Source organism: Cibotium barometz, chromosome 8 (genome assembly GCF_041138505.1).
Source record: "Cibotium barometz isolate CiBa-2024 chromosome 8, ASM4113850v1, whole genome shotgun sequence".
Lineage (NCBI taxonomy): Eukaryota > Viridiplantae > Streptophyta > Polypodiopsida > Cyatheales > Cibotiaceae > Cibotium > Cibotium barometz.
The window spans coordinates 48,554,997-48,627,085 of NC_141053.1; positions in this window are offsets into that span (position 1 = coordinate 48,554,997).

A 72,089-nucleotide genomic window follows, 5' to 3' on the forward strand; every position below is an offset into this window, starting at 1 on the left:
GTGTCTCTCTCTTTCTCTCAGGATTGCTCTCTTGGTTGCATCCTCTCTTCCATCAAAGATAGCACTTTCAAGCAAGCTAAAACTAAAATATCCACAAATCTTTTTCTTAAATCTTTGATAATATATGTTGTGAATGATTTTTAAAAATTGATAGCGTGCTTAAGATCTAAACCATTAAGAAGATGTGTAATCTTCATACTTCTGAACTCCTCACCTCTAATGGAACAAGCTTGTTCAAATGCCGTTCGCCTCAAATATTGATCCACCAAATTAGTTTTGTAAGCTTTTATCTTTATCCAATTTTTTTCTACGAGAGTTATATTTTCAATGCTAATATTTTTTATGGCATACATTTTGCCAGATGGAGACACGGGATATAGGCTACCAAGGAGAGAGAATCCTATTGTTCGAAGATTGTTTTGAGGTTGTGTTCATGTGCGTTAAGATACTCATCATTTTATGCATTTGTAATGCTAGGAGCTTCTATATGGATATATATGGCAATGTTTTTATATAATAGTTTGGCAAGTTGAGGGCAATGTATACATATATCTATGAGTGTGACCAGTATATATGAATATTATGGGTGCATGCGCATACACAGATACATATCTACATGTGTGTATGTAACATGCACACATGCATTCATAGGCGCGCACACACTTACACATATCTTCCAGTTGTTGCATGTATGGTCTCAATGGATTTCACATACATGTACTCATACGTACATGTACATACATATGTACATGTACATACATATTCATGTTGTTGGGTCCTGCTGCCAATAGAGCTGGCCTTTATAATGGCCAAGAGCAGCATGGAACATTGCAAGAGTAGCTTGGACCATTGCACTCTCTCATAATAATACAAGATGTTTGCTCACGAGTCACAAGCACACCTCAACCACTTCTCTTTAGTACTATGACCACATAGATTGACTACTTCTCTTTAGTACTATGACCACACATATTGACTACTTCTCTTTAGTGCCTTACTCTTTTCTTCCAATCAACAACTCTATCAACTATGTGTGACCCTTAGGACCACACACCTCAACTAATTTTCTTTAGTGACATTCTCTTTTGAATCAACAACCCATTAGGTAAATTTGCGAATGTTAATGGAGCCCTCTAAAAAATGCCATGTTTTTTTTTGGAACCAACTACTCTAAAAGGGACCCTTTAAGAAATGTCATGTCTGTTCTTCCTAAAAAATAGACTGATAGTTTTTTTTTACAAATCAAATTAAGATTTATCAAAAATTATAGATTGAGATTCTACTCTTCATGATCTTTCGGATGATATATAGCATGATGGATAATTTTGCATATTCAAGAAGTTCCCAAATTGGTGGTTAGGTGTTATAGAATCACCAATTTGGGTCACGTAATCACTAATTTGGGAGCTTCTTGAATATTTAAAATCTTTTAAAATATCTAAAGTTACCCATCATGATGTATCATTGAAAAGGCATATAATCACCAATTTGAAAACTAAGAGACCAAAGTTTATTTTTGACATTGCTCACATGGATCCGTAAATGGTAAGGTCCATCACACACCTTAAGGACTTGTTTTTAAGAACCATATGAACTATGTACAAGGCCCATAACCACACACCTCAACCACTTCTCTTTAGTGACATTCGTTTCTTGAACGAACAACCATATCAACTATGTGTAAGGTCCATGACCACACACCTCTACTATTTCTCTTTAGTGACATATTCCCTTCGAATAAAAAATGCTATAAACTATATGTAAGGCCCATGACCACACACCTTAACTACTTCTCTTTAGTGATGTATTATTTCCTTGGAATCAACCACGCTATTAACTATGTGTAAGGCCCATGACAAAAAATGGGTTGAATACTGATTAGTGTTGTGCGAAAAAAATGAATTTTCTTTACCTTAAAAAAATTCATCCTAGAAATTCAAAAAGTTTTTTTTTTTAAGTTTTCGGCTTTAAAAAAATTAGTTTGAAGTTGTAAAGGATTTTTAAGGGCAAACATAAATTGAAGCCTTAAAAAACCTATTACAATTTTTTTAAGAAGGCTTATTTTTTAGAAGGCCCACATGTTAATTTAACGAGTGCAAGAGCCTCTAAGACTTGTGCAGAAAGGCCTAGAAGAGTTTGTAAATTACAAGAAGACAAAACACCTAAATTTGCAAGAGGTATTTTGGAGAGAGAGAGAGAGAGAGAGAGAGAGAGAGAGAGAGAGAGAGAGAGAGAGAGAGAGAGAGAGACTCTACATTATACATTAGGCCATTGGATGTAAAAGAACATTTAAAAGCCCTCAAAGTCAATGGATATCAAATAACATTATTGTTTAAATTTTTTATTGTGCTTTAGAAAAAAGACCAGAGGCAAAAAGAACAAGCATTTCTTCTTTGTTTCTTAGAGTATATCATACAACATAGTTAAGTTGCAAGTCCATAAAGAAAAACAAATTAAAAAAAAAACCAAAACAAAACAAAATGTGTACTCAAGAAAAAAATAAAGATTAAAGAAAAGAAAAAATCAAATGACAATCATGTAAATAAAAAGAGAGAACATAATTAACAACACCATAAATTAAAGATAAAATCACAAGACGAGAGCAAGAAATTGAGAATAGAAGAAAAAGAAAGAAAGTAGTAAAAGTTGACATGATTACTTAAGATATTGTTTTTTTTTAATAAAGAAAGAGAAGAGTTATTGTGTGGTGAAAAAAGAAGAGTGCAAGAAAGTGAAATAAAAAGAAAAAAGAAAAGAAGACAAGGATCGTAAGGAAAACAAGCTTGTAATTTATCATTGATGAAATGATTATCTTATTATCTCATCATGGGCCAAGAATATGGTTTTTAGCTTTTATGATTTAACAAATGCCACTCGTCTTGTGGCATGTAGTAAATGAGTGACTTTTGAAACAAAAGACTAAAAAATACTATTATATAGAAAAGTTATTTCATTGGTAAAAAGAGTTATCTTTCAACATTTGAAACAAAACACTAAGAAATACTATTATGTGAAAAAAGTACCTTTCATTGGTTAACGGCATAAATATGTCAAGTTGTTTTCACATCATCATGACTAAAGAGCAATTGCATCGGTGAAATCGAACTCATCTACTGATCTACATGAATGTAGCTAAAATCTCTGTATTTTGAATACTAAAACCACGCCCACAAATTGCTGTGCTATAATATTTTACTAGAGCCACTTGTACCAACTTGAGCAAGGACCCATACTTTTCTTGTAATGTTTGTTATTACTAATCAATGACATGTATCTCTCATTATTCCAACCTCTCCAATTAGTGACAACTTAAATTTTGAATGTTTGAAATTCACTCCTTAATATTCTTGGATCCAATAAGCTCTCATGTGAAACACATCCATATAGCATTGTCTTGCTTTGACCATAGAGACTGATATCAAAATATCTAGTTCTTCACCTCCAGAATTTTTTAATAGTTTAAGAATTGAAGGATAGCAAGAGGGAGATTGTTGGGGTAAAGACCAATGGCCTACCCAATGCACTTGTACCACCATGGTTATTCTTTATTTGTGGATACATAGAGAATAAGGGTGTGGTGACCATTGCACCAGTAGCACCCACGATATCCCGTGTCTCTCTCTTTCTCTCGCGGTCGCTCTCTTCGTTGCATCCTCGCTTCCATCATATGGTATCAGAGCATGGAATTGGGATTCAAGCAGCTGCCTTTCCAGATTTTGCTTATCGCTTACGTGCGTGGACACATTTCAGAGTACGGATCACTTTTTGAGCTTGGCATCAGGAGATTTAGCATTCTAGGAGTGTTTCCAACAGGTGTCCGGTCACTTTGCCTGAAAGTTGGGATACTTTCAAGATAGCCGTAAAGCAGTTCGGCACCTTGTAGGTGGTATGAGTTGCACGGATGTAGAGAGAAACCTGCTCACTGAGGAGGTTAATAGGAAGAATATGGCTAGCACTAAAGGCTCTAGTGCATTCACTATAAGAAACAGATCTCAGTCAAGGGGGGCATCCCGTGAGAGAGGGAAATCTAGGAGCAAGTCTCACACAAAGAAAGATGTGGAATGCTATTATTGTCAAGAAGGGTCACATCAAAAAAGATTGCTTCAAATGGAAGAAGGACAAGGGCAAAAGTAAATGCAATGACAAGAATGATAATGGCATTAAGAAAGAAAAGCCAAAGGCAAGAATAGAGGAGGTGAAAACTATCCGCAGTGATAGTGATACTGGAGATGTTCTATATGCCTCTATGTTTGATGATGCATTTCTTGTTACCACTCATGATGGTATGTCACAAGATTGGATAATTGACTTAGGTGCACACAGGGAGTGGTTTGCTTCGTATGATGCAGGTAGGAAAGGATTTTTGAGATTGGGTAATGACTATGCCTGTGACATTGTTGGAGTGGGAGATGTGCATTTATCTCTTGCAAATGGTTCTACTCTTTTGCTCAAGAATGTATGGCATGTGCCAAATCTTAAGAAAAGCTTGATCAGCACTGGAAAGCTGGATGTTTGGGTTACCATGTGTTCTTTGGTAATCATTGATGGAAGATTATCAAAGGGTCTCTTGTTGTTGCCAGAGGTTCCAAGTCTGGAACTTTGTATTCTTGGCATGTGTCTCACGTAAAAGATCATGTGATAGCCGTGAGACTGAGCAGCCATCTGTATCAGTTTGGCATCGCCGGTTGGGACACATGAGTATGACAGGAATGAAAATTCTTTCTGGTTTGCAGTATGTCCCTGTCTTCATTTTTCTAGATTTCACTATGTGTGAGCATTGCATGTATGGCAAACAAACTCAGTCTTTACATAAGAAATCATGTGCTAAGAGCAAAATTGAACCATTGAAGTTGGTTCATAGTGATGTATGTGGACCTATGCCTACAGTATCATTGGGTGATGCATCATATTTTGTTACTTTTATTGATGATGCTACACACAAAGTATGGGTTTATCCGATTCAGAAGAAGGATGATGCTTTTGATGCATTTCAGAAGTTCTTTGCATATGCTAAAAATCAGTCCGGTAAGAAGCTTAAGTGCTAGCATACTAATAATGGAGGAGAGTACACTTCTCATGCCTTTGAGAAGTTCTGTGAGATGCATGGTACCAAGAGGGAGTTGACTACTCCTGATAATCCTTTTCAGAATGGTGTTGCTGGAAGATGAATCGGACCGTATAGGAAAGAAATCATAGCATGCTTTCTAATGCAAGTCTTCCACATGGCTTTTGGGTTGAGGCTATTAAGACAGCAGTGCATCTTGTCAACAGATTGCCTAGTAAGGTGTTGGATGGGAAGGTGCCTGAAGAGGCTTGGTCAGGCAAGCCACCCTCTTATAAGCATCTACACGTGTTTGGTTGCTGTGAGGCCTATGTTCATGTACCTAAGAAAAAATGCAGCAAGCTTGATCCGAAGTGAAGGAAATGCATATTTCTTGGGTATGGTGATTCATGAGAGATGGGATACCAGTTATGGGATCCAAAGGCCAGGAAGATAGTACACAACCATGATGTTATCTTCAATGAAGACAAGATGCACAAAAAGCTAGTGAAGACCGTTGAGATACGTAGAGTGGTGTTTTAGGAGGATGGATAGCCACCATATGCTCCACATGATGCAGGCCATGTTCCACATGATGCGGGGCATGGAGAGTCCATAGATTGTGAAGTGGGAGAGGCAGAGCTAGGTGTGCAACCTCCGACTATGCAGGAAGATCAGTTTGGACATCCATGTGCTCCTGTTCATCCAGTGTTGAGACGTTCTACTAGAGTCTCTAATCCTCCACAGAGATATACTCTGTCTCTTGATTATGTCATGTTGACAGACTCTGGTGAGCCTTCATGCTATGCAGATGCTATGTCTAGGGATGACACGCATAAGTGGGAGAGTCTGTGAAGTGAGAGATGGATTCTTTGATGAAGAATGCAACTTGGGATCTGGTTTCTTTTGCCCAAAGGCAAGCATGCATTGCCATGTAAATGGGTCTGCAAGTTGAAGATATCTCCAGTAGATACATTGCCTAAGTATAAGGCAAGACTACTAGCCAAGGGCTTTTAGTAGGACAAGGGCATTGATTTTGATGAGATCTTTTCACCAGTGGTGAAAATGACTACCCTTTGTACAGTGCTTGCATTGGTTGCCAAAGAGGACATGGAGCTTGTCCAGATGGATTTTAAGACAACCTTTCTATATGGGGATCTTCATGAGGTTAGAAGAAAGAGATAGACATTAAGATAAAGCATATTGAGGTGAAGTATCACTTCATCTCGGAAGTGCTTGAAAACAAGCGTATCCAACTTGTCGAGATTCATACACATGATAACCTTGCGGATCTTCTCACAAAGAGTCTATCCTTCGAGCGGTTTGCACATTGCAAACTGTTGATGGATCGGATGATATTACGATATCCATTTTCAGCCACATGGCTGATTGTTCTCCCTTAAAGGCACATTGGTTTTTAAGTGGGAGGTTGTTGGGGTAAAGGCCAATGGCCTACCAAATGCACTTGTCCCATGGTTATTCTTTATTTGTGGATACATAGAGAATAAGGGTGTGGTGACCATTGCACCAGTAGCACCCACGATATCTTGTGTCTCTCTCTTTCTCTCTCGCGGTCACTCTCTCCGTTGCATCCTTGCTTCCATCAGAGATAGCACTTTCAAGCAAGCTAAAACTTAATTGTCCACAAATCTTTTTCTTAAATCTTTGATAATATATGTTGTGAACAATTTTTAAAAATTGATAGCATGCTTAAGATCTAAACCATTAAGAAGATGTGTAATCTTCATACTTCTAAATTCCTCACCTCTAATGGAAGATCTTAAGGCATGAAGAGAACCTTTGGGTGGCCCATAATCTAGAATAATAAGAAACCCTTTACTATCTTCCTTGCTTGCATTGATATCTATAGAAGGATCTGTGATAAATTCCATCTCCAAAGCATAAACTTCAGCATTAACCAAACTAGGAAATGAAGTAACATCCACATAATCCTTTTGAAAAACTTTACAAAGTATTGCAAGGTGTTGAAACATATCCCCAAGAAAATGAACTACATAAATAAACTCAAAGCAGCATATTCTCTCAAATATTGTTGTATTTTGAGTTTAAAAAAACTCCAGAAGGGGCTCTAGTGACTCACAAAATTTTATCTCAACACTTTATGCCTACTCAATCAAAAAATCTTTGAATCTTTTTGAGCTCTAAAATGGAGCTATTAAAATTTTCTTGCAAATGTTTCAATGTTTCCATGCATATCAGACTCTTTTTGAAGAAACTTGCAACTTCATTAAGAGTATTGTCAAATCTAGTATATTGAAGTTTATCAACTGTTTACTGTTGAGATATCGAGCTCTAGTGAGGCGGTGGACACTGATGACCCGCCTAGGGGATAGGCCCCACACTTACACCACTGGCATGGTTGGTGAGATCTTCGGTGATATGCGGCCAGTGGGATGACAGGCTGTGTGACAGCCACTCTAGAGACTGGCATAGTTATAGCGCCAGTGTAAGATTCCTCCCCCAACCCCCTTTTTGATGACTAGTATCTTCCCCTGTAATCAATCCCTCTTCAGAAATATAAAGGCCTTGTTTCTAACTGTTTTAACCTAGAGAGAGAAAATATTCTAGAGAGAGAATATTCAGATTATGAATATTTTTGGATAGAAAAATAACTCATCTTATTAAAATAAGTTCCCCTGAAACAGAAATTTAAAAAGAATTTTCCAATGTGCAATTGGAATTAATTGGAAATAGGTATAAAGAACCTTAGTCTAAGGGCCTAGATTTTCAGAAATCTTTAGACTATGGTCCAATTAAGGTTTCTATGGGCCAATAGCATCAATCCATGTGTAGGGAGGAGATAAATCCAAATTGTAAAAGAAGATACCCAAAAATGAGTAAATGCTCACATAAGATGAAGAGTTGAAAATGTACAAGGTTTATTAGTAAAAAAACTATGACACATATGTAAGGAAGAGGAGTTCTTTAAAGGAGGTGCACATTTCACATAAGATGAAGAGTTGAAAATGTACAAGGTTTATTAGTAAAAAAACTATGACACATATGTAAGGAAGAGGAGTTCTTTAAAGAAGGTGCACATTTCACATAAGATGAAGAGTTGAAAATGTACAAGGTTTATTAGTAAAAAACTATGAGCAATAAAATTTTGACACATATGTAAGGAAGGGGAATTCTTTAAAGGAGGTGCATATTTCACATGCTTGAATGAGTTTTAAACTCAAAAATAATGTGATATTTTTATCTCTCATCTCTCTTGAACCAAACCAAATCAAAATGGAACCAAACCGAATCAAAAAGTAACCAAACTAGGTCCAAATCTAGTCCAAATTCAACCAAACTGACTTGGAAAATTCTAGAATCAGTTTGTTTGGTTAGGAGCTCAAATTTTCCTATAAATAGAAGCCTCCCCTTGTTGAAAAAAATATAATGTCTTATGCATTGTTACTCTACTCCACCTAAGCCAAAATATAGTCTCTTATGCTTTGTTACTCTACTCCACCTAAGCCAAAATATAGTCTCTTATGCTTTGTTACTCTACTCCACCTAAGCCAAAATATATAGTCTCTTATGCTTGTTACTCTACTCCACCTAAGCCAAATTAGATAGAGTCTTATGCTTTGTTACTCTACTCCACCTAAGCTAAAATATATAGAGTCTTATGCCTTGTTACTCTACTCTACCTAAGCCAAGAACTGTGAATTCTTTAATAATTCACTAGTTTTTGACACTTCTCTCTTTCTTCAATCCCCATTGGTGGCTCCATCAACATACTAAACCAATTGATTGGTTGGGGGCCTCTACCGTGAATAAAGAATCAAGCAAATCATAAGGTAAGTATATTGAATTTTGATCTTTTCTATGATTTCTCAATGATTCTCTCTTCTCAACCCCTCTCAAGCTTGAGAAGTTTAATTGGTATGGTTTTTTTAAATGCTATTGAAGTAAATTGGTGAATAGTAGTGAAGAGTTACATAATTTAATAAATGCTATAGAAGTTAATTTCCACTTATATTTAAATTCTAATGGTTTTTTATAATTTCTCTCTCTCACTCAAGAAATGGTCATACTCATGACCCATTCTCAATCCAAATGAAGCTTTTCATAAAGCTTTTCCTTAATCCAAGATTAAGCTATGCTTGAGGCCAAATTAATGGCTTTTGCTATGCTTTTAGTTTATGCACATTGATGATTCAATCCATTATGGATTGATGACCCAATTAGAGACCATTCTAATTGTTTTCTTAATGACCCAATTAGAGACCATTCTAATTGTTTTCTTAATGATCCAATTAGAGACCATTATGGATTGATGATCCAATTAGAGACCATTCTAAGTATTTCTTTAATAATGAGCTTTATCCCTTAGAAAAAAAATTGAGATTTATCAGTCATAGTAGCAGAGCTATGGCAAAATTTTTATAGAAATCACGCATAAAATAAATTCATTCAAAGCATAAAAAGAGGACTTCCTACCATATCCTAGGAACTATCATCCTAGATTAATTAAAAGAATATTATTATGCATGGAGATATGGATGTTTGCATGTAGATGTAGAGGTATGGATGTGAGTGTGAATGTGGAGGTGGATGTATGCATGTAGATGTAGATGTATAGATGTAGATGTAGATGTGGAGGTGGGTGGATGCATGTAGATGTAGATGTATAGGTGTAGGTGAGAATGGAGATGTGGATGTATGCATGTAGATGTAGATGTATAGATGTAGATGTAGATGTGGAGGTGGGTGGATGCATGTAGATGTAGATGTATAGGTGTAGGTGAGAATGGAGATGTGGATGTATACATGTAGATGTAGATGTATAGATGTAGATGAGGATGTGGAGGTGGATGGATGCATGTAGATGTAGATGTATAGATGTAGATGTGAATGGAGATGTGGATGTATGCATGTAGATGTAGGTGTATAGATGTAGATGTGGATGTAGAGGTGGATGTATGCATGTAGATGTAGATGTATAGATATGGATGTGAATGTGGAGGTGGAAGTATGCATATAGATGTAGATGTATGGAGGCGAATGTGAATGTGGATGTGGGTGTATGCATAGAGATGTAGAAGTATGCATGTAGATGTGAATGTACGCATATAGATGTGGATGTATGGATGTGAATATACGATATGTGATGTGAGGGAATCTGAAGTGATGAGATGGAAATGATGTGATGGGATGAGTATACATATAAATAGAATATGGAATAAGTAATGTAGATTGATGAGGGATAATGTGGAAAAATGAAAGTTAAAATAGAAATTGTGTTGTAAACTGTTTGTAAATACTGTTTGTAAATGCTGTTTGTAAATGATTGTTTTATGTCAAGAATGCTGGGGGGAGCATTTTGACCGTCTTGTGATTAAAGTCGTGATGGTAAAGTTGCAACTGCTGACGGGGAGTCAATGAAGGACGTCTCGCGTAGCAAGGTCGGCCGAGGTCTTGACCAGCCTCGGTGCGATTAAAATGGTGAGCTTCCGGTACGGTGGATGAGGGGCCAAGGAAGCGGCCTATGCGTGAAGCGCTAGGTTACCTGCGAAGGATCCTAGAGGGTGCTGACCATACGGTGCTCGGGCTCTGGGTTGCCTAGGATACCCACGCGTGCGTCGAGGAAGATATTGGAACAGAGTTGGAGTTGTTTTCTGAAATCGAGCATGGATCTGGTTGATTGACCTTGCTGGTCTTCAATGGATGAGTCCATGGCTCCTTATATGGATCTGTTGGTTGATCTTGCTGATCTTCAACGAGAGTCCATCTTGTTAAGTGATTATATTGCCAAGTATTATGGGCTAGGAACTATCGAAACGGCTCCTGAGCGTTCTAGTTGCCAATGATGCCATAGATACTCTGATGAAGGAATGATGGGAAATTAAGAATCAATTGGATAAATTGGAAGATGGTGATCAATGATACTATGGTTTTATTAAAGGATTGTTTTAAACTGGTTGAATCTGGTTGAAAAAGGGTACTATGGTTTTATTAAAGGATTGTTTTAAACTGGTTGAATCTGGTTGAAAAAGGCAATTTCATATTGGGTGTGTGAGTGGTGTGACTAGTTTTATTTTGCATGAACATCCGGCTAGGGGGCCTTGGAACTCTTTTCCTTGGTACCCGGGACAAAACCTAACCAAATTTTTAATTGGATCCCATCACTACAGTGGTTGGGCAGTTGGCTAACCCATGGGATTGGATGGGGTTAGGCTGGACTGATGGATCCGTAAATCGAGACTCAAACTTTTGTTTTTACGATAGAAAAAAAAAATAAATAAATCCCGGACAGTAACTGTTCTATGGATAGGAATCAACGGCTGTGCCTCTCTTGAATGAGGAAAAAAGCGTTGATCCCAATGATCCAAGTGCAAGTTTCTTCCTTGAACTGACTAAGTATCTTATAGATGTAATTGGATCATCTCGATCAGAAATGATCTTGACTACGTTAGAGTAAAAAGTTATCCTGGTGGAATCGCCCGTGCTTCCGGTTAAGAAAGTTTTTCCGGGTTCGGTTTGGGAACAACCGACGGATTAGTCTCTTATCCGGATATCCGTGGGCGAGGCCCCGAGTGTGGGACCCCTGTCCCGCGCGAGAAGCGCTACTTCCGCTGCCAGTACCCCGAATCCGTTGCTCGGTGGGAACAGGGATCATACAGTTGGTATCAGAGCCTTTGGTTAATAAAGATCACCTGAGAAGACAAATAGGTCAAAAATTTATCAAGAAACACAAAAGGTTATAATTGTGTGATATAATTCATACAATTTGATATTCAAACTGAAACTCGTAATTTGGTAATTGGGTCTTCAGATGGAAGTACCGCAATTATATAGAATCCCCGACTTGCTTGAGGCCTAGACATGATAGTATTTACCTTATAATTCCAAGGGCCGTGACTACCCGTATATACCGAGAGTATACTGCAGCTCTTTACTGAAAGTATATACGAGTAAATCTAAGACTTGAAATTATAAGCGTTAATGCTATCCATATGATGATTTTGCATGTGATTGATATGATTTTTAATTCTGTTTGAGAATGGATGAATTGATTTGGATTCTGATTGAAAATGCTGATTGAAAATGCTGATTGAAAAATGTTGATTTTTAAAAAATTAGTTGAAATATAATGAAACCACAATGAGGGGGAATGGGACGAATCCCTGTAATGATATTCATAACTAGAATGATGATAATGAATTCAGCAAATCACTATGAGGTTAATGGGTGTGCTGTTAGATTGCTACTGTTAATATTTGACCGGTAGATCAAGTTAAGGGATGTTAAATTGAGAACTTGCTTGACTGAAATTTCCGTGGAGGAATGTTTCGAAGGAAACTTTTCGGTCTAATGGACCATTATCATGTTAAAGATATGAATGATATGATCTGAATGAATTGTTATTTAATAATGACTTCTATATAAGGGATATTTATCCCAGTGTTCTGTTGGGTTGACCAGAATATAAGGAACCCCAGAATAAATTGGATCTTAAGAAAAAGAGTTGTCCTCTACTTGGCGAGATGAGGACATCTCGCATTTTTTTTAAGTGGGGTAGAATGTAAGATTCCTCCCCAGCCTTCGAGGTATACAGGAGTAAGAATCTCCCTTTCTGATCTTATAATTATTCCCTCTCTAAAATAAAAGAAAGTTTCTGTTTAAAAAAAGGAAGACCCTTTCCCTAGAATACTTCTCAGGAGTCCCACCTGTTTTAAGGATTTAGAACAATGAGTTCAGAAGTGAGAATCGATGTTTTGGATACCAAGGTTTTGGTTTTCATTCGAGTACGGCCCAAAAGAAGTTCCTTATCTCTTGGGGAGTATAAGAAGTTATCCCCCAAATATTGTGACCCTTATATCTGAATTCAATGAAAATAGGTGACTTAGCCTACAAGCTTCTTTTATCTCCTCATCTCAAAATTATTAATACCTTCTATAGAAAAATGTGTCAAACACGAATCATGGAAAGACGGTAAAACTTCAGTGGCAAGTTACCGTTGGCTTCTAGGTTACGCTAGCTCCTTCCTTTATATAAGTCGTAACTTTTACTTGTCGCTCACAGTAATCTTATTCCCATCAATCTCCTTTCTTTCTTAATCTCCTTCATGGCTTGGCAACAGGAATTAGTTTTATCCCTGATGATTTCTCACCTTCAAGACGCAAGAGAGTCTGTGAAGAAAGACTTTATAGAACAGTATGAGCGCTCACTTTTTCCTCACCTAGGAACTTCTGTAGCGCAGACCAAATGGCGGACCTATCAAAACATAACTAGGGTAACACCCTGGGGTCAGCAACACTTTCGTAACAATGTCCGCTTGGCCATGGTTACTGAAGCTTTGGGTTTGGGTCCCCGATACTACTGTGTCATGAGATCAAGGCATCTTGGGTTTTCTGAGCGGGTCTTCTTACTGGCATGTTTTCTTCCTCATGAGAAGATATGCCTTTACCCCGTTTTTGGCTTGCCTCTCAGAGGTCCTTTTGTTAGATCACCTCATACCACTGAGATAGGTGCGGCAATAACCAGCAGAATCATTCCCATAGATGAGTTACCCTATACTTGTGCAGCTTGTGAGGACTGCTTTTGTGACCATATGATGGATGGGCTTATGGAAGTATAGAGAGTTCTTCTATCTTTACTGTATAAGTCCCGTGAATGAGTAAAGTTTAAATCTTGTTCTTATTTTGAATCTTGCTCTCTTTAAGACTTTTCTTGGTGGTTAATCTTGATTAAAAATTTTCTCTAAGTCTCATATTCGTGCATCTTGCGAAATTATCCCAAGTTGCGAGATGAGGACATCTCGCGTTTTTTAAGTGGGGTAGAATGTAAGATTCCTCCCCCAACCCCCTTTTTGATGACTAGTATCTTCCCCTGTAATCAATCCCTCTTCAGAAATATAAAGGCCTTGTTTCTAACTGTTTTAACCTAGAGAGAGAAAATATTCTAGAGAGAGAATATTCAGATTATGAATATTTTTGGATAGAAAAATAACTCATCTTATTAAAATAAGTTCCCCTGAAACAGAAATTTAAAAAGAATTTTCCAATGTGCAATTGGAATTAATTGGAAATAGGTATAAAGAACCTTAGTCTAAGGGCCTAGATTTTCAGAAATCTTTAGACTATGGTCCAATTAAGGTTTCTATGGGCCAATAGCATCAATCCATGTGTAGGGAGGAGATAAATCCAAATTGTAAAAGAAGATACCCAAAAATGAGTAAATGCTCACATAAGATGAAGAGTTGAAAATGTACAAGGTTTATTAGTAAAAAAACTATGACACATATGTAAGGAAGAGGAGTTCTTTAAAGGAGGTGCACATTTCACATAAGATGAAGAGTTGAAAATGTACAAGGTTTATTAGTAAAAAAACTATGACACATATGTAAGGAAGAGGAGTTCTTTAAAGAAGGTGCACATTTCACATAAGATGAAGAGTTGAAAATGTACAAGGTTTATTAGTAAAAAACTATGAGCAATAAAATTTTGACACATATGTAAGGAAGGGGAATTCTTTAAAGGAGGTGCATATTTCACATGCTTGAATGAGTTTTAAACTCAAAAATAATGTGATATTTTTATCTCTCATCTCTCTTGAACCAAACCAAATCAAAATGGAACCAAACCGAATCAAAAAGTAACCAAACTAGGTCCAAATCTAGTCCAAATTCAACCAAACTGACTTGGAAAATTCTAGAATCAGTTTGTTTGGTTAGGAGCTCAAATTTTCCTATAAATAGAAGCCTCCCCTTGTTGAAAAAAATATAATGTCTTATGCATTGTTACTCTACTCCACCTAAGCCAAAATATAGTCTCTTATGCTTTGTTACTCTACTCCACCTAAGCCAAAATATAGTCTCTTATGCTTTGTTACTCTACTCCACCTAAGCCAAAATATATAGTCTCTTATGCTTGTTACTCTACTCCACCTAAGCCAAATTAGATAGAGTCTTATGCTTTGTTACTCTACTCCACCTAAGCTAAAATATATAGAGTCTTATGCCTTGTTACTCTACTCTACCTAAGCCAAGAACTGTGAATTCTTTAATAATTCACTAGTTTTTGACACTTCTCTCTTTCTTCAATCCCCATTGGTGGCTCCATCAACATACTAAACCAATTGATTGGTTGGGGGCCTCTACCGTGAATAAAGAATCAAGCAAATCATAAGGTAAGTATATTGAATTTTGATCTTTTCTATGATTTCTCAATGATTCTCTCTTCTCAACCCCTCTCAAGCTTGAGAAGTTTAATTGGTATGGTTTTTTTAAATGCTATTGAAGTAAATTGGTGAATAGTAGTGAAGAGTTACATAATTTAATAAATGCTATAGAAGTTAATTTCCACTTATATTTAAATTCTAATGGTTTTTTATAATTTCTCTCTCTCACTCAAGAAATGGTCATACTCATGACCCATTCTCAATCCAAATGAAGCTTTTCATAAAGCTTTTCCTTAATCCAAGATTAAGCTATGCTTGAGGCCAAATTAATGGCTTTTGCTATGCTTTTAGTTTATGCACATTGATGATTCAATCCATTATGGATTGATGACCCAATTAGAGACCATTCTAATTGTTTTCTTAATGACCCAATTAGAGACCATTCTAATTGTTTTCTTAATGATCCAATTAGAGACCATTATGGATTGATGATCCAATTAGAGACCATTCTAAGTATTTCTTTAATAATGAGCTTTATCCCTTAGAAAAAAAATTGAGATTTATCAGTCATAGTAGCAGAGCTATGGCAAAATTTTTATAGAAATCACGCATAAAATAAATTCATTCAAAGCATAAAAAGAGGACTTCCTACCATATCCTAGGAACTATCATCCTAGATTAATTAAAAGAATATTATTATGCATGGAGATATGGATGTTTGCATGTAGATGTAGAGGTATGGATGTGAGTGTGAATGTGGAGGTGGATGTATGCATGTAGATGTAGATGTATAGATGTAGATGTAGATGTGGAGGTGGGTGGATGCATGTAGATGTAGATGTATAGGTGTAGGTGAGAATGGAGATGTGGATGTATGCATGTAGATGTAGATGTATAGATGTAGATGTAGATGTTGAGGTGGGTGGATGCATGTAGATGTAGATGTATAGGTGTAGGTGAGAATGGAGATGTGGATGTATACATGTAGATGTAGATGTATAGATGTAGATGAGGATGTGGAGGTGGATGGATGCATGTAGATGTAGATGTATAGATGTAGATGTGAATGGAGATGTGGATGTATGCATGTAGATGTAGGTGTATAGATGTAGATGTGGATGTAGAGGTGGATGTATGCATGTAGATGTAGATGTATAGATATGGATGTGAATGTGGAGGTGGAAGTATGCATATAGATGTAGATGTATGGAGGCGAATGTGAATGTGGATGTGGGTGTATGCATAGAGATGTAGAAGTATGCATGTAGATGTGAATGTACGCATATAGATGTGGATGTATGGATGTGAATATACGATATGTGATGTGAGGGAATCTGAAGTGATGAGATGGAAATGATGTGATGGGATGAGTATACATATAAATAGAATATGGAATAAGTAATGTAGATTGATGAGGGATAATGTGGAAAAATGAAAGTTAAAATAGAAATTGTGTTGTAAACTGTTTGTAAATACTGTTTGTAAATGCTGTTTGTAAATGATTGTTTTATGTCAAGAATGCTGGGGGGAGCATTTTGACCGTCTTGTGATTAAAGTCGTGATGGTAAAGTTGCAACTGCTGACGGGGAGTCAATGAAGGACGTCTCGCGTAGCAAGGTCGGCCGAGGTCTTGACCAGCCTCGGTGCGATTAAAATGGTGAGCTTCCGGTACGGTGGATGAGGGGCCAAGGAAGCGGCCTATGCGTGAAGCGCTAGGTTACCTGCGAAGGATCCTAGAGGGTGCTGACCATACGGTGCTCGGGCTCTGGGTTGCCTAGGATACCCACGCGTGCGTCGAGGAAGATATTGGAACAGAGTTGGAGTTGTTTTCTGAAATCGAGCATGGATCTGGTTGATTGACCTTGCTGGTCTTCAATGGATGAGTCCATGGCTCCTTATATGGATCTGTTGGTTGATCTTGCTGATCTTCAACGAGAGTCCATCTTGTTAAGTGATTATATTGCCAAGTATTATGGGCTAGGAACTATCGAAACGGCTCCTGAGCGTTCTAGTTGCCAATGATGCCATAGATACTCTGATGAAGGAATGATGGGAAATTAAGAATCAATTGGATAAATTGGAAGATGGTGATCAATGATACTATGGTTTTATTAAAGGATTGTTTTAAACTGGTTGAATCTGGTTGAAAAAGGGTACTATGGTTTTATTAAAGGATTGTTTTAAACTGGTTGAATCTGGTTGAAAAAGGCAATTTCATATTGGGTGTGTGAGTGGTGTGACTAGTTTTATTTTGCATGAACATCCGGCTAGGGGGCCTTGGAACTCTTTTCCTTGGTACCCGGGACAAAACCTAACCAAATTTTTAATTGGATCCCATCACTACAGTGGTTGGGCAGTTGGCTAACCCATGGGATTGGATGGGGTTAGGCTGGACTGATGGATCCGTAAATCGAGACTCAAACTTTTGTTTTTACGATAGAAAAAAAAAATAAATAAATCCCGGACAGTAACTGTTCTATGGATAGGAATCAACGGCTGTGCCTCTCTTGAATGAGGAAAAAAGCGTTGATCCCAATGATCCAAGTGCAAGTTTCTTCCTTGAACTGACTAAGTATCTTATAGATGTAATTGGATCATCTCGATCAGAAATGATCTTGACTACGTTAGAGTAAAAAGTTATCCTGGTGGAATCGCCCGTGCTTCCGGTTAAGAAAGTTTTTCCGGGTTCGGTTTGGGAACAACCGACGGATTAGTCTCTTATCCGGATATCCGTGGGCGAGGCCCCGAGTGTGGGACCCCTGTCCCGCGCGAGAAGCGCTACTTCCGCTGCCAGTACCCCGAATCCGTTGCTCGGTGGGAACAGGGATCATACAGCCAGCTCATTTTAGTCGGGTTCACACTATAGAGAACCCGTGTATGTATTTGGTTGAGTACCTTTCATATTGTGTGTACTCTTATTCTTGTATATGGTGTGTTGAGTGTGGAGTAGAGAAGAAGAAGATTTTCAGCCTCTCACCTTGTGTGTTCTCTATTAGGGTTTTGTGAGTGTGTGTGTGTGCTTGCAAGAGCTCAAGCTCTCTTCCCCCCTGCATCTTTTCATGGTATCAGAGCCTTGTTCGTGCTAAGGGCTGAGCTGCAAGCAAGAGAACCACAGGAAGCGGTACGAGGGTAAGAGCTTCAACTACTCTTTCCTATTGTGTTGGTGACTACACCCTTGTCGGGAGCTCTACGGGAGGCGCCGGCAAACGATCTCCAATTGAGGAGCTTTCTTCGCGGGAGTGAAGCTACAGGGCAACTATTTGAAATTTTCGGGCCGAAAACGCGTTTCGAGCGCGTCTGGACCTCCGTTTTTCAGAAAGCAGGCGATTTCGAGCACTGCGGGTAAGTCATCGATTCTCTGCAGAACTCTGTTTTAAGAACTGCAGGAAGACAGATTGACTGTGCAGACACTGTGGGTGCTGCAAGAGGTCTACAGTTGCCATTGGGTGTATGTATGCACATTGAAGTCACTGGTTGTGACATTTGAGAGTACAACAGCACCGCTGCAGAAAATACAGCATTTGTGCAGGAAAAACCAGAGTGCAGTTTCTGGTAAAATTGTGTGTTTGGCAAGATGTCTAATGATGGCATAACACAGATTGTGACTGAGAAGCTGGATAAGAATAACTTCCATGCTTGGAGGTTCAGGTTGACTAATTTCCTGATGGGAAAAGGCTATTGGGACTACATAGAAGGTGAGCATGAAGAGGCACCGGAGATACCGGATATAAATCCGACTGCTGCAGATGTGAAAGAGTTTAAAGACTGGAACCAAGGAGCCAGGAAAGTAATGTATTGGCTTTCCATTAGTATACAGGACACCATGATTGGGCACATTCAGGATGCCAAGTCCCCCAAGGAGGCGTGGGACACCTTGGTAAAGCTCTATGAAACAAATACCAAGGCACGTAAGATACAGTTGAAGAATGAACTTCATACTGTGGAGAAAAAGAGCATGTCTGTGAATGACTATGCGTTGAAGATAAAGGGTATTGTGGAATCCCTTGCATCTATTGGTGTGTCAGTAGATGATGATGACAAGGTGGAAGTCTGTCTACGTGGTCTCGGGCCACAATACAAGGCGTTCAAGACGTCTATTCAGACTCGGGAAAACATTCCCAACTTTACAAATTTGGTGTCTATGCTGATTATCGAAGAGAAGAACTTGGGTGAAGACCAACAATCCTCACAAAGTAAAAACAGTTCAGAGCAACAGGCTTTTTACACGAGTTCAGGAAGAGGACGAGGTAGAGGAGGCCGTGGACGCGGTCAAGGAGGTGGCCGAATAGGTAATCAGAATTATGGCCAGCAGCAGCAGCAGCAACAACAACAGTCCCAGAATCAACAACAACAACAACACGCAGGTGGAAGAGGAAAATTCAGAGGCAGGGGGAGTCAAAGAGGCCGTGGAAATTGGCAAAGGCAATATAATGATGCACGTGAATGCTATTATTGTGGTAAGCCTGGACATGTGCAGTCAGAATGTTATAAGAAGCAGGCTGACATGCAAAATGGGAAAGTGCAGCAAAACAACTATGCATCCTCAAGCAGAAATAATGAGGATAATGAAAGGTTGTTTGTTATGCAGCATGTTGTGAATGCCATGTCTGAAAATGTTGATGCAGCACAAAAAGATAATGTATGGTATGTGGATTCAGGCGCTTCGAACCACATGACGAGTCATGGGGAGTGGTTCAAGGAGATGAAAAACCCGGAAAGACCAGGTTTTGTGGAAACAGGGGATGACACTGCTCATCCAATTGCCCACGTTGGAGATGTGCCATTGTCTATGCAGGATGGCAAAGTGAAGTACCTTGCAGATGTACTTCATGTACCGAACATAACAAAGAATCTGGTTTCAGTTGGCCAGATGATTGAGCAGGGTTTGCAGGTTAGGTTTAACCCTGATGGGTGTTATGTCGAAGACTTTAAAGACAAGTGCAGGTTGGTTGCAAAAGGCAACAGAGTGGGCAGAATGTTTACGTTGGATGTAGACATGCCTGAAATGAGTGCTGCAATGTTTGCAAATGGTTCAGGAGTTGTTGCAGACACAAACATATGGCATAAAAGGATTGGTCATGTGAATGTGCAGAGATTGAAGTCTATGCAGACAAAAGGAATTGTGACAGGGCTGCCAAAATTTAAAGTGGAAGGTATGCAGAAAATATGTGAAGCATGTCAATTTGGGAAGCAAACAAAGCATGTGTTTCCACGCAACAGATATGTGAGCAGAAATGCACTAGATGTTGTGCATTCAGATGTATGGGGTCCTACGAAGACCATATCTATGGGAGGCTGCAGGTACTATGTCACTTTCATTGATGACCACACAAGGAAAGTGTGGGTATATTTCATGAAGGGGAAGAGTGAGGTTTTCACTCACTTTCAAAATTTCAGAGTTTTGGTTGAAAAGCAAACAGGAAAATATGTCAAGTGCCTAAGGTCAGATGGAGGGGGAGAGTACTTCTCCAATGAGTTCTCTGAATTCTTGAAGAAGAATGGTATTCGGAGACAGTTCACATGCAGATATACTCCGCAGCAAAATGGAGTTGCTGAGCGAAAAAACAGGCACATTGCTGAGATTGCGCGAGCATTGATGGAAGAGAAGAATATGCCGCATTGCTATTGGGCTGAGGCTGTCTCTACAGCAGTATATATCATGAACAGGACTCCAACTGCAGCCATACATGATGTAACTCCAGAGGAGAGGTTTAGTGGCAGAAAACCAGATTTGTCTCATCTGAAAGTTTTTGGATGCATTGCATATGTGCATGTGCCAGATGAGCTGAGAACTAAGCTGGACCCGAAAGCTGAAAAATGTGTGTTTATTGGATATTCCCTTGAGCAAAAGGGATACAGGTGTTATAACCCTACTACACGTGAGTTGAGGGTAAGCAGGGATGTTGTCTTTGATGAGATGAGCAGCTGGTATGCTGCTGAAAAAGAAGCTGTTGGGGCTGATGTGAGTGGAAGTGTGGTTGCACAGAATGCAGGTCAGCAATCACAGTCTTTGAGTGGACCAGGAGAGTCCTCATCTAGTGGGTCTGTTGATAGACCATGGAGTGGCAGGCTGCGTCATAATACCAGCCCTGCAAATGTGATTACTACATCACGTAAAGGAAAAGAGAAAATGGTTGAGCCCCTTGGTATGCCTGACATTTCTGCAGGGCATTCTCATGTTGATGGAGAGTCTAGTGGCTCAGATATGAGCCTTGATGAGGAGCTTGGGATCCCAGCTATGAGAACACCTGGTGTAAAGAAGGCTACGGAAGCCATGAATGAAAAGCTGCGAAGATCAGGGAGAGTGAAGAACCCTGTGCAGAGATTTACATATGATGGTTATGTGGCACATCACTATGCATATATGGCAAAGGTTGTGCAGGTTGTTGAGCCCACATGCATTGATGAGGCTGTTGGAAATGTGTGTTGGGAGAAAGCTATGGATGAGGAGATGGATGCACTATATGGAAATGAAACTTGGGATTTAGTGCAATTGCCTGAAGGCAAGAAAGCCATTGGATGCAAGTGGGTGTACAAAGTTAAACATAACAGTGATGGAAGCATAAACAGGTACAAGGCTAGATTGGTAGCCAAAGGATATGCGCAGACATATGGGATTGATTATGAGGAAACTTTCAGCCCAGTTGCCAAGATGGCAACGGTGAGAGTTGTGATAGCAGTGGCTGCGTCAAAAAAATGGTCTTTACATCACATGGATGTAAAGAATGCATTCTTGCATGGGGATTTGCAAGAAGAGGTGTATATGTTGCAGCCACCTGGTTATGAGGATGTGGGTCACCCCGAGCATGTTTGCAGGTTGAAGAAAGCCTTGTATGGCTTAAAGCAAGCACCAAGAGCATGGTCTGACAAGATTTCTGAATATCTTGCCACTATTGGCTTTCATGTAGCCAATGCAGATTTCTCATTGTATGTGAGACATGGTGATAAAGGAGTTGTGCTTGTTGTCATCTATGTAGATGACTTGATCATTACGGGGGACCATGATGCAGAGATCTTTGATGTAAAGATCTTGCTTAGACAGAAGTTCGAGATGAAGGATCTGGGGGAGCTCAGATATTTCTTGGGCATTGAGGTGATTAGGTCACCACATGGTATTGGATTACTGCAGAGACAGTATGGCTTGGACATGTTGTCCAAGTATGGTATGACAGGTTGTAAGCCTATTTCTGTGCCATTGGATCAGAATGGCAAGTTGAGTGCAGATTCAGGAGAGATCTTGGAGGATCCTACTATGTACAGACGCATAGTAGGAAGTTTGATCTACATGACGATCACCAGACCAGATTTGAGCTATGCTGTTGGGTTGGTGAGTCAGTTTATGCAGGTTCCACGGAAACCACATTTGGATGCTGTGAGACGCATACTGAGGTATGTGAAGTCTACTTTACATTGTGGACTATTCTATGAGACTGGGACAGAGATATGTGTACATGGGTACACAGATGCTGATTGGGCTGGTAGTGTCTCAGATAGAAGATCTACCAGTGGATTCATGTTTTCTTTGGGGAGTGCTGCTGTGACTTGGAGCAGCAAGAAGCAGCCTACGGTTGCTCTATCGAGTACAGAGGCCGAGTACAGAGGAGCTGCTATGGCAGCATGTGAGGTAGCTTGGTTGAGGAAGCTACTTGCAGATTTGGGACTATCAGTGGATAGACAGGTTGTCATTTTCTGTGACAACATTAGTAGTATACAGTTGGCCAGGAACCCAGTCTTTCATGCTCGTACGAAGCACATAGAGGTCCACTACCACTTCATCAGAGAAAAGGTCTTGGCAGGAGACCTTGACCTTGTTTATGTCGGCACAGAGGATCAGGTAGCTGACATCTTCACCAAAGCATTGGGTACAGAGAAGCTCCGCAGATTCAGGGCTTCGCTTGGTGTACATGAGATGGAGTTGAGCTCGAGGGGGAGTGTTGAGATATCGAGCTCTAGTGAGGCGGTGGACACTGATGACCCGCCTGGGGGATAGGCCCCACACTTACACCACTGGCATGGTTGGTGAGATCTTCGGTGATATGCGGCCAGTGGGATGACAGGCTGTGTGACAGCCACTCTAGAGACTGGCATAGTTATAGCGCCAGCTCATTTTAGTCGGGTTCACACTATAGAGAACCCGTGTATGTATTTGGTTGAGTACCTTTCATATTGTGTGTACTCTTATTCTTGTATATGGTGTGTTGAGTGTGGAGTAGAGAAGAAGAAGATTTTCAGCCTCTCACCTTGTGTGTTCTCTATTAGGGTTTTGTGAGTGTGTGTGTGTGCTTGCAAGAGCTCAAGCTCTCTTCCCCCCTGCATCTTTTCATTTACTTCCGTATAGATTTATGGGATGTGCTATACAATGTATTGTTGTTATGAATGGACACATTTGATTTAATCTTTTTGCCACACCTATCTTGTTACCTATTATTACCAAGGCTCCATTAGAACCAACCTGTGCTCTTTGATCAAGTTCGTTAATGATTTAAATAAGCCTTAAGAGGTACGATCCTTAACATCCAAAAGATCTTAAAGAGACACTCTATGATAGTGATTGTCCATGAATGAGAGATACACAATTAAGTTATCTTCGGTGGATATATCAGACGACTCATCAATCATGATACCATAACATGGTGACTTTTTAATTTCAACGATGCAAGAAATTGATGAAGACTTGCCTATATAGTGAATAAATTGTGCACAATTAGCTTTATCATAATTGTACATTTGTTCTCGGACGTTATCTACTTTGCAAGCTCTCAACAATTGAAGATTACAAACATACTTGTGAAAAGATTAATCATTTTTTTGCAACAAAATAAGCAACTCTAAATAAATTTATCATGCCATCTTCATTCTCATCATATGGACATTGTAATCCTTCCTCAAAGTTTTTTTTTCCCATGATGAGTTGCCCAAATCATTAATTGATGACCCTTTGATTTCGCATGTGACACAAGGGCACTATGTTGAATGTTTATCGCCCCTTGTGTTCCAAATTCGTTTTTACACTTCTTATTCTCTTTACACAAGGTACAAAGCATTTTTCCTATCTCTCTATTAAACTCTAACCAATGAAATTCAAATTTCCATTTTTCATTCAATAAAAAATTTGCTTTATTTCTACAATTGGACTCCTCAATGTCTATCTCTTTCTAACCCCATATTTGTCTAAACTTCCACCTCTTTACTTAATGTTTCTTTCCTCTCTTTTCTTTTTTCAACCACCCCTTTCTTATTGAAACGGAGAAAACCTAGCCAAGTTTGCCTAGAAGACATTAATGACCTTAGGAGTAATTATTAAGCCCACAACGCCTGAAATCATATGATAATATTTGACTTTTAGAGTTGAATTTTTTATTAACTAGTTGTTACTTATAAAGTCATAAATGTACCTTCATACCCAAGCTCAACAGTACAAAATTTACATCATTTTTCTAAATCCCAAGATAATTTTTTTCTAAAGCTCAAAATCATCAAAAATTTGAATAAGAAGCTCTATGCAATAATTTTAATAGGAAGCTCTATTCAAAGACCATATAGAAAGCTTTCAAACAGAACAATATATGGAAAAAAACGAACTAAAAAAGCTACGTATTCATGTATACCTGACAAAGATGACGCCTTGGTTGTAAGACATCGAATTCGGATGGGCCACAGAACTGGTTGAGACGAGTCCAACAGTCCAAGCCTCCATATTATTCTGCATCTCTTTTCATTTGCATGTTGGGTCTATTCCTGAGATAGATAGTAACTTAGTTGCCTACCTAGCCAAACCTTGAGAAACTCAAATGCAAACTGATGAGCTCAGGTGAAGCAACCCAGGGAGCACAGCAAAGAAGAGAAAATGTCAGCCGCCAACACAGCTCGATTAGAGGACTATTGTTGGGACTGTGTCATTGTTGCAATTACTGACGACAACGCATACTTTGATGTCTGCTGAACGGATTGGTCGGCTCAAGGCCTTGCCATCTTGATCGCCTCAGAGTCCTAAAGAGAAAGGGGTCGCTGTTTGCTAACGGTGAGGAGAGCTCAGAGCACTGAGCAGGCCACAAGGCCGTGATCTGCCATGGAGCACCTGCCGTTGGAGAGAAATAGGAGAGAGAGGAGCGAAGGTTCCAAGGCGCCTCTGTGTCGCCTGCTGTTGGGAGAGCAGGAGCGAAGGCTCGAAGGCGCCTGCTGTTGGAGAAAAACGAGAGAGAGAGGAGCGAGCGAAGGAGTGAAGGCTAGAAGGCACCTGGTATTGGAGCGAAACGGGAGAGGGTGTGAAACGGGACAGAGAGGAGCAAAGGCTTGAAGGCACCTCTGTTTAGCAAAATGGGAGAGAGTCTCAGAGAGGAGCCAAGGCCGTTGTCTTCAGTGGAGGAGCGAAGGCTCGAAGGCATCTCTATTGGAGCAAAACGGGAGAGAGACGAGCAAAGGCAGGAAATTCAATTGCCCGAAGAGTCAAAGCAGGATAGTTGAGTACAATTTTCTCCTAGATTAAAACATCATGCTCTCACAAAATCACTAAGCAACTATGCTACTTTCCAACACACTGCTCATCATAATAGCATTGAGTCAATTAACGGATATCTTTAGACTCAATACTTCCGAACCTAATGTCTCTTTTAAGGAATGTTCTTTACATTCCCTAGTACATCCACCTAGATGCTCCCCAATTTCAACATGCAAACTCTCCATAAAGGAAATCATGTCTAATTGGTTTGTCTCCATGCGAGAACTGCTATCGAGAATGCGATGAAGATGATGTGTCAACTCATCTCTCATCATATCTCCCCTTTCAGCGTCACTTCCATGGACCTCATCCCAAATGGTATCTAAGAAATTCTTGCATAAGAGAACAAGTGATTATCACTAATCCTCCCAAACCCAAACCCTAAGCACACCACACATGCTAGATTAGAGCTGGTAGCCTAATCACTCAAGCAAGAGCAAGAGAAGAAGCAAGAGGGAAGCATAAGAGAATAAGTGATTAGCACTAATCACTCCCAACTCCTAACCCTAAGCACACCACTCATGCTAGATTAGAGTTGCAAAAGAAGGGGAGTAGATGGCGAGGATCCAAAGATGGTGAGCCAAAGAAGAAGTTATGGGTTGGATGGATTAGGCATGAAGCACAATTATTGGTATGAAGTAGGGGTCATTAATGAAATTCCAAGCGATGGGTCATATCATTAACCAGCCTTGCACCCACCACGGTTCCCCCATCCAGAGATGTACCTGCCTGTGAAGCTTTGTGCAGTGTGTGCGCATAGGACAGAGCCTTGTGAGAATTACAGGTGTTGTGCATGAGCGAGGGAAAAAGGTGTGCCATGTGAGAATTACAGGTGTTGTGCATGAGCGAGGAAAAAAGGTGTGCCCGTGGTCATAATCGCCTAGATATTCCTAATCACTCTCTCTTTTTTTTGTGGATCCTCATGTGGGTGAGGACTTACATGTATCTATTGGTCAACACCGCTAAAGAGGTTTTTCTACTGAGTGGCCCATTTGGCAAGATCTACGAGCTTACTTTTGAGTGTAGCTTTGAGTAGTTGGATAAGCTCTGCCATTTGTAGCACTACCCCTTGGTTTGGTTAGAAAGTCGAGGGGCGGGGTGGAGCTTTGTGGACAAGGCTCCATGGGGGGAAAGGGCTAGGCAAATTGAGCTTTTGAGTGTCCGTGGGTTGGGTGTAGGAAAGTCCATAGGATTTAGTTGAGGAAGAGGGAAATTTCTCGCCCATAGGTCGAAAAACCATCTTTGTTGATTGGACATGTACTGGCTTGGTTGGTGTGGTTTGGGCAAACGGTTAAGGGTTATGTCATGGGAGCCAAATGACACGCCTCCAAGAATATGAGATTAGTGTGGACCATAGGGTAGATGTGGGCTTGCCACCATTGGAGACCATTCTTAGTCCGGATTCCAATTCATATTCTTGGTGGTTTTAGTTCTAGTGGAAATTCAGGGGTAGCGGAAGACTTACCAATTATTGTGGGGGGGTGTGAGAGTACCCTTTGTGGACACAATTGGTGCGGGTAGAGGATCGAAGTTAATGCACTCCCCATCTCAGAGGATCATCGTTACTTTGCCCTCAGGAATCTTGAGGGTACTGTGTTGTCAGTTTAGTTGATTGTACTTGTTGCTTTATGGACCCAACTTCCTCCAAGGATGATTACTTCATGTGTCTCACATCTGGGAACTACATAAAACTTACAAGCCAATGGGTTAGAGATAGTATGTACAGTTTGTGGAAAAGACCTAAGGCTTAGATTCATTGTGGTTTTTAATTGTGTCGAGTGCGAAGAAAAGGGATCCCTCTAAGTACCTCATAAATTTCTTTAAAGGTGGATCTTTCTACCCTTATGTTCATATTTTTACCGTTGTGCATGTGTAAGTATATCCTAGCATCTATGGCTCTTAAGATAATCTTTGTCATTGCATATGGGATTTTAATAAGGATTTCTTGCTCTATGTAGTGGCCATTGGACCCTCTTTGTACTCTACAATAATTGGATTAAGAAATTACTTGCACTTCCCAATAAATGCTCCATGACTCCTCTCCATCAAATATTATAAAGAATGCCTCTCTCATATAGTAGTTTGACTCCTCTCCATCAAAGATTATAAAGAATGCTTCTTTCATGTTCAAAGGTATTAAACTCCTCATTTTCATTAGGAGCTTTAAGGGGATTTACTTAAAAGTAACTCCCAATTTAAATGGACTACCTTGCTAAGCACACAAGTGATGTTTGCTTCAGAGAAGTGATGGTGAACCCCACCACCCAACTGGATATAATGGTGTTACACATGCCTCAACATCACAATGGGTTAGATTGTGGCTTTTACGTCATGGCTTACATGAAATACCTCATTGAGGGTGACTTTGGAAATAAAGCACCACCAAAAAACATATGGCTATGTGTCCATTCATCATCTTGTACTATCTACAAAAAGGCAGTATGTGTACTTGTGTATGTGAGTGTGTGTATGTGTGTATCTATTTGTGCTTATATGTGCGCATATGCATGTATGTGTATGTGCAAGCTTAAGTGTATGTGTGTGTGTGTAAGTGTACATATCTTTGCGTGTGTATGGTGTCAATGCATGCAAGTGTATGTGTTTGCGTAGGTGAGTGTACATGTGCATGTATGCATATACAAACGTGCAACTCGATGCATATGTTTGTGTAGGTGAGTGTATGCATATACATGTGCACATGTGAGTGAGTGTGTGTATGTCTAGGTGTGTGTGCATGTACACTCTATGAGGTGTGCATGCCATGTGTATACACATGTGTTTATATGTGCAAGTGTGTATGTGTGTATGTTCATGTGTGTGCATTTATACATGTGCATGCATGTATGTGTGCATGTGCATGTGTGTATGTGTGCACGTGTACATGCGTGTGTGTGTGTCTCTCACAAAGACACACTCAATCTCCCACGTATGCTCATACAAACATCCTCACATATATACATATACACATGCACATGCACCTGTCCTCTCTCTCTCTCTCTCTCTCTCTCTCTCTCTCACACACACACACACACACACACACAGTCACACCTCTTTCTCTCTCTCTCATGCATACACATGCACATGTACTGTCTCTTTTCACACCCCCTCACATACATAGTAACTCTCTTTCTCTCTCTCTAGATCTCTCTCTCTCTCTCTCTCTCTCTCTCTCTCTCTCTCTCTCCCACACACGCACACACACATACTTGCATGCTCATCTGTGTAACTCTGTGTGTATATACACAGGTGTATGTGATTATGTAATGTTGACTTCATGCCCGCATGCATCGTGCAAGTGTCTTGATTGTGCGCATATGCTAGTGTGTGTATGTGCATGTGTCTATGTGTGTACGGTGTGAGTGTGTGTACGTGTGTATGTTTGTGTTTGTATGTCCATGTGCGAGTGTGTGAGCATGTGAATGTGTTTGTGTGTGCATCTTTGTGTCTATGTGTGTGCATGTACATGTGTAAATGTATATGTGTGTACATCTATGTATACATGTATGTGTATGTGGGTGTGCACACGTGTACTTGTGTGTGTGAGTTTGTGTATATGTGTATATATATGTATATACTTATGTGCATGCATATGCATGTATATGTGTGTGTAAGCTTAAGTGTGTGTGTGCATGAATACATGTGTAAGCTTATATGTGTGTGTAAGCTTAAGTGTGTGTGTGTGCATGAATACATGTACGTTCATGTGTGTGCATGTATGTGTGTGTGTCTCTCTCCCTCTCACAGAGAAACAATCTCCCATGCACGAACACACAAACATCCTATCTTCTAACATGCATGCACATACATGTGCAATATACCTCTCTCTCTCTCTCTCTGTCTCTCTCTCTCTCACACACACACACCCCTCTCTTATGCATACACATGCACATGCACTCTCTCTTCACACCCCCTCACACATGCATGGAAACACACATAGACATTCTCTGTCTCTCTCTCTCTCTCTCTCTCCACACACACACACACACACTTCCACGCATATGTGTGTGATTATGTGTGCACATATATATGTGCGTGTGATTGTGTAATCTCGACTTCATGCGTCGTTCAAGTGTCTTGATTGTGTGTATGGCTAGTGTATGTGCTGTGTATGTTTATGTTTGTGTGTATCCATGTGCGAGTGTGTGCATATACGTGTGTGTGAGCATGTGAATATTTCCATATGTACATCTTTGGGTCTAAGTGTGTGCACGTGCACATGCATGTGTGTGTGTCTTAAATATTTGATAATATATGTTGTGAACAATTTTTAAAAATTGATAGCATGCTTAAGATCTAAACCAGTAAGAAGATGTGTAATCTTCATACTTCTAAACTCCTCACCTCTAATGGAAGATCTTAAGGCATGAAGAGAACCTTTGGGTGGCCCATAATCTAGAATAATAGGAAACCCTTTACTATCTTCCTTGCTTGCATTGATATCTATAGAAGGATCTGTGACAAACTCCATCTCCAAATCAAAAAACTTCAGCATTAACCAAACTAGGAAATGAAGTAACATCCACATAATCCTTTTGGAAAAATTTACAAAGTATCGCAAGGTGTTGAAACATATCCCCAAGAAAATGAATTACATAAATGAACTTAAAGCAGCATATTCTCTCAAATATTGTTGCATTTTGAGTGCAAAAAATCTCCACAAGGGGCTCTAGTGACTCACAAAATTTCATCAACACTTTATGCCTACTCAATCAATGAATCTTTGAATATTTTCGAGCTCTAAAATGGAGCTATTAAAATTTTCTTGCAAATGTTTCAATGTTTCCATGCATATCAGACTCTTTTTGAAGAAACTTGCAACTTCATCAGGAGTATTATCCACAAATCTAGTATGTTGAAATTTCTCAACTGTTTACTTCCGCATAGATTTGTGGGATGTTCTATACAATGTATTGATGTTATGAATGGACACATTTGATTTAATCTTTTTGCCACACCTATCTTGTTACCTATCATTATCAAGGCTCCATTAAAACCAACCCCGTGCTTTTTGATCAAGTTCTTTAATGAATTAAATAAGCCTTAAGAAGTACGATCCTTAACATCCAAAAGATATAAAAGAGCCACTCTACGATAGTGATTGTCCATAAATGAGATATACACAATTAAGTTCTCTTCGGTGGATATATCAGTGGACTCATCAATCATGATACCATAACATGGTGACTTTTTAATTTCAAGGATGTAAGAAATTGATAAAGACTTGCCTATATAGTGAATAAATGTTGTACAAGCTTTATCATAATTGTACATTTGTCGTGGGACGTTATCTACTTTGCAAGCTCTCAACAATTGAAGAGTAGAAACATACTTGTGATAAGATAAATCATTTTTAACCAATGAAATTCAAATTTCCATTTTTCATTCCATAAAAGTTTTGCTCTATTTTTCTACAATTGAACTCCTCAATGTCTATCTCTTTCTAACCCCATATTTGTCTCAACTTCCACCTCTTTACTTAATGTTTCTTTCCTCTCTTTTCTCTTCTCAACCACCCCTTTCTTATTGAAACTAAGAAAACCTAGCCATGTTTGTCTAGAAGACATTAATGACCTTAGGAGTAATTATTAAGCCCACAATGCCTCAAATCATATAATAATATTTGACTTTTAGTGTTGAATTTTGCATCAACTAGTTGTTACTTATAAAGTCATAAATGTACCTTCAAACCCAAGCTCAATAAATTTTTTAAGGTTCCCACACACTCTGAATCTTTTAAAATGGGGATAATTATGAAGCTATCTTAAAGGTATTGTGGTCATGCTTATGCTTCATGCTTATACATAAGCTTTATGCATAAGCATCAATATCATGCATGAATAAGTCTCATGTCTAATGCATGAGCCTCATGCATTATGCATAAGTATGTGTCAACTAGTTCATGAGTAGTAGGCATTTATCTTAGCTATTGAGAAGTGGGTACCAACTATTATGTAGCTTATGCATAAGTATGTGTCAACTACTTTCTGACTAGTAGGCATTCATCTCAGCTATTGAGAAGTAGGTACTAGTTATTATGTAGCTATTAAATATGTTAGTTAAGGAGGACTAGTAAGCATTAATCTCAGCTATTCGAAAGTAGGTACCACTTATTCACTTCTATACTTGCTATTGTCTCAACTTAGTGTTCAAGACTAATTATTAATCATGCTTAATAGTTGAGACATGTTTTAGTAGTAGCTGGAAATTAAAATTAGGGACACATAGTTGATGCATACTTAATAACTTCTTTGCACGGGGTAATAATTACCACGTACATTCTTCCCACATATTGAGAGAAATGCTTACTAGTTGTGAATGAGTTGACACATGCTTAATAGTTGGTATCACTAGCTTGTAGAAAAAAAGTTGATGACCCACATTTACTCTTATGACTGCCTTTTTTTAGCTAGGTGACTCGGACATGAAATATTTTCAAAAAATTAAGCTTTATGCATAAACATGAGATTTATCACTTATGCATAAGGCTTATGCTTACACTTATGCACAATAACAATAAGAATAAGATTTATGCGAAAGCATTAAAATCATGCATGCATAGGTCTCATGCCTAATGCATGAGGCTTGTGCATTAGCCTAAACCTCATGCATCAAGCTTATGCATATGTGTATCTAGGAAAGCTAGAATCAAGGGAGAGAGAATACTAGAGTTTGAAGAGATTCAAGAAGGAATTTATGGGAGAGAATCATGGACAGATTCGTGGAGCTACTTAGTAGCTAATCTTGATCAGCTCATTGTAGTCACTTTTTTACTCGCCTAATTAAAGATGCACACTAATGCAAGAGATACTCTCTCATTCTCCATCATTACCATGTCATTATGGTTGACCATGTCAGACATTTGAAATCAAACCAAAATTGAATATAAAGTAGCAAGCAAACCAATGAGTGACACTAGTAATGTTAAAGTCACTTTCACTAGGACAATATTTATACCAATGAAATTTCAATGCCTAGTAGCGAAATTTTCCTGCTGGCAATTTTGACATGTTACTAAGACTCTCACCTAGATCGCCATCGACGTGATTCGGTGTGAGTTCTTCCTCACCTATCTGTCTTGCTCATGGAAGTACTACACATGTATCAGCTTATCTTTTTCCCACCAAAGTCCTTCCACCTCTCTCCACCATCAAAGCTCACATAAGGTATGTACCTCTCTCCTTCCACCTCTCTCCACCATCAAAGCTCACATAAGGTATGTACCTCTCTCCCTTTCTCTTTGTTCTTCATCTCCTTTCTCCCATGCTTTCATGGAAAGATTCACTTCTCTATTTCTTTGAGGGTGAGCTTTATGCCTTGCCCTACCCATTGCCTTGTCTTCTCTTTCTCCCGTTTCACTAATCCTCTCCATAAGCTTACTATTCCTTTGTTTTACTTTGTTTATGCTTTTTCGTAGTAGGTTGTTTTTTGCAAGCTCATTAATCCTTTGTTTTATGTTGTTGTTGATTTTTTGTAGGTTTATGTAAGCTCAGTAACCCTCTCCATAAGCTTTACAAAAAAGAGGTAAGCTCTCTTTTTCTATGCAAGATTTATGCAATAAAACTACTAATCCTTTGTTTTATGTTGTTGTGTTTTATGAAAGATCACTAATCCTCTCCATACGCTCACTAATCCTCTTCATAAGCTCACAAAAAAAAGGTAAGCTTCACACTATGCATGAGGCTTCGTTTATGCATTTCTCTATGCTTTATTTATGTTGTTTTTATGTTTTCTCTAGTGTAATGCTTTTTTTCTATTTTTTGTTATTTGAGCTTAGAGCATAGAGCATATAGATATGGGGAATTATTGTAGGCCATTTAGAATGTTGATTGAGTCAACTTAGGAGTGGTTGCCTGCAAGTAGATGGCTATAGTGGAGGGCTAGCCTTTGATCTTTTCACTATCCTTCTCTTGTAAAAGAGGAGCTTCCTTTGGCTTTAATAGTGGGGAATGTGTGGAAAGTGCTCGGAAGCTACGATCCAAAAGTGGCACTGTCCACTCTGCTTTGCCTAAGCAATGTTCTAGAAGGTCTTAATAAAGTTCTGTAAGATTCCCCCCTTCCAAAATAGGGGAAACACTTAAGATAGTCCACTAAGTCTTAACTTGGAGAAAATTTTCTACTTATCAACGCCTTGACCATGCAGAGATTCAAGGATATGATTCATAGGTAAGACCTAGTCCTATCCTGCAGGGGGAGCGTGATCTTCTAAAAATCAAATCACCCATAGGGTAATTGATCATAAATTTGGGCAAGTCTAGTCTTGATTCTTGGAGACAACGCTTTTCTTCTCATCCATGCAAGGCACAACTGCTGCTGGCCTAGTCTTCTAGAATAGAATTGCTTCAGAACCTATTTATCTAGCATAGGGCTTTCACTTAATTTGTTGGAAAGCTACCCGACTAATCGGGTCCACCCGTCCGTAGGATGGTTCCGTCGGGGCATTCCATCCTCCAACTTTCCACCCTACTCACACGTAAATTTTGTTTTCTAATTAATCCTACAACATTGTTTGACATAAATAAACCTGTTCCTTAATCAAGGCCCTTTTTCACAAGGTTTGTTAAAACAACCTTTTTCTATAGTACAATAATGCCAAAGACAAGATGTATAAAAAAAAATTTTATACATGAATCAATCTCATATAAGCCAAATCGGCTCTCTTATTCTTTTCCTTTATATTGCCGATGATCTAGAATTCGGCCTTCTAGCCTCTACATCTTGGGCAAAACCATACGGGACCATACACCTCGTCGTCAGTCTGGCGAGGACTCAAGCCAACCTGTCGCCCTCTCAGGCTCTGTCGCTCGATCCTCCCGTCCCTTAGAGGGATGTCTATGCACTAGGGTGGGCTTATTTATCGCACTAGCCTTAGCCCTTAGAACTAGACAGCATCACAATCTCTTGCCTCAATCGGTGAACCTTATTCTCCCAATGGTATGAGGGATACCTTGGGCCAATCTCGAGCTTTGCTAACGATGCCACCCGGCTACACAAGCACGGAATGGAGTTAGCGTCGAAGCCAGGAAAAACTTGTACTCTTTCTCCTAAAGATAACAATTTCAATACAAATTATTGAATACAGCATCACTTCAAATCGTAGCTTTATACAATTTTTTTAAAAAGGAAAAGATACACATTTTCTTTCTTTATTTATTGAGATTAATACTAAAGAAAAACTCTTTTGTAAAAGATAACCAAGCTAACCTGGCTACCATTTCCTTGAGGAGCTTGTAACGGGAGGGTTGGAGCCATCGCATTAGGAGCATCTTCTCCAATCTCATTGTTGCATACTCCTCTCGAGGCAATATTTTGGTGTTTTTGAGATGGGGCCATTTTGGACGTCGCTTTCTAGTGCTCTCGCTGTCACAGTCCTAATGCTTCAGTCAGATCCCAATTCTGAGATCGTTTGCTCACTATATAAGTAGAAAACCACACCACATGAACACTCCCCTAAGGTAGAAAACCTCTTGCTAAAATCCACGCAAATGGGAGGGAGGAGAAGAATTGTGAGATGTCCTTAATGAGAAGGGAAAAACATTTTGCTGAGGGAAGAGGGGTGTTGCTCTAATTCTCTTCACACGGGGAGGGGGGGAGAAGAGCTAAGGAGACTCTCTTCTAACAAGGGTGGACTTGAGGAATGGCTTATCTAAAAAGTGACAGATGAGGGGGTGTTGAGGAGGGCGGCAGCAAGGGTGGCTGTACTGCAAAAAGTATAGTGTGCAGGGACACAAGGGCGATACAGACAGTGACACAGCCCTATGCAGAGTATAGGCTATGCAAGAATGTGTACTGGCCATGCAGCACTTCGAGGGTTTATATAGCTGTGGGATACGGGAGTGGGTGCTGCGCAAAGTACGGTCGAAAGGACAGCATACCGTCAACAAAGAATGTAGATCAATGGCCTGCATGGGCTTGGGGGAAAGGTATGATGACGGCGGTTAATAGAAAAAGGAGTGGTACGCATGTACCTTATTTGGTCAGAGGCAGCATGGGTGTCCACGTAGCAAAGCGTGTGGACCACACAGTGCGTGGTCGACCTTTGGTTCTTATGCGGCCATTTTACAAGCACCCTGGTTGTTGTAAGATTTCTCCCTCCAGCTTTTGAGATGTGCAAGTGTAAGAACCTCCCCTTTTGATCTTATAATTATTCCCCTCTCTGAAATAAAAGAAAGATCCTGTTTTACCCTGTTTTGGCCTAGAGAGAGAAAATGTCTAGAGGGAGGTAACTCAACATTAAGATATTTTTGGATATAAAAATCCTCCTAGTGTCTAAAATGGTTTCCCTTGAAACAGAAATTCAAAAAGAACTTTCCAATGTGCAATTGGAATTAATTAAAAATAGGTATAAAGGACCTTAGCCTAAGGGTCCAGATTTTCAGAAATTTTTGGATTATGGTCCAATTAAGGTTCCTATGGACCAATAAGATTAATCCAAATGTAGGGAGGAGAATAATTGAAGAATAAAAGAAAAACCCCCCAAAAATGAGTAAATGCTCACATAAGATGAAGAGTGGACTAAGGACCAAAGAAAAGAAATAAAAAACTGAATTTTGACACCTCAGTGAGGGGATCTCCCGTCATAAAGTAGGTGCCTTTTTCTCATCATTACCCCCAATTATTAATCAATAAAATGAGATATTTTCATCTCTCCTCTCTCCTGTTTCAAAACTAGATCCAAAAAGTAAGCTGAACTGACCCAAAAATGGTCAAAAATTGACCAAACTGATCTGAAAAATTCTAGAATCAATTTGCTTGGTTAGAGGCTCACTTTTTCCTATAAATAGAAGCCTCCCCCTTTGTAAAAGCCTAATGGTGTTTATGCATTGTTACTCTACTCCTGTGTCCTGAGCCATCTACACTGAATTTTTTAATAATTTAATTATTTTTGGCCCAATCCTCTCCAAAGTGAATTGGTGGCCACTCTTGCTTTAAACAAGAGTATAACCCTCAATCCCTCAAGCAAAAGGAGAGCTTACAAGCTCTATGTAAGCTAATTTTCTTACTTTGTTTAATGAAAAATCTATGGTTTTCTTGATTTTTATGTTTTGCAAATGTTTGAATTAAATTCAAATGCTATGCCTTTGATAAAAAGGCCACCCCCTTCTCTTCTTTACATTCCAACCTTTCTCAATCCTAGAAAGATTAACTAAGTGATTAATTAAACTCTTCTTATTGTTTACTTTAGAAAATTGTATAGATTAGAGTTCTATAATTCTAAATTGGGTTGATTAAGATAAGTGTAGAAGGAAAAAAAATGAGAAACGGTAAGCCATACAAAAAGGAGGTTTTGTGAAAAAGAAAGTTTGTTTTTATGTTATTCCAAAAGAGATTCCCACCATTTTTGCATCTAAAAGAAATATTCTAATTACTCCATATACATATTCACCTATGAATATACAAAGATATCACTGATATTAATTATTAAATTTGATTTCTATGCATAGAAAGATGCATAAAGGAAATTTTTTTTATTATAAAAGTGTTATTCTTATTAAATTTGAATTTTATGCATAGAAAGATGCATAAAGGATTTTTTTTAATTACAAAAGTGTTATTCTTATTAAATTTGATTTCTATGCATAGAAAGATGCATAAAGGAAATTTTTTTAATTACAAAAGTGTTATTCTTATTAAATTTGATTTTATGCATAGAAAGATGCATAAAAGATTTTTTTTATTATAAAAGCGTTATTCTTATAAAAATTAATTTTTATGCATAAATGGATGCATAAAGAAATTCTTTTTATTTTAAAAGTGTTATTCCTGTTAAATTTGATTTTATGCATAAATAGATGCATAAAAGGATTTTTTTTAAAATATAAAAGTGTTATTCCCATTGAAGTTGATTTTTATGCATAAATAGATGCATAAAGAATTTTTATATCAAAATTAGAATTCTCTTAAATTCTATGAGTATTTGATAAATAAATAATTAAATACTCTAAGAGAGAGATTTCTATCGTTTTATATTCGCACGAATTATAAAAAGAAAATTCAAGAAATCTATCAAGATCAAAATATTCAGATAAATGATTAATTTATTCCTCATTGGAATTTGTAACTAATTTAGAAATCAGTTAAGTGAATAGTCAAAGAAAGAAATTCAGTAAAAAAGCAACTTAATTATCAAACCTTTTCGAGAAAGATAGTTCAGGAAAAATCTTATCTAACTTGAACCTTGAATCAGACTATGACCAAGACCAAACTCTTTGATCAGTTTTGAGAAAAGAAGGAGTGACGAGTTTAGAAAAATATAGTTAAAACTGCTGCCAAATCTGAAACTAAGTTTGAGACCCTTCGAATTGAATCTATGGATCAAAGTTATAGAATTCGAGGAATTCTAGTATGAAATTTAGAATTCTGATCAAGAAGTTTTGGGGATACTGATTCAAGAAATACTCCTTGTATTTGAAAGAAAATCAAACTGAAAACTTGCATAGAAACCCTGTTTTCTAAAAGGACTGTCTTACGCCAGAATGCTGGAGGGGGCAGAGGGGTCTTCAGCTCATCTCCGAGCCACTCGACTCTCCATAAACAAGATAATGCCCTATAGAAATATCAGGCATACCAAGGGGCTCAACCACTTTCTCTCTACCTTTATGCGATGTGATGAGATATGATGTGAATCAGATAGATGTGAATGAAAGAATGGATGTGAATATGTATGTGAAGAATGGATATGGATGTGTATGTGAAGAATGGATGTGAAACGGTGTATGTAAAGAATGGATGTGAATGTGTATATGAAAATGGATGTGGATGTGTATGTGAATAATGGATGTGGATGTGTATGTGAAGAATGGATGTGGATGTATGTGAAAGAATGGATGTGGATGTGTATGTGAAAGAATGAGATGTGATGTAAAGAGATGTAATGTGACATGAATATATGTGGAAGTGAAGTGATAGATATGAATGTATGGATAGATGTGGGTAGTCGTACATGTGAATAATTGGATGGATGTGGATGAATGAGATGAGATGTGTATGAATGAGATGTGTATGAATGAGATATGATGTGGATAGAAGTGATGTGAAAGAATGTGGATAGAAGTGATGTGAATAATTGGATGGATGTGGATGAATGAGATGAGATGTGTATGAATGAGATATGATGTGGATAGAAGTGATGTGAAAGAATGTGGATAGAAGTATGTGAGGGGATGGTGATGAGAATGAATGTGATGGATATGAATGAATGAATGTGATGGACGTGAATAGATGTGATGGATATGAATGAATGAATGTGATGGACGTGAATAGATGTGATGTGATGTGAATGAATGAGATGTGATGTCATGTGAATCGGGATGTGAGTGAATGAGATGTGATGTAAACTGGGATAGATGTGAATGGATGATATGTGAGATGAATGAATATGATGTGATGAGATGTGGATATGGGTAGATACGAGTGGATGAGATCTGATGGGGATAAATGAGAAAAGTGTTAAGATTCTAGAAATGGGATTGGTCATGGTGAAGGATATAGATTAAGCATAAGATTAAGGTGGATTAAACCACACTAAAAACTCCATGAAAGAGAGGGAGATTGCACACTCAACACTATTCCCTTGTATTGCATATCACAATGAACCATACAATGATATAGGCTCTCTAGCCTTATCCCACTTTACACATCATCATCCATGTGGCAACTCCTTTTCCACTTCTTTTGGTCAACACTCACACACCATGCAATATTACATGTGGCATTCCTATCTCACCACAATATCTTGCACCTCTAGGGTGCTTTCCCACATACACACAACACACAATATCTTGCACCTCTAGGGTACTTTCCTACATACACACAACACCACGACTACATCTCTCAACACCCCCTCTTAATCGAGGTGTTCCACAACTCACCCATCACCCCCATCACCCATATCAATGTAGCATTGCACAATCAACACCATATTAGTGAATTTGGGAATTTCCCAATTTCCATTTTTGAATACCTAAAAAAGGGGACATGGATAACATGTTTGTAAGTTTCTCAAAACCCTATCATATGACCTATCGTTGGAAAGCGCTTGAAAAATGGAATCTAAAGAGCTATAAAGTGCTCATTTTGGATTAGTGGTGTTCAAGTTATGGTTGATCCAAACTTTTGACCACGTGTCCCAAACTTGTGGGAAATTCCCATATTCCCCAATATGGTGTTAATCACAATCTCTACCTCTCAACACTCCCCCTCAATGATACATTGGAGTGTCCATTAACCAAACATGTGTGCCCGTGTCTACCATCTTAGACACCTAGTCCATTTTGAGTCGACTCATCGCTCACAGCGGAACCACTGAGTCCGATTTGAACATGGAAGTTCGGGTGGGATCCAACCCATGCGCATGCACCTCACACGTGCATCGCTCTTGCACACATCACAGGACAACCATTTTGAGCTTCTCGGTGAGCTCGGGTAGGTTACCCTCATACCATGGGTGAATGATACATATCTCGTTTTGAGTTTTAAACTTGGGTACGATTACCCTCATAATCATGGGTGAAAAAAATACAATCATTTTTGGCCGAAGCCCGGGCAGAGAACCCAAGTATGTGTGTAATCAATTACCAAGCATGTGAACAAGGGCTTTATAAAAGTAGACCCTTTGAAGTTTTGAAAGGTTGTGGACTTTTAAAAAATAATAAAAAATAATTTGTTGGCGTTTTCTCTGAACCTGCACATGCTGCACGAAGTCTAAACACGTTTACGCACCAACGGCCTCAAGTTCCACCGCCTCTGCTACATCAATGTATTCGCCATAGCCGCAGTTTGAAGCTTTTAAGCTTATTTTCTTTGTGATGGTCTTGGTAGCACTTTCAGTGCGCTTGCAAGTGCGCATTCCACCCATACAACACAGAAAATGGTGACTGGTTGCACCGCTTTCTTCCCGTGGTAACTGTGACTGGCTGCACCGCTTTCTTCCCGTGGTAACTGTGATTGCTGCCCGCATTAGCTGTTACATCAACAACAGCCAACAGGCTGTTACATCACCACTGCAATGCTCTATTGCAGGTTCAATGGCGACCATCTTCAACGTTCTGCTAAAGTTTACTTTGTCTTTGCTTTCTCTGATGGCAGGCTCTTTGTCTCTGTGCTTCTTCCTCTCACTTCAGCTGCTTTTTCTCTCCGACTGGTCTCTATTCGGCGGCTATAGTTGTTCACTCACCTCACTGCGCCTGTGCTTGGCCTTTGCTGAGGCTTTCATTGTTGGAGCTTCATGTCACATTGTTTCTGTGTTAACTCTTGAGGATATGGATGTAGCAGCTCCTCTTTTATATGCTACAATAAGGTTGTTGTGCTGCCGTTGCTTTCTTTTCTTGTCGTTTTTGTCTTGGCTGCTCTGCTGGCAACCAAATGCATCGCCTAGTGCCTGGTGCTACCTCCTTAACAATGACCATCAACGTGGCCACTACGAGCTTTTGATTAAGCTCCAATATGCATGCTTTGCTTCTACATGCAAATCTTCAAGGGTGCTTTTCTGCAAGTTTCTCCCATTTGAGAAACCACTAGGTGCATGACAACAAAGCAAGCCTTCAATGGCTTCCACAACAGTTTGCTTCCCTCCTTGAGCAAACCAATGAGCACCACCCCATTCCAATGTGCTCAACCATGGACTTCTTCCAAGCCCATAACTTCTTGTCCCTTCTTAGACAAGCATTGCACCTCTTTCACTCTTTGCCCAAATGCAAAGAACCATGGGATCCACAAATCCCACACATAGCAACCCTTCTCAAATATGAACATTCTTCCATGCTCAAATACAAAAACTTGAGGCAAAATCACACTTTTACCTTCACAAAACTTTGTTGGCAGCTTCTCCTTTATAATGATGAAGACTCCATAGCCTTCATAATGCTGAAATCTCCATTTTCAGCTTCCTTGATGATGAGCAAACTCTCCATGTTGCAAAACTCTATTTGCAACTCTCTTGGGCAGCTTCTATGCAACTTCCTTGTTGCAAATCTCCTCTCTAACTTGAGAATGGTAGCTCCAAATCTCTCTCAAATCCTCACAAATGCAAATCCAAATGATAATATGAGTGTGCATATTTTTTTTTTCATAATAAGCTGAAAATAATGCTTAGTCAAAGCAAACACACAACCAAGCTAATATACATAATAATCACCATGACCAAGAGCCCATTTGGCTCTGATACCATGTTAAGATTCTAGAAATGGGATTGGTCATGGTGAAGGATATAGATTAAGGTGGATTAAACCACACTAAAAACTCCATGAAAGAGAGGGAGATTGCACACTCAACACTATTCCCTTGTATTGCATATCACAATGAACCATACAATGATATAGGCTCTCTAGCCTTATCCCACTTTACACATCATCATCCATGTGGCAACTCCTTTTCCACTTCTTTTGGTCAACACTCACACACCATGCAATATTATATGTGGCATTCCTATCTCACCACAATATCTTGCACCTCTAGGGTGCTTTCCCGCATACACACAACACCGCGATTACATCTCTCAACAGAAAGATGTGATGAGATGAAAAATGATGTAATGAGAATGGGAATACATATGAAATAAATGAGGATTGATGTGGAACAATGTGGAAAGATAAGAGTTTATTATAGAAACTGTATATATGACCTATTTTTAAATGACTATTTTATGTTAAGAATGCTGGGGAAGCATTTTGACCGTCTTGTGAATGAGGTCGTGGAGACCTAACTAACAAAGTTGCAATAGCTGATGGAGAGTCAACGGAGGATGTCTCGTGTAGCAAGGTCGTCGGCCGAGGTCTTGACCAGCCTCGGTTTGATTCAAATGGTGAGCTTCCGGTATGGTGGAGGAGGGACTAACGAAGCGGCCTATGAGTGAAGCGCTAGATGACCTGCGAAGGATCCTAGAGGGTGCTGACCATATGGTGCTCGAGCTCTGGGTCACCAAAGATACCCACACGTACGTCGTGGAAGATATTGGAGCAAGGAGTAAGAGTTGTTTTCTGAATTCGGACATGGATCTAGTTGATTGACCTTGCTGGTCCTCAACAGATGAGTCCATGGCTCTTTTATATGGATCTGTTGGTTGATCTTGTTGATCTTCAACGGAGATTCCATTTTTATTTCTATAAGAGAATATATTTTCGGGTACAATGATCTAGGAACTATCGAAAAGGCCCCTGAGTGGACAAGTGCGTTCTGGTTACCAATGATGCCATAAGTACATCGATGAAGGAAAAATTGGAAATTAGGATTCAACCAGATATTTTAGAGGATTATGATCAGTGATACTATAGTTTCATTAAATGATTATTTAGAATCTGTGAAAAAGGCAATTTCATATTGGGTGTGTAAGTGGTGTGACTAATTTTAAGTTTGCATGAATATTTGGCTAGGGAGCCTGGGAACTCTTTTCCCTGGTACCTGGGACAAAACCTAACCAAATTCCTAAATGGATTCCATCACTACAGTGGTTGGGCGGTTGGCTAACCCACGGGACTAGGCTGGACTGATGGATCCCTAAAATGAGACTCAATTCTGTTATGGTACGATAGATGAAGTAAATCCCGGATAAAAATTGTTCTATGGAAAAGAATCAACAGTTGTGCAAAGCTTTGGTCTCTATGATCCAAGTGCAAGTCTTTTCCTTGATCTGACTATGGGACTTACGGGTTTGGTCAGATCAGTTCAGTTAATTAAGGCTCTTGACTACGTTAGAGTAAAATTTATCCTGGAGGAATCGCCTGTGCTTTCCGGGCCAAGGAAGTTTTTTCTGGGTTCGGTTTTGGAAGAACCAAGGGATTAGTCTCTTGTCCGACTATCCGTGGGCGAGGCCCCGAGTGAGGAACCCTGCCCTGCGCAAGATGTGCTACTTCCATTGCTAGCACCCCTAAATTCGTTGCGTGGAGGGGACAGGGATCTTTCACTGGTGAGTGTGTACGGTCCTTTTTTTGGGACGGGGTCCCCGAATTTGGGGCACCGACCTCGATTTGTGTGTCAGACTGCACTGGGGAACGAAATTGTTTTTTATCGAGGATGTTTCTCTGGTTGTTGGGGTACAGACCATTTGTCAATCGGACGCCTGGTCGTGCATTTATTAAGGTTTAAAGGTCGTGGTTTTTTAACTAAAAATCTGGTGTCCGTTTTGGATGCTGTAAAATCCTATATTAGGATAAAATCACGCGCAGATTCTAAAGTTAGGCTCGGAATTTTAAGATTCTAAGTTCATTTAATAAAATCATTAATTTTTATACCATAAAAACTCATAAATTCATCTATTACATGGATATTTCTTTATTAATGAAGATGGGTATGTTACAAGTTCTATATCACATGAGAAGTATAAGAGTTCTATATGTAAGTCTGCATCAGGCTTAAGATTTATGCATAAGTCTTACATAAGACTGTATGTAAGCTATAAGTAAGCTCTGTATGCTATACGTAAGCTATGTAATGTTTTTATGCATAAAGATTTTTTGACGTGGAGTGTTATGCATGGATGGAGAGTATAAGATTTTTGAATGTCTATATTCTCTTATGCATATAGCATATATTACTTATGCTTTCTTTTTCTATGCATAAGAAATAAACTCTATTCATAAAGTTTACGTGTGTATAGACATTATTATCATAATTTTTGTGCTAACTCCTTATGTTAGAGTTTAATGGGAAAAGACATTGCATGCTAATGTAAGGAGGTCTTAATAATTGTGAAGTGGTATCCTCTCACATCATAGAGCATACATAGTCTCTATGCATGCATGCATATAGATCATCCATATATAGATTATGCTCTCTTTATGCATAAGGATCTTTGCATAAGGAACAGCGAGTCATGAAAAATGACAACAAAATCATGCAAACGATAACTCAACTCCATTTTTGGAAAAAAACCCAAAAATATACCCTTTTTTTAAATTTATGGAGACAAAATACGCACTTTCATGTTAAACATTTAAAAAAAACTACTTTTGTGAAAAAAATGCATAAAACATTACTTAAATTTTACTCTAAACCTAAAAACGTCCAATTAAAAAAAGAATTACAAAAGAGAATAAACTCTTCCAATCAACTACGAGAGTCATTGGACCTTTTGCTTAAAAATATCAATTATTTTCTAGTGCAACTGTCAAGAAGTTTTTTAACTCAAATCCATACACAGCAATTTCTATATCATGCAAATTAACAATGTTCACTCGTCGAAAAATTTCACTTTTCTTTCCTTTTTTTTATTTGTTTAAGCATTTCTAGATCATACTTTCCTTTGAGTAGCACGGATAAGTTTTGTACCAATACACATTTCTACACTGCGTGTTGTACGTAGTGTGTTATTAACAAACTAATAGGTGATAAAATTGACATTACTTTTAGACCCAATATAATTTGATGAAACTCTTATATGGGGTTAGTACATTGTGTAAGAAAATAAATTTTCTTTATATACAAAGTTGATCCAATGGTTAAATTTAAGCATATTTTGATATTAAGACATGTAGGTTTATGGAGTCCATGGCCATAGAAGAGGTTTATTGAAAGAAACGATGTCTTTAGATATTGATAGAAATCCAATGATCTAAATGGTCAAATTTTAGATGGTAGTGAGTACTATAATTTATTAGATTGCTTTATTTTGATTTAATAGTTCGATTCAGAGTTATAGTCTTTGAAAAAATAGAGTTTTTAGTTTATAACAACCAGATTTTGAGCCATGAAAATGATAATAGTCGTCGTTTTAAAAAACTGTTGGAAATTTGGATTTCACTTTGTTAACAAAGTGGATTTTGGAATCTAAATTTCCATTAAGATTAATGTTTCTATAGTGACATCAAAATTTTCATTTTTTTTAAACGGTCCGTAATGAACAAAAAATTCACTTTTATTAGATGAAAATTTAAGTCCGTCAAAAAATTTCATCGACGAACAAGATTTTCGTCAAAAAACTCCATTGATAGAAAAAATTCCTGTTAAAAAATTTCTGTCAAAAATTTTTGTTGACAGAAAAAAATCTATCGATGGAATTTTATTCCCGTCAAAAATTTCAATCTGTCAATAAAAATTTGGATTCCAAAATTCTAGTATCTAATTTTTAATCTATGGAATTTTTTCCATCAAATTTTTTTTGGTTGACGAAATTTTTTTCGTCTAATGAAAGTGAAATTTCTGTTCATTATGGACCAAAATTTCTCTTTTTTTGGGTGAGAATTTCACTCTCACAATAGAAACTTCAGTGTGTCTGAAATTTTGGATTCTAGAATCTATTTTGTCAACAAAGTGGATTATGGAATCCAAATTTTCATCAATTTTTCAAAACGATAGATGTCATTTTAATGCCTCAAAATTTAAACTAAAAAAATTCTTTTTTAAAAGATGACAACTCTAAATCGAGCTGTTAGATCAAAATAAAGTAAATTGATAAATTGTAGCACTCACTACCATCTAAAATTTGACTATTTGAATCATTAGTTTTCTACGTGAATCTAGAGAAATTGTTTCTTTCAATAAGCCTCTTCTATGGCCATGGACTCCATATACCTACTTATCGTGTAACATCAAATATATGCTCTAATTCAATGATTAGATGAGGTGCAATGATTGGGATGAAGTTAGTTAAATTTTTAGAGAAGAAAAAGTACATTTTCTAATTCTAAAAGTAAAGGATATATTCTACATTACATAGACATGCGTGAATTATTAGTAGTTTTAAAGTATATCAAATCTTTTATTGACCTTGTTTTTTTAATTTTGTATTTTGACATAAAAAGTGAAAAATTTTTCACCTTTAAATTAGCAATATGTACATTTTTTAAAAGACGTTTAAAACTATGCTTATTTGTAAAATTTCTAAATACATTTCGCTTCAATGTCTCTAAAAGAGTGTAAAATTGATCAATATTTAGGACTACTGAAAAGTCAAGACAGCAAACGACAACTTGTGACTCATTGTCGTTTTTCATGACTCATTGTTAAGGCTTATGCTTTATGCAAATGACTCATTGTCATTTTTCATGACTCATTGCTAAGGCTTATGCTTTATGCAATTGACTAGTCTTATGCATATATTTGGGTTGGGTTATTTGTATAGGACCAATTTATGGACCCATCACAGGACCCAGATGTCATGCACGTGCTCAATATCATCAATCAACGATATGGGCAGTAGGCATGGAGTCAGTTGACACAGGCACATGTATGTTTTTACATCCCTTTTCACATATAAAAGTAAATCTTTTAATCTTATATGCAGGCCAACCAACCATCATGCCAGTCTACCCCATATGGCCAGTCGATCCCATATGGGCAATGTACCCCCATATGGCCAGTCATCTCCATATGGGCAATGTACCCCCATATGGCCACTCATCTCCATATGGGCAATCTATCCCATATGGCCAGTCCACCCCTATGATAGGCACATGTACAAGTGGCATAGGTTTGAATGGTGTAGGCCCATGATCACGCTATAGCTGTGATGAGCCTACACCCCCAACATCGAGTAGACCCACCGCCTCTCCCCCCTCATGTCTATCTTCACCACCACGACATAGGGAGTATGGGAGGGGTAGTAGATATGTTAGTGGGGGGGGTAGGTTGCTTTTGCTTTGGCAAAAGTAGCACTAAGTCTCTCGAGTCATCTCCCTAATAGGGGCATTCTTCATCCGCTCATTTTGAGTCACCCTACAAGAAACCTATCCCAGTATTTTATCCACACACCCTACCATAAAATGTGGACGTCGATGGTGCCCTCGTGATGGATGCAGGAGGGAAACAAGTCATGAACTGCATGCATGTACTTGTTAACCTAGAGTTCACAAACTTCTTTAAGATGTGGAAAGCCCATGATGAGCTCTCAAAGACATATGTCCTTGATGCACTCAAGAGTGAGTTCCCTATTCCACATGTAGACCTTTCCTTCTCGGAGAAGTGGATGAATATTTTTCTCTCTAATAGAAGAAAAAACATCAAAAGAGCGGCAAAGAATAATTTGAAGAAGTCAAGCGTTTTCTCACAGGAGGTGTGGAGGCACGTGCAGAGTTTTGTGACAAAGCACCCACGTACTTTTCAACAATGAGTGGCTACGCGACGAGTGCTTCCTGACTACAGAAAGTGAGGGGCTTCATATTTTGGCTTGGGAGGAAAGTCCTCCTTCATTGCTCGGTTCATGAGAATCTACCCCATACTTCTTTCATTTTGTTTTGTACTATATTGTTTCCTTTAACTAATTGTATATTTTTTGAATTGTCACTTTTGTAGAGGTAGGTTGTTGGGCGTGACCCAAAAAAAGAGGAGTACGACTATGGATATAGAGCTTCCCATCCCATAACTGTGGGCTTGAATGTGTACGCGAGGTGTACGCTTGGATGAGGCTCTTTTGGGGACTCAAGTAGACATGGTAAGTATTTGTGAAGCCCCTCTCTTATCTATATCTAATTGTTTTAAAAATTTTTACTTACCTTACTCTTGTTTGCATGTATGTAGGATGAAGAGGAAGAGAAAGGTCAAGATCCCGACTACGAGAGAGAAATGGGAGAAGGAAGTGAAGACGAAGACGAAGATGATGATGAGCCAAAGGAATCCGATGAGGATTTCGATGAGCCTCCTCTTCCTTTACTTCTTTTTTGTATATGGCCACAGGCCCAATTAAGAAATATAATACATTTTTACATTGCATTCTTCTCATTTTATGTCTTTTCAAGTTTATGTTTGTATGTTTAAAATTGTGGATTTTTTTAAATAAAAAAAAGAGCTGGGGTAGACGATGGAGTCCTGTACTACAGACTCCCTAGTGTACCCTAGCTTTCTTTTCCACAAAGTTCTATTGTTACTTCAGCAGTGAATCTAGTAGCCAAATTGGGCTGCTAATAAGCAATGAAATTATGTTGTTGAAGAACAAAATGTCACCGTTGAATAGCAAAAAGTTGTTGTTATTTTTGTTGCTGAGCATCTGTTCAGCAAAAATAGCAGTATTTTTAGTAGCATTATGGGACCAATATTCTTATGCCCTTTCTGCTATAAAAGTGTTGCTAAAAATGCTGGTAGACCCTCATTATGTTGTAGTTCTAGCTCATAAAACACTAATATCATTAGAAAAAGATATCTCAATTATAACCCAATTTACACATATGATGCCTCCTCCATGCATGCAACCCATTCATCTTTATCTTCCAATATTCTTCTAGAAATGCATGCTTCCTTAAAGGTGTAAAAAATACAACCATTGAAAGAGTGTAACTCTTCAAATGACTTACATCCTTTGCATATAGTAAGGAGAAGGTGAACATAGTACTGATGAACTGTTGAAGGCACTATGAAGTACGTCTATCATCATGTAGTCTTTCCAAGGTAGATTTTAAAACCCATTTTTAAGGAAAAACAACATATAATGTTTCATTTACTTCAAGATTTGGCTCATTTCAAGAAAACCATTTAGTGAGAGTAGTCTTTGCCACATTATGTCTCTCAAGAACATCACCATCCCTTTGATGTAGACACATATTGTGCATCCATGTACATTTGTATTTCATCAATATTATCTACACTTGGTTAGTCTGAAATACAAATGTTGTGTGGAGGTACAAAGAACCCAAGCATAAAATAATAGCATAAAAAATAAACTTTGATAAAAGCGTAAGAATTTACATGACACATTATTGGGTCCAACCAAAAGTAAGCCCACGCTTTCTTTTGGTGTATTTTAATTGTATTTAGAAAAATCAACTTGTGGAAAATCAACTTGATTTTCCCTCTCACCCGGGTGTGCTACATATATATATGTGTCCTCCGGTATACTAGGCAACAGTTTGAGTGCATCCTCACTGTGAAATGGTATGGGTACTATAGGTAAAAGAGCTCAGTAGCTACCGTGAGCTAAGCTATCTCAGAAATCACCCACCATGCTCGAGAAGGGACAATGAGTCAAGCATATTACTCTAAAAAATGACAGCGTAAGTCCATAATTTCTTGCCCTCCTCCATTGCTCTACAAGCTATTCGTGTGCAATTCTATTTTGATAGGGTGTTTCCACTGGGTAACGTACACTCACGTATTTATGTAGTTGTGTTGTCTCTCCTACCATGGACAGTGATAGTCCTGTTCCCAGAGAGCCTAAAATAAGTCCTACACTGCCAACATATGTAGGACATTGCATACAACATGTGATGACTATAGGTAAGTCATGGTTCAAGGGGATGGAACTATAGGTAGAATAGGTCCCACAAAGGTGGCTCCACAACATCTCTCCTCTAGTAGTGCATAAAAATAGTGTGAGTGGGTGTGGAAAGGAGGAATGCTTAGTTACCCTCGATAGTATCATTCCTGGCAATCCGGGTGCAGGATAAGGTCACTCGTAGGTCCACCAAAGTTCATTCTCATAGCCTATAGTCGTAGAGCAAAGTTGTACTTCATGTTTTAATTTGATATGTGCTTCTTCTCATCATCTTCTTTTACTTTTTTTTTTGTTTATTTGTATGGTTAGTTGGATTTTTAGTATGTGTATAGTTGCTATATTGTTGTACATTGTTGGTTTAAGCTATATTGTCATGGGTTAGCTTTTTTCCAATAGGCTTCCTCTTGATATGGACATGAACTTTGTCAGGGAGCAAAAACATGAAGGGTAAAAGTAATGATATTAGCATAAGTCCCCCCTTCCTGCTTTCTATCATACCTTGACTTCGCAAGGTATTGTAGGTTTTTTATTACCATCCCTTCCAACTTTTCTCCATCAATGTTTGTTGGCTAGGAGATCCCTTTATTACTTGTTGTGGCATGTCAACTTCTAGCTTTAATGGCAGTAAAGGGATCTCATAAGACCAAATGGAGTTTATAGGCTCACCAGTATAGATGAGCAAGGGAGTTGACACTTGTGTAGTGGGTCGCTCTAGGGAAACCAATCACTACAAGGGATCGGGCTCATACCCACGCTCCTAGCCGCTAAAAATGACTTGTGAAAAAAAGTAGCGGGCCCGTGTATCAGCGCGTGTATCATTGCGGCCAGAGACATGTGTGTAAAAGCACGTGTATAGGATTGTTCAGACGCGCTGATACACGGGCGTATACACGCATTCTGTCAGTTCAACTGCATTTAGACGCGCTGATACAAGCGTCTATACATGCATTTTGTGACTTTAGATGCACTTATACACGCGTATTTCTCAGATTTGACGCGTTTATACATGCGTGTTTTATAGATTATCCGCGGATATACACGCAACTTTTTGCAGTTCTGACGCGTTTATACATCCAAATAGAGAGCAAAAAAAAAATCCAGAGAGTGCTATTTGGTACCTGAATGCTGTTCCAGCATTCTAGCACCCAATAACACTCTCTGGATTTTTTTTTTGGTGCATTGGACCATCCAAGAAGAACATATCCACGAGGAAGATTAAGACAAGAACGACATGAATGCATACATTGTCAATACACGATTCAAGACAGACATGAATGCAATACTATCGATTCATGATTCAATATTACTATCAAAATTTCACACATATATACAAGGGAGTCCATATGTCGAAGTAGCCCATGGCTTCAGTTTACAAAAAAATATATACAACCACATCCTCAATATGGAATGTGATACTATAAGTCTGAGTACTACTCAGACCCAGATGATGACTCGGTGCTCCCTCCATGCTCAGATGAGCTCACATCAGTCGGAATGTCCGATGAGTAGTGCTCACGTCCACCCTCTGCAGTGGCGGCAGGTGGATCATCAGCAACTTGTGCCTGTTCAAGTAATATATAGTATATAAGTATATATATATTTAATTCAATAAACCAAAATCATTTGTTTAGAGTTTTTAAGTACCTGTCGACTGTATGGTCTCATGGCCATCTCAAACTGCGCGTCCGTAATACGTCCCTCGGCTCTGAAGATGGCCCACGTGTCACGTTTGCTATGCCGACAAGCATACCCAGTATCGTGGGCTGTGGGCTTCCTCCCCGTAACCCGTCCTGTATCATAATCAACACAATTTGTAAGATTAAAACAATCATAGAATCAATGAATTAAGTAAACAATCAAATAAAGTGGCAAGATACAAACTCTGCCTCCCATGACTCGACGCCGCTAGATCCAAAATGTGAAGATCCAATGGTCTCCATCTGGATCCGTCGTGCCTCCACATGCTGCTTGCTCTTCACGCCACCCTCTGCTCGTTTCTTTGACTCCTTCCACTCGCGTTTGTGTGCAGTGGTGGCAGGTTTCTCGGCAGGATAGCCACCCGCAGCTACATTTAGCCCATCATCGTACGTGAGTTTTTTAAGGTGAGATCTTTTATTACTTAAGATCTCCCTTATTCGCGTCCTTCCCCATACATCCGAGAACGTAGCATGTGGGGGATTGGGGTACCGACTATGTACAACCTCTATCACCTCCCCAACTAATTGGCTATTTTGATCTTTAAATTTAATAAAACAATTTCTATACAAGTTTGATACTACCCCATGCATGTACTCCATTACCTCTTTCCTCCTCGCATCCATCACTATCCCGCCCCTATCCGTCACATCATAGCAGATCACTCCCTCCATCTCTCTCATCTCCTCCTCTTCCGAACTGTCTCCTCTAACTCTTCTCCCTCTATCTCCTCTCTCACCGCGTGCCCTACTACCTCCCCCACCAAAGCACCCGCCGCATCCTCCACTCCCACTCTTCCTACTGCTGCGGGTGGAGTCACGACTGAGGGATTGTCTACGTGACGATGGCTGTGAGCCCTGACGTAACGGTGGCTCTGAGGGAGTACGTGATGGTGGCTGTGAGCCCTGACATGACAGTGCTTGGGAGGGTGTGCGTGAGTGTGTCTGGGACGAGGTATGTCTCCTCGGTGGGCGTGGAAGAGGAGAAGCTGCATGCCATCTCGTCGGACTCATAGGCATAGACGGTAGTGGAGTGCCCTGGATACTCGCGGTAGGGGTATAGACACCAGGCATGGAAGGAGGGGGATGGGCATACATGTACTCTGTGAAAAGATGCAGGGGGGAAGAGAGCTTGAGCTCTTGCAAGCACACACACACACACTCACAAAACCCTAATAGAGAACACACAAGGTGAGAGGCTGAAAATCTTCTTCTTCTCTACTCAACACTCAACACACCATATACAAGAATAAGAGTACACACAATATGAAAGGTACTCAACCAATACATACACGGGTTCTCTATAGTGTGAACCCGACTAAATGAGCTGGCGCTATAACTATGCCAGTCTCTAGAGTGGCTGTCACACAGCCTGTCATCCCACTGGCCGCATATCACCCAAGATCTCACCAACCATGCCAGTGGTGTAAGTGTGGGGCCTATCCCCCAGGCGGGTCATCAGTGTCCACCGCCTCACTAGAGCTCGATATCTCAACACTCCCCCTCGAGCTCAACTCCATCTCATGTACACCAAGCGAAGCCCTGAATCTGCGGAGCTTCTCTGTACCCAATGCTTTGGTGAAGATGTCAGCTACCTGATCCTCTGTGCTGACATAAACAAGGTCAAGGTCTCCTGCCAAGACCTTCTCTCTAACGAAGTGGTAGTGGACCTCTATGTGCTTCGTACGAGCATGAAAAACTGGGTTCCTGGCCAACTGTATACTGCTAATGTTGTCACAGAAAATGACAACTTGTCTATCCACTGATAGACCCAAATCTGCAAGTAGCTTTCTCAACCAAGCTACCTCACATGCTGCCATAGCAGCTCCTCTGTACTCGGCCTCTGTACTCGATAGAGCAACCGTAGGTTGCTTCTTGCTGCTCCAAGTCACAACAGCACTCCCCAAAGAAAACATGAATCCACTGGTAGATCTTCTGTCTGAGATACTACCAGCCCAATCAGCATCTGTGTACCCATGTACACATATCTCTGTCCCAGTCTCATAGAATAGTCCACAATGCAAAGTAGACCTCACATACCTCAGTATGCGTCTCACAGCATCCAAATGCTGTTTCCGTGGAACCTGCATAAACTGACTCACCAACCCAACAGCATAGCTCAAATCTGGTCTGGTGATCGTCATGTAGATCAAACTTCCTACTATGCGTCTGTACATAGTAGGATCCTCCAAGATCTCTCCTGAATCTGCACTCAATTTGCCATTCTGATCCAATGGCACAGAAATAGGCTTACAGCCTGTCATACCATACTTGGACAACATGTCCAAGCCATACTGTCTCTGCAGTAATCCAATACCATGTGGTGACCTAATCACCTCAATGCCCAAGAAATATCTGAGCTCTCCCAGATCCTTCATCTCAAACTTCTGTCTTAGCAAGATCTTTACATCAAAGATCTCTGCATCATGGTCCCCCGTAATGATCAAGTCATCTACATAGATGACAACAAGCACAACTCCTCTATCACCATGTCTCACATACAATGAGAAATCTGCATTGGCTACATGAAAGCCAATAGTGACAAGATATTCCGAAATCTTGTCAGACCATGCTCTTGGTGCTTGCTTTAAGCCATATAAGGCTTTCTTCAACCTGCAAACATGCTCGGGGTGATCCACATCTTCATAACCAGGTGGCTGCAACATATACACCTCTTCTTGCAAATCCCCATGCAAGAATGCATTCTTTACATCCATCTGATGTAAAGACCATTGCTTTGACGCAGCCACTGCTATCACAACTCTCACCGTTGCCATCTTGGCAACTGGGCTGAAAGTTTCCTCATAATCAATCCCATATGTCTGCGCATATCCTTTGGCTACCAATCTAGCCTTGTACCTGTTTATGCTTCCATCACTGTTATGTTTAACTTTGTACACCCACTTGCATCCAATGGCTTTCTTGCCTTCAGGCAATTGCACTAAATCCCAAGTTTCATTTCCATATAGTGCATCCATCTCCTCATCCATGGCTTTCTCCCAACACACATTTCCAACAGCCTCATCAATGCATGTGGGCTCAACAACCTGCACAACCTTTGCCATATATGCATAGTGATGTGCCACATAACCATCATATGTAAATCTCTGCACAGGGTTCTTCACTCTCCCTGATCTTCGCAGCTTTTCATTCATGGCTTCCATAGCCTTATTTACACCAGGTGTTCTCATAGCTGGGATCCCAAGCTCCTCATCAAGGCTCATATCTGAGCCACTAGACTCTCCATCAACATGAGAATGCCCTGCAGAAATGTCAGGCATACCAAGGGGCTCAACCACTTTCTCTTTTCCTTTACGTGATGTAGTAATCACATTTGCAGGACTGGTATTATGACGCAGCCTGCCACTCCATGGTCTATCAACAGACCCACTAGATGAGGACTCTCCTGGTCCACTCAAAGACTGTGATTGCTGACCTGCATTCTGTGCAACCACACTTCCACTCACATCAGCCCCAACAGCTTCTTTTCCAGTAGCATACCAGCTGCTCATCTCATCAAAGACAACATCCCTGCTTATCCTCAACTCACGTGTAGCAGGGTTATAACACCTGTATCCCTTTTGCTCAAGGGAATATCCAATAAACACACATTTTTCAGCTTTCGGATCCAGCTTAGTTCTCAGCTCATCTGGCACATGCACATATGCAATGCATCCAAAAACTTTCAGATGAGATAAATCTGGTTTTCTGCCAGTAAACCTCTCCTCTGGAGTTACATCATGTATGGCTACAGTTGGAGTCCTGTTCATGATGTATACTGCTGTAGAAACAGCCTCAGCCCAATAGCAATGCGGCATATTCTTCTCTTCCATCAATGCTCGCGCAATCTCAGCAATGTGCCTGTTTTTCTGCTCAGCAACTCCATTTTGCTGCGGAGTGTATCTGCATGTGAACTGTCTCCGAATACCATTCTTCTTCAAGAATTCAGAGAACTCATTGGAGAAGTACTCTCCCCCTCCATCTGACCTTAGGCACTTGACATATTTTCCTGTTTGCTTTTCAACCAAAACTCTGAAATTCTGAAAGTGAGTGAACACCTCACTCTTCTCCTTCATGAAATATACCCACACTTTCCTTGTGTGGTCATCAATGAAAGTGACATAGTACCTGCAGCCTCCCATAGACACGGTCTTCGTAGGACCCCATACATCTGAATGCACAAGATCTAGTGCATTTCTGCTCACATATCTGTTACGTGGAAACACATGCTTTGTTTGCTTCCCAAACTGGCATGCTTCACAGATTTTCTGCATACCTTCCACTTTAAATTTTGGCAGCCCTGTCACGATTCCTTTTGTCTGCATAGACTTCAATCTCTGAACATTTACATGTCCAATTCTTTTATGCCATATGTCTGTGTCTGCAACAACTCCTGAACCATTTGCAAACATCGCAGCACTCATTTCAGGCATGTCTACATCCAACGTAAACATTCTGCCCACTCTGTTGCCTTTTGCAACCAACCTGCACTTGTCTTTGAAATCTTCAACATAACACCCATTAGGGTTAAACCGAACCTGCAACCCCTGCTCAATCATCTGGCCAACTGAAACCAGATTCTTTGTTATGTTCGGTACATGAAGTACATCTGCAAGGTACTTCACTTTGCCATCCTGCATAGATAATGGCACATCTCCAACGTGGGCAATTGGATGAGCAGTGTCATCCCCTGTTTCCACAAAACCTGGTCTTTCCGGGTTCTTCATCTCCTTGAACCACTCCCCATGACTCGTCATGTGGTTCGAAGCGCCTGAATCCACATACCATACGTTATCTTTTTGTGCTGCATCAACATTTTCAGACATGGCATTTACAACATGCTGCATAACAAACAACCTTTCATTGTCCTCATTATTTCTGCTTGAGGATGCATAGTTGTTTTGCTGCACTTTCCCATTTTGCATGTCAGCCTGCTTCTTATAACATTCTGACTGCACATGTCCTGGCTTACCACAATAGTAGCATTCACGTGCATCATTATATTGCCTTTGCCAATTTCCACGGCCTCTTTGACTCCCCCTGCCTCTGAATTTGCCTCTTCCACCTGCGTGTTGTTGTTGATTCTGGGACTGTTGTTGCTGCTGCTGCTGCTGTCCAAAATTCTGATTACCTGTTCGGCCACCTCCTTGACCGCGTCCACGGCCTCCTCTACCTCGTCCTCTTCCTGAACTCGTGTAGAAAGCCTGTTGCTCTGAACTGTTTTTACTTTGTGAAGACTGTTGATCTTCACCCAAGTTCTTCTCTTCGATAATCAGCATAGACACCAAATCTGTAAAGTTGGGAATGTTTTCCCGAGTCTGAATAGACGTCTTGAACGCCTTGTATTGTGGCCCGAGACCACGTAGACACACTTCCACCTTGTCATCATCATCTACTGACACACCAATAGATGCAAGGGATTCCACAATACCCTTTATCTTCAGCGCATAGTCATTCACAGACATGCTCTTTTTCTCCACAGTATGAAGTTCATTCTTCAACTGTATCTTACGTGCCTTGGTGTTTGTTTCATAAAGCTTTACCAAGGTGTCCCACGCCTCCTTGGGGGACTTGGCATCCTGAATGTGCCCAATCATGGTGTCCTGTATGCTAATGGATAGCCAATACATAACCTTCCTGGCTCCTTGGTTCCAGTCTTTAAACTCTTTCACATCTGCAGCAGTAGGATTTATGTCCGGTATCTCCGGTGCCTCTTCATGCTCACCTTCTATGTAGTCCCAATAGCCTTTTCCCATCAGGAAATTCGTCAACCTGAACCTCCAAGCATGGAAGTTATTCTTATCCAGCTTCTCAGCCACAATTTGTGTTATGCCATCATTAGACATCTTGCCAAACACACAACTTTACCAGAAACTGCACTCTGGTTTTTCTGCACAAATGCTGTATTTTCTGCACAGCGGTACTGCAGTACTCTCAAATGTCACAACCAGTGACTTCAATGCACATACATACACCCAATGGCAACTGTAGACCTCTTTGCAGCACCCACAGTGTCTGCACAGTCAATCTGTCTTCCTGCAGTTCTTAAAACAGAGTTCTGCAGTGAATCGATGACTTACCCGCAGTGCTCGAAATCGCCTGCTTTCTGAAAAACGGAGGTCCAGATGCGCCCGAAACGCTTTTTCGGCCCGGAAATTTCAGTCCGAAGGACTATCCGAAGGACTGTATAGTTGCCCTGTAGCTTCACTCCCGCGAAGAAAGCTCCTCAATCGGAGATCGTTTGCCGGTGCCTCCCGTAGAGCTCCCGACAAGGGTGTAGTCACCAACACAATAGGGAAGAGTAGTTGAAGCTCTTACCCTCGTACCGCTTCCTGTGGTTCTCTTGCTTGCAGCTCAGCCCTTAGCACGAACCAGGCTCTGATACCATGAAAAGATGCAGGGGGGAAGAGAGCTTGAGCTCTTGCAAGCACACACACACACACTCACAAAACCCTAATAGAGAACACACAAGGTGAGAGGCTGAAAATCTTCTTCTTCTCTACTCAACACTCAACACACCATATACAAGAATAAGAGTACACACAATATGAAAGGTACTCAACCAATACATACACGGGTTCTCTATAGTGTGAACCCGACTAAATGAGCTGGCGCTATAACTATGCCAGTCTCTAGAGTGGCTGTCACACAGCCTGTCATCCCACTGGCCGCATATCACCCAAGATCTCACCAACCATGCCAGTGGTGTAAGTGCGGGGCCTATCCCCCAGGCGGGTCATCAGTGTCCACCGCCTCACTAGAGCTCGATATCTCAACACTCTGTAAGCTCAACTAGACCAAGATGGCGCCCAAAATGATTTAGCATCTCCATCAGCCAATTGCTGTACACGCAAATGGATCGGATGAAGAACCTGGAATATCCATAAAGAATCTGTAAAAATAATCCTCATGTACATCATAGGCTGTCTCTTGACTCACACAAATATCATCATCCAAGCCACCTATCAGCCTGCAAACCATAGAAACAGGAAACACAGTCTCGTGTATACACCCGTCAAGAAATACGTATATACACCCGTCCAGAAATGCGTGTATACACCCATCCACAGAAACGCGTGTATATTCGTGTGAACAGTCTGTGCAGACAGGATACACGCATTTTTACACGCGACCTGCGCAAAAAAATTTTGAAAATGACCGACCTCCGACAATGTGTCCTTATAAAAGGCCCACTGTCACCCCTGTCAGAATCGTTCACCCAAAATCGCAACCAGAGAAGCAAAAGTACGGAGACAAACCCAAAAAGCAAAGAGAAAATAACATAAACAAATCGAAGGAAGGAGACAAGGCAAAGGACAAACTGACTCACCTCTGAAAAAGTGAGTCTTCTTTCTTGGTCGGTTTCCTTCACCCATGTGTGCTCCTTCTCTGCTCCTTGCACTTAGGTTTAGTGTCTGTTGGAAGAGGCAAAAACGAAACAAAGCAAATATGTTAGTTCAAAATGTTTATTTGGGGAAGGCGGGTTATTTTTAGTTTAAACAGGTCGTCCCGTGTAGAAACGCGTGTATTTTTGCGTGTATGATAAATTAGCCGCGTTTATACATGCGATTTAAATGATCTAGCCACGTTTATACACACGATTTTCAGGAAGTAGCCGAGTTAATACACGCGATTTTTAGGAAATAGCCGCGTTAATACACGCAATTTTTAGGAAATAGCCGCATTAATACACGTGATTTTTATACTTTCATTAAAAACATATTATGATTTTGTGTTTTCTGGTTTGTACATAGGATGTCATCAACCTCCTCAAGCAGTTCTGGAGAAGAGACAATGTGTCATCGTAATCGCGATGTGTGGTTGGGACAACAGATCAAGTGTATGTGTAATCAATGTCAAGGATGCATTGTACGAGCATGTCGAATTACCTTGAATCACATCTCCATGTATGGAGAATGGAATCAAACAGGTTTAGAGGTGAGTAGATGTAAATTGATGGTATTCAAATGACTCATGGTATCCAAATTAAATTAATGGAGTTATAATATATAAACTCTAATTGAAGTAGGATGCAGTACCACACCCTAACATGGTGCCCTACGCGCGGTGAGAGCACGCAAAGCGTCGACGAGATGATGCTGGAGCTTCGGGATCCATTGTGAGAGATGAGTGGGAAAGGGATGACAATAGCCCTGCACCCCACAAAGTTGTGGAAGTGTTTGATGATATGGTGCGGAATCTTTTTAAGGATGATCCCAAAGGTATGGACGACGATGATATGAAACAAGAGCATCTTTACAAGGCTTCATCGACACGGGTTTTTGAAGGGTGCACATTCTCTATTTTACATGCTGCACTTGAACTACTCAATATACAAACAGTTTATGGATGGAGCAATGCAAGTCTTGACGCATTATTGAAGTAAGCATTCTAACTTGCAAATTTGAATTAGTGGTTTAAGGTTTAGGATTTAGGCCTAATTGATGATATTGGATGCAGGCTATTATCAAACATGCTTCCAAAGGGAAATAGACTACCCACCTCAAGAGACATAGCGAGGCGCTATGTGACATCTCTTGGAGGATTGGATTATGATCGCATACATGCATGCGTCAATGATTGCATTCTCTTTTGTGGGATGCATAAGGAGACTCGACATTGTCCCACTTGTATGGTGAAGCAAGGTATAGAATAGATGTGAAGAGTTTTGATGTACCTCGTAAAGTCTTGCGACACTTTCCTATAATTCCTCGCATCAAACACATGTTCAAGTGCTAATCCATAGCAGAGCTCATGTCATGGCATTCCTCACATCGATCGTATGATGGCATGTGGAGAATTCCCGCGGACACTCCTGCTTTGGAAGCATATTGAAGATGAGTGGCCCAGCTTTAAAACAGAGCCCAGAAACTTGAGACTTGGCCTAGGCATGGATGGAGTGAATCCATTTGGTTTCAAAAGCACCGCATACAGCGTGTGGCCAGTTGTGTTGGTGAATTACAACCTTCCACCATCAATGGCGATCAAGAAGGGACATCTTATGTTATCCCTTCTAATTCCAGGGAAACATAAAGTCAAGCATATGGATGTTTATCTCGAACCGTTGATTGATGAGTTGGCGAAACTATGGAGAGGTGTTGCGGTGGTGGACATTAGTAGGCCTCCCTCCTCTCGACACTTCGACTTAAAAGCAGTGTTGATGTGGACAATGCATGACTTCCTAGGATATAGCGATTGTTCTGGTACGAATTCTAATTACCTCCCTACTCTAATACTATTGGCTATATTAATTATAAATATTGACTTTATTATTCTAACTTTTATTTATATTTTAACAGGTTTAAAAACATCGGGTAAACATGCATGTCCTGTTTGTGGCCCTTCGTTAGTACATGAGTATGCTGACGGTTTGTGTAAGACCATATTCGATAATCATCATCGATTTCTCCCCTCAGATCATCCTAAATATGTTGCTAGTAAGAGTAACATTTCTCCACAAAACACTTCGTGCAAAAGATTGGTTGGGAGTCTACAAATATTCTTCCTCCAGATGGCATGAAGAGGTATAGTAATGTTTTTCAATCTTGTTTTGTGTAGTCTCTAATTGGATTAAAGGTCACATAGAGCAATCCCTTGTGTAGGTACGCTATTTTTTTTCGGCTACCATATTGGACCCATCTTAAGATCAACCATCTTCTTGATCACATGCACATCTTCAAGAATGTGGGATCTGGTATTTGGGAACATGTTATTGGTAAATGAGACAATGTTAGCGTACGTGAGGACTTGCGGGTCGCAGGACGTATGCGTCAAGCTTGGCCACGAGAGGAGGGTGGGCACATTCGTCTTCCGCCTGCACCCTGGATTATATCAAAGAAAGAGGAGAAGCAAGTAAAGCAGGCCATCACCTTTTTGCGTACTCCCACTGGATGTATGAGATCATTGAAGGGAGCCTTTACAACCACTAATAAGAAAAGAGGCGTTGAGCAACTATATGGGTTGAAGTCCCACGATTGGCACAAGATGCACCAATTAAGTGTTTTCCAAGTCTTGTACATTGAAATTAAATTTTGTAATGCCATAAACCATACATACATGTGCTCTTATGTGCGCAGTTCATACTACCTACTAGCATCGACCATTGTGCAAATAGGAGTTTGAAAAAATGTATTTATAAGATGGGCGAGCTTGTGAGGTATGTAAAACCCATGTCAGATCACCCTTCATTATACCTTGCAAAATGAACGTGCATGAGGTATAACGTACTATTTATTTATTTTTCAGATATGTTAGTTCCAAAGCAATTAATCCAGCCACGTTGGATGATGCGCGTGTTATGGCAGTGGAGGTGGTTTGTTTGGTAGAGGAGACTTTTCCGCGAACCATTCTCACAAGTCAACTACATCTCATTGTGCATTTAGTGGATGAAATCGCTCTATGTGGCACTGTGCATGCACATTGGATGTTCTTCCTAGAGCGCTTCATGAAGACCTTAAAAGACTTTGTGAGGCAAAGTGCAAGGCCTGAAGGAAGCATGGCCGAGGGTTGGTTGATACAAGAGTCTCTTGTATATATTTCAAAATTTCTTGGTCAAGTAGACAGCTCTTTGCCACGACTATGGAGCAATGAAGAGGACTTGAGGATGACCTCTATTGTGCCTCAAGGAAAAGGACAGAGTAAAGTAATTGACAGAACATTGATTGATGATCTCAATTTCACTTGCATCCTTAATAGTGATGTGATGAGCAGATGGGTTACAAGATATGAGGATGCAAAGACAAAAAGGCAAGCAGAAAGAGCTCTCTTTTGGAGGCAACATGGCTCTCGTAAGGTGTACCCTAAGCATCTAGCAACACTTCCGAATGATATCCATGTTGATTGGTTGCATGAGGAAATGGAGAGAGCAGAGAGCGACGAGGGGCTGCATATCACGGCGGAAGAATGGGAGTATGCACGAGGATGCATGTTAAAGGTACACAGAACTAATGTTTTGCATTAGTTGTAAGTGATTTAATATTTATTCACATTGCTTACACAAATATTGCTTCTATTTTGGTCCAGTACACTATGTTCAATGCTATATGGTGTGAAGGCAAGCATTTTTGAACACAAAGAATTGATGAAAAGAGGAATACACAAGATTGCGGTGTCATTTTTAGTAGCTTTGAGGGAGCTAATGGAAAAATGGATGATTATTGTGGCACAATCCAAGACATATTTAGGCTTGACTTTCGTCGCTTCTTTGTGTATGTTTTGGATGTCAAATGGCAAATGAACGTGGTGGAAAAAGGGCCTAATGCAACGATAAAACGCCATGCAAGTGGCTATGTAACTATTGACTCTACAAAGTTTTGGCAAACAAAGAAAGATAGGCTCGTATTGCCACAACAATGTGAGCAGGTATGCATTTTTCTACTAATGTGTTTCATGTACATATATATCTAAGCTCGCGTACCCCTTGACTTTTGATATGCTAATTAATTACTACAGTATGTGTATTTGAGTAGGTTATCTATCTACCAATGGTGCATGACATTAAATGGTGGTACGTCATCCCTATTGCACCACGTTCCAAAGTGATGTATAATACATTCATTGATATGGAGCATATGGAGGATGTAACAAGCCGCAATGAAGATGATGTCGAACATGCCAATGAAGATGTTGTGATCGATGATCAAGAAATAAGAGATGATCATGATAATGAGGATGAGCGTGCCATTTCTCATGATCATGAGAATGACCCTACCATTGAGGATGATGGTGATATTGATGAGGATAATCAGGACATCGATACCATTATCAATGGACAGAATATCGATAGTGGAATAAATTTAATCGTAGCCTTACAAATTGATCAAATGGATATTGATGTTGATCGTTTGGCAAGGATGGATCTTATTGAAGATGAGATCGAACCCTAACCAATCCGTCACTCTCTCTCTCTCTCTCTCTCTCTCTCTCTCTCTCTATTCTGCTTAGACCTCTAGCTTATTCACGCCTCATTCTCTCTCTCTCTCTCTCTCTCTCTCTATCTATCTCTCTCTCTCTCTCTCTCTCCAATTGTTAAAGCATAAGAAACCATGAAGGGTCTCTCTATTGTGCTTAGACCATTAGCTCATTCACACCTCATTCTCTCTCTCTCTCTCTCTCTCTCTCTCTCTCTCTCTCTCTCTCTCTCTCCAATTGTTGCAGCATAAGAAACCATGAAGGGTAGTGCATCTTTGTCAAGGAGAAGGCCAAGAGACAAAATAGAGTCTATGCTATTACACAGTGTGAGGGATGAGCACGATGCTTGGCTTGGGATGCAATTTTAGAAGGGAGATTGGGTCTATTTTCAACATAGTGCCACTGGACCCCATCGAGTTGGACGTCAAGATGTGGTTGAGAAGCATTGGAATCAAGGCGTGATGGGTTGGTGGTTGTACAACATGTGTACTCAGCAAACAATAGATATTTCATTGTAGCCCCAATGGCACACTCCTATTTTTCCTTGTAACTCTCTCTCTCTCTCTCTCTCTCTCTCTCTCTCTCTCTCTCCAATTGTTACTGCATAAGAAACCATGAAGGGTCTCTCTATTGTGCTTAGACCTTTAGCTTATTCACACCTCATTCTCTCTCTCTCTCTCTCTCTCTCTAATTGTTGCAGCATAAGAAACCATGAAGGGTAGTGCATCTTTGTCGAGGAGAAGGCCAAGAGACAAAATAGAGTCTATGCTATTACACAGTGTGAGGGATGAGCACGATGCTTGGCTTGGGATGCAATTTTAGAAGGGAGATTGGGTCTATTTTCAACATAGTGCCACTGGACCCCATCGAGTTGGACATCAAGATGTGGTTGAGAAGCATTGGAATCAAGGCGTGATGGGTTGGTGGTTGTACAACATGTGTACTCAGCAAACAATAGATATTTCATTGCGGCCCCAATGGCACACTCCTCTTTTTCCTTGTAACTGTATGGATTTCTCTCTAATAGGTTGGTTTACATAGGCTCTTGTTTTCAACCTCATTTGATGGGTTTGTTTGTTTCTAGATATTTTCCCTTCCAACTTTATTTAGGAGAATCCCGTACAAAGCCTAACAGGGACATTCTATGCCGTTCATGCTCATATAGGGGATGGAATACTCTCCAACATTACCTCTACACACACAACTATATAGTGCCCACACAAGCCAATGGGTTTGGTAAGCTTGAAGAAATCCCCTCCCCTGCTCTCTCTAGCCCTGAATGGCCAACATCTGATGTTTGGACTATGATTGCTCTTAAGGAAAATATGGCTAGTGATATACAAGTCTCTTTGAAGTATACCAAGGCCTCAAGATCAATGGATCTTACTTGGGCATGCCCTATGCATGTGTTTGCCCACATATTTTAGGCCTTTGAGTGCACACAAACGCCCACCATGTACATGTGCAAGGTGTTGGGTGTTGAAGAGAAGGTCAATTTACTTGGCCAAGGGTGGGACCTTGTGGAGGGGGAGCACAAAGGGGAGAATTTCAAGTGCAATGTAGTATAGTCCAGTGTCTCCTTTTGATTCTTTTGAGCACATGCCACTTTGTGCATTCAATTTTGTTGGTGGATGATGAATACGAGAGCATAGATTCCCTTACAAGCTCAAGAGGAGGTTGAGGAGCTCATATCTCTCTCAATATGCTTACCAAGTGTGTGGATAGAGATTGTCCAAGCAAGCAAGAATTGGAGCCTATTGAATGTTTGTGATCACCTATGCATCTTGGGGTATGAGGGACTTAACAATGCTTGCTTCAAATTGTAAGGTAGAAAGGTAAGGGTTGTTTTCTCTTTAAACAAATGTATTTTCTCATAACTATCGTAGTTCACTTACAATGAGGTGTTTTTGGATAGGTTGGAAGGTGGCTAGAAGCAAACAGCAAGGTGTCCTCAGATTAGAGGCAAGATGATGTCACTTTGGCTCAAGGGACCTAAGCTAGAAGTGTCCATTTTGTAATCTCACTCCATTTTGGACAAATGTTTTGTAATCTCACTCCATTTTGGAGTTGTTCTATAATCTCACTCCGTTTTAGAGTTTTATAAATATATTTATTTTGTAAGATACTTTGGTTTATTGAAATTGTGGTTTTGTGGTATGGTTGGTTTATCTTCATAATTGCTTTTTTTGGTGTGCTTGGTCTTGCTCAACCTAGTTTTCAACTCGTGAAATTTTAGAAAATATGGTTCTACATTTTTTTTGGTCTAGTGTGAAAGGACACAAACCTTCTACAAATAACCAAGGCCCCTTTTATGTGTCATTTTTTTCTTCACACTCTCGAGAGAATCAAAGTATCAAAGCACCTAAACAGCCCTCCTCATCATGATGCCCCTAGAGAAATTAATTCCTACGTGAGATTGACTTCCCTAAGGCCATGCACTTGTACGCTACGTTCACTCGTGTGGTTGACTAGACCTTCACCATCTAACTGCACTCAGATCTATTTACCTACATGGAGACCCACTTGAGGCCACACTCATTAGCATGGAGGATGATGATGGATTGTGGATGCCATGTAAACTACTCGTGCACATAGCCCACAACAAAAAACCCTTCAAAAAACAGCTTAAAAAATTTGAAGTCATGGCAACACTTCATAGAGCTTGAAAAAAAAACTAGTCCGCAAGCTTGGCAAAGGGGATATTGGCCAGTGTTTCCTCTCATGGTTGGCATGTTTTGTCTTCCACATTTCTAAAGGAGAGGAGGAAGGAGAGGTTGAGCTCCCCTAGCTATGCCTTAGGGGGTTTGTCATAGAGAAGGGTGAGCAAGATAGGATAGCCATTGCCGGTTCCAGTGAATCAGTGCTTGTCCAAAAACACTTCCTTGAGGGTGCATTGGGGTTGGCTAAGAACCCTCACTAATTCAAGGCCAGTGCTAGCAACAGGGCGATTGAAGACAAAGATGACTCTTTCCCATTACAAAAATAGAAATTGAAACTTTATGTCTAGTGGTGGTTGGGGGGGAGCTCTTTCTTTTTTTGCATGACATTGAAAAATCTTGTGGGATTCACATGGATGAGTTCCTTAGCATTATCAAGGTGAAATGCCATTTCCCTATAGATGATTCGGGTACAGAAAACCTTGAGGATAACCTCTTGCCATTGACAGATAAAGAGAATGTGGGGGAGAGAGAGAGCTTGCGTTCCTTTGCAAAGCGCGCACACACACACAGACACAAAAGAGTGCAAGACACAAGAGATATGGATGGCTGAATTTTCTCTATCTTCTTCCTTCTCTACAACCATATATCTAAACGATAAGAGTACATACATAAAAGGGAAAGTAATCTCCTATAACAACATACAAAGTAGTCAGTCTATAGTATGAACCCAACTATATGAGCTAGTGCTATAACTATGCCATAACTCTAGTACTCCAAAGTGGTTGTCACATAGCCTGTCATCCACTAGGGGCATATCAACTATAATCGCACCAACTGTGCCAGTGAAATAAGTGCGCAAGCTATCACCCAGGCGGGTCATCAATGTTCGCTATAGCACTAGTTGAGCTTGATATCTTTACACTCCCTCTTGAGCTCAACTCCACACACTGCACTCCAAGTAAGGTCCTAAACCTGTGGAGATTCGCTCCCTCCTAACACCACCAAGCAAACCTCTTCACCAACACCACTGAGCCAAACCTTGGCCTCTCTGACCACACCATTAGCCACACCAAGCCTCCCCAACCTACCAACCCAAGACAATGGCTTAGACTTCTCCAAGAACAACCTGACACTTCTAGCCAAGTAATGGGCATCCAAATCAAAGCCACTAGCCACCCCATAACCACATCTATTGCCAACACAACATCTTCACTAACATAACCCCTATCCCCTTGCAAATCTAACACCATCGAGCCAACCCTAGCTTCTTTGTGAATCCCCAACACATCTGCATGAATGAACAATGCCTTAGCATGACCATCAACAAAAGCGCATCGTCGCCCACAACTTGAAAAAGCTATGAGCCCTCCCATAAGAGGACCGATCTGCTTGGTGCACCAACCTCAAAGTCAAAAGAAGCTTCTACACATGCACACCTTTTCCCAATGCCTATGCACATCACCTGAAATATATACATGGGCTCTACATGTTATAAACACATAGGCACTGTTCATTCATGCAACTGCATTGAGCCTCAGCACCGATAGCCATCCTAGGTACATGGGGGGACCATGGGTGGGGGGGCAAGCTCGGTCCATGGTACAACCCTCGCCTCTACCTTCCTCAAATTAGCAAGAACCATTTGTGGCCTCTTCTTTGACTACGTCACCTATTTCTCCACATTGCTTCTATCCCAAGTGCTTCAACAACTCAGCAAAAACTCCAAATCCCTCAAGTCATCGAGGCTACTTGCTCCATTGTAGTTGTGGACACAACCATGTGCAAAGTTTGTTGCCATGCCTCAAACAATGTATGACTCCCCAAGAAAAGGGATGTCAAATAGATGTACGTCAAAAAAAGTAGGAAAGAGAGTCTAAGAAAGCAGTTTAGTTGGAGAAGTCTTCGTGTGGAGAACTGCACACATAAGGGCACACCTTTCGCACTTTTCCCATGCACATCACCTATATATTTCACTCTACAAACATCATAGTTTTTTCACTTCTAGCGTCTCACGGCACACACAGACACATGCATCTACAATTCACATTCATTAATGATGCCAACCCTCCAGGTATATGTGTGGATGGGGAGACCATGGCAACAGGTGCAAGTATAGCCCATGGTGGTACTATAACCCATTACATGGAGAACCCTCTATCTTAAAACCCTCGACCTTGTAGTAGGTACCTACAAAGAGCTTCAATGAATTTGACCTCTACTTCGACTCCACATCATCATCGACACAACCTCACCTTGTCTCAAATTTTAGCCACAAAGAATACTTATCTCTTAGCATCGCCATGCTATGAGATCAAGATATACTCTCATGTCGTGCCATTAAAATCTAGTCTACCACCATCTCCCCATGCTAATCATTATGTGGTGGTCCTCCATGGTAGTCTTGGTGCTCATTCAGGGTGTTGTGGACTACTTGAAGAGTCCATGCCTAGGGGCTTCACCCAAAAATAGCATGTGAGTTCCTCAGCAGGGGTATATTAATTTAAAAAAGTTACAGAATTACATTTACATGAGGGGTTTTTTAAACCAATTTTGAAAAAAAAAATGTAAGCTTTTGAAGAAAAAGGGGGTCATTTTATTCACAAAAATATGTAAGTGTAAGGGATTTTTTTAATACTCCTTGAACGCACATAATACATAGGATTTCTTCATAGTGCACTCCATGCCACTTCCACAACCAACGGAGGCCTTGCATATGAAGAACCACTACATTGCCTATCACTTTGCATGCCATCAGGACTACCCAAAGCTTCCCATCACTTTTCCCTACCTCCAGCTACAAAGTGGATTGGTCCCAAATCATACCACTTAACCTCGACTTCATGGCGTGTGGTCTCTGGGTGTGATACACCGCTAGCAGGCACACACAGAAGAAAAGTAATGGGATCAGAATTGGGGAATAGTAGAATCCTAGCTCCAAGGGCTCCAGCCCTCCCAGCTCTCAAGAGGACACTTCGAAACCCTCCCAAGCTCCCCTTGTAGTCTAGCTGCCTCATCCACATAGATGTCCTCCCAAGTCAGCACTGGTCTCCACCACCTCTGATCTTTCACTTTAGAGCCTCTCCTGACCACAGATGACCAATTTTTCTCTTAACTGACTCAGAAAGGCTAGATTCTACCTCCATAGTCCTCCTTTAGTCCTTGGGAAGAAACCTATCCTCAAGGCTCCTTAGAAATTCCTTTAACTATTAGCAGCTGACCTCATATCCCCATTCCTAGTGCCTCTTGGGATCCTCTACCGACCCTCTTCTGACCCTTCTATTGAGATTGAACCCAACAAAATTTTGCCTCTAAATTCTATCTCAGAATGATCTTCTTCCAAAACCTTTATAGAAAAAAAAATTCTCCTCTGTGTCCGCAAACTCTCCTTGGCCCTCAGACTGCCCTCCTCAACAAGCAAGGATACACCACAATTGCCTCTTTGCAGCCTGTAGAAGCAGCTGACTCTCACAGCTACCTTAGAATAGACAATACCCTCGACCACTCAAAAAATATAGAAGCTGATGCATGTTCTCTCCCCTCTGTGTTAACACAGTTGGGCTTTGTAGCTTGAGACGTTCAAATTAAACATAAATCCCACTCTGTGGACTCTTAGACACCAACTTGACTGTATCTTCCACAGAAGCCCATTAGACCACCAAGCATTTTGTCTATTGTCTCATGCTGAATTCCAGACTATTAGAATAGACCCACCAACACCTCTCTCAAACTTAAACAGATCAAGGCAAACCTTTTACATCATTAGACAACTCTGAAGCTCACCTGACACCAACTTGACCCTTGTACCCTTTCTCATCAGATTTTGACACAAAATCTAGTCCCTAGTTGTCAGACTCACACGCTCAAGAGCTTCTTCTCCATAAACTCAAACAAAACCACCCTTTCATCATAACAAAATAGCAAACTCAAACAAAACCACCCTTTCATCATAACAAAACCACCCTTTCATCATAACAAAATAGCAAGACAAAAAACAAGATCCAATCTTTATGTCTACTTCAGATACACAAGAAAGCTTTACTATCTCAACAGCCTTGAGACGTGGGAGCCAAGGAAAGAAGAAAAACACAATTGATTAAAGGATTGCCCTATGATGGATCTTGGTGACACATCTTCAAATCTCTTTATCCTTTGTCATGCATGATAGGTTTCTACACACAAGAGCAACATGCTCGGTCGATAGGAGAATAGCTACAACGGCTAAGAATTGAACAAGATCAAGTATCGAATAGCTACAATGGCTAAGAATTGAACAAGATCAAGTATCGAATGGAGGTTCTCTCCCTCCGCCGCTAATTCGATCGAATCTCCCAAACTATGTTACCTTCACTGCAAACTAAAAAGGTTGTAGGATCCTTAGCCTGCATATCAAAAATCAAACTGTAGGAGATCACTTGACTGCAGTCAATTTTTGGCCGTTCTCTTTTTGGTGGGAACTCCAGCCACCTCTACATAGACCTCTACATAGAGAGTGCCTTGAAAAATGATCACATTCTTGTTTTTGAACTCCCTTGTCGCTTCTGGAAGATATGACGCCCGTCTCCCTGGGATCGTCTATACAATTTCTATTTTGATTTGGTGCACACTGTTATCCATTTAGATGCCACGCCGTCTTTTGCCATCTTGGATTCACCACATCCTACCATATACACATTGTATTTTCCTTTACTTTGTGTTTGTGAGGGGCACATTTTGCTCCTCACATATAGACATCCCCCCTAGAGTGAAAACATTCATGTTTTCGTAGCCTTCTTTGTGTTTCAAAACTCATCCCTTCACAAACCATTGTTCATCTCTATTTATAGCACCCAATGCAACATTCAGCTCTTCTAACCTCTAGCGGATTAAATGGGTACAAGGCCCTCTTCCACAACCGTCCCGTTGCACCGAGCCATCCTCCTAGGTCAAAAATCAACACTTCCTCTTCAAACAAATTTAGGATCATTCCCCTTTCAATTGGTTGCATCTTCCTTGCATACTTATTGCCCAACCCTCTTCCAATTTTTTCACTCTCATCGTCTTTCCTTTCCCCAAATGATTCAAAACTTTTGGCACTCCACTGTGCCCCATCACACCTTCACACACCTTTCCACCCAATACATCCTCACAAGATCAAAACAAACTTGCATCCTCAGACGACACAACATTCACATAATGATCCTCACCCTGCATATTGCTTCTATCAGAACACACATCAAACATATAAAACATGGCCACTCTACTTGGCCTAGTGGGTGACACATATAGTCCAGCCCTCCGTCTCAATTTCCTCTTCTAATACGTAGCCTTCTTAACAGCGTCAGCAAATGACAAAGGGTCCTTTAACTCCACCTTCTATCTGATTTCTCCATATAGCCCTTCAACAAACTTATCTTTCCCCAAAAACATTGGGGGAACCTGATTCCCTCCCAAGGTCTTCAGCATTTTCCTCTAGGCAAGTTCAAATATGTCAACAAAATCTGGCACCTCTTCATCCTCTCTTTAGCTCAACCTTGTCAGCTTTCTCCACAAATCCATTGTTGTATCCACCTTCCCATACCTCATGAGGGCTTCGTTGAAGCCATCCCAACTTGCTCTCTTAGCATCTGAGGCATCATACTCAAACTGTTCCATGGCTACATCCTCTAGCAACAAACTGGCAAACTTCAGCTTGTAGACATCGTCATCTTTGCTAAGTTTCAAAGCAGCCAACTCAACACTCCTCAAAAACTTATCAACATCCTCTCCCATCTCGCCTCTCAACACATCATATCCCAAATAAGCCATTGGTCCTAAGTTGATCAGCAAATTGACTCCGACATGTTGACCAAAGCCCTTACAAAAGCCTTTTAATCCTTAGTGGGGGCACCAAAACAATGTGTGGTCTCTGGGTGATGGCCTCTATACACCACCAGCAGGCACACAAGGAAGAAAAGTAATGGGATTAGAACTCGGGGATGCTAGAATCCTAGCTCCATGGGTTCCAACTAGATCTGCACATGTCCTCTGCCCTCTAACT